At 33.8% G+C, this 71844-nt stretch overlaps 7 protein-coding genes and 4 pseudogenes across 8 annotated transcripts; 6 read left to right on the forward strand and 5 right to left on the reverse strand.

Moving 5' to 3' along the window:
• The first annotated feature begins 6831 nt into the window (after nt 1-6831).
• Nucleotides 6832-10687, forward strand: LOC129875497 (probable serine/threonine-protein kinase PBL7; annotated as a pseudogene).
• Nucleotides 10688-11111: 424 nt separating this feature from the next.
• Nucleotides 11112-14213, reverse strand: LOC129877512 (glutathione S-transferase L3). Its single transcript, XM_055953025.1, has 10 exons — nt 14057-14213; nt 13791-13865; nt 13173-13233; nt 12949-13035; nt 12296-12394; nt 12060-12162; nt 11902-11978; nt 11671-11778; nt 11438-11518; nt 11112-11349 (listed from the first exon to the last, which is right to left on the reverse strand). Exons 1-10 carry the CDS (start codon nt 14065-14067, stop codon nt 11344-11346), a joined length of 708 nt encoding a protein of 235 aa, XP_055809000.1. The 5' UTR covers nt 14068-14213; the 3' UTR covers nt 11112-11343.
• Nucleotides 14214-20706: 6493 nt separating this feature from the next.
• On the reverse strand, nt 20707-23604 carry LOC129877047 (probable protein phosphatase 2C 38). The gene is made up of 4 exons (XM_055952525.1): nt 23166-23604; nt 22226-22593; nt 21628-21864; nt 20707-21006 (listed from the first exon to the last, which is right to left on the reverse strand). Exons 1-4 carry the CDS (start codon nt 23464-23466, stop codon nt 20782-20784), a joined length of 1131 nt encoding a protein of 376 aa, XP_055808500.1. The 5' UTR covers nt 23467-23604; the 3' UTR covers nt 20707-20781.
• A 2043-nt stretch (nt 23605-25647) lies between these two features.
• Nucleotides 25648-28226, reverse strand: LOC129876533 (uncharacterized). Its single transcript, XM_055951990.1, has 4 exons — nt 27984-28226; nt 27625-27745; nt 26617-26912; nt 25648-26098 (listed from the first exon to the last, which is right to left on the reverse strand). The coding sequence occupies exons 1-4, from the start codon at nt 28016-28018 to the stop codon at nt 25861-25863; spliced, it is 690 nt and encodes a 229-aa protein (XP_055807965.1). The 5' UTR covers nt 28019-28226; the 3' UTR covers nt 25648-25860.
• A 4350-nt stretch (nt 28227-32576) lies between these two features.
• LOC129876911 (uncharacterized) lies at nt 32577-35262 on the reverse strand. Its single transcript, XM_055952388.1, has 3 exons — nt 35241-35262; nt 34995-35127; nt 32577-34907 (listed from the first exon to the last, which is right to left on the reverse strand). Exons 1-3 carry the CDS (start codon nt 35260-35262, stop codon nt 34190-34192), a joined length of 873 nt encoding a protein of 290 aa, XP_055808363.1. The 3' UTR covers nt 32577-34189.
• A 1543-nt stretch (nt 35263-36805) lies between these two features.
• On the reverse strand, nt 36806-38544 carry LOC129877287 (E3 ubiquitin-protein ligase SGR9, amyloplastic). The gene is made up of 2 exons (XM_055952766.1): nt 37929-38544; nt 36806-37300 (listed from the first exon to the last, which is right to left on the reverse strand). The coding sequence occupies exons 1-2, from the start codon at nt 38495-38497 to the stop codon at nt 36979-36981; spliced, it is 891 nt and encodes a 296-aa protein (XP_055808741.1). The 5' UTR covers nt 38498-38544; the 3' UTR covers nt 36806-36978.
• Nucleotides 38545-41535: 2991 nt separating this feature from the next.
• Nucleotides 41536-45130, forward strand: LOC129877720 (dirigent protein 17-like). 2 transcript variants are annotated; one of them, XM_055953250.1, is made up of 2 exons: nt 41536-41704; nt 44291-45130. In XM_055953250.1, exon 2 carries the CDS (start codon nt 44360-44362, stop codon nt 44846-44848), a length of 489 nt encoding a protein of 162 aa, XP_055809225.1. In that variant the 5' UTR covers nt 41536-41704; nt 44291-44359; the 3' UTR covers nt 44849-45130. The 2 variants fall into 2 exon arrangements, with proteins under 2 accessions (XP_055809225.1, XP_055809224.1); XM_055953249.1 differs by having other exon boundaries at nt 44336-45130.
• Nucleotides 45131-50750: 5620 nt separating this feature from the next.
• LOC129876912 (uncharacterized) lies at nt 50751-51325 on the forward strand (annotated as a pseudogene).
• A 2588-nt stretch (nt 51326-53913) lies between these two features.
• On the forward strand, nt 53914-54584 carry LOC129876913 (uncharacterized; annotated as a pseudogene).
• Nucleotides 54585-56824: 2240 nt separating this feature from the next.
• LOC129876914 (uncharacterized) lies at nt 56825-57424 on the forward strand. Its single transcript, XM_055952390.1, has one exon. It carries the CDS (start codon nt 56825-56827, stop codon nt 57422-57424), a length of 600 nt encoding a protein of 199 aa, XP_055808365.1.
• A 3587-nt stretch (nt 57425-61011) lies between these two features.
• LOC129876916 (uncharacterized) lies at nt 61012-61670 on the forward strand (annotated as a pseudogene).
• The last annotated feature ends 10174 nt before the right edge of the window (nt 61671-71844 follow it).

The following is a 71844-nucleotide window of genomic DNA, read 5'->3' on the forward strand; positions in this document are numbered from 1 at the left end:
TTCTCATTTATCATTATCAAAACCTGCTTGAGTGTTGTTAACAAATCCCCCCTTTTCGATGATGACAAACCTTATACTTTCTGTACCTGCACATATGCTTAATGCAAAACCAATAAAAACCAACTTCCCCCTTTTGACATCTCAAAAAGAAGAGTAAGTAAATAAAGTATAGAATAATGTGAGTATGCTGATTCAGATCCATAAATAGCAACACTATCACCTATTTGAGGAATCACAGAGTACTCACAATCTGAGGATATTAGCAAAACAAAGAAAACACAAAACAACAGATCCAAACACAAAAGCAAGATAGTACATCATTTAAGCCCAGAAGGGCACCAGTATAGTCTATATAAAGCAAAGCAACAAAACTACAGTTTTAAAACCCAATTAAGAGAGATAAATAAAAGCATATGGAGGATGAGTAGATGAAGATGAGGAGGTAGCAAGAAGGAGAAACAGCTTGTTTATGCGAGCATTGTTTTCCTATTGTTGCCTAATCAGTTGATCCTTTAGTGCGACCACTTCCCCTTGTGTACTAGCAAGATCAACCCTTAGAGTATCCACCTCAGCTTGCAGAGCATTGTTCTAGTCTCAAGCAACATTGAGAGAGGCCATTAATTAGGCAACTGGACCAACTACCCTTAGACCAGGTGCAGGAGCAATATTAGCAACGGGCAGGAAATCGCATTTAACAAGAGTGGTTCTATCAGTCATATCTTTTTTTGTGGCCGTCATCCTTCACCTAGAGGTACATTGAAGGCCTAAAACACAAGGGTGAGTAGGTTCCCATAGGCCAACTAGTGAGGACTAGGTTTAGGATCAACTACCCTGGCCATATGATGAATCATGAGTGTCGGTCAGTTGATGTGTTCTTTATGATCAAGAGCATCTGCCAACCCCCTCGTGGACTGATCCTCCTATGCAATATATCGACTAACAACTTATGAAAGGTTGCATTTTACCTTTCATCACTTTCCTAGGTCTGACAGTGACCCTTCCCTATGTGAACTTGGATGTGAGTAAGTAATTTTCATCCTTAGTCCACATATATTGAGCAAGCCCAGCTGTAGGAACTTGTAAGATTTCCTTCGATTAATGATAATCAACAATAATCTTAGTTCGGTGAACTCTAGAACTAACTACACTATCCTCTAAGACTACCAGATTTGTATAGAACTCAACCACTTCAGGGGACATATTGGGGTTTTTAGTAGAAGGCATATGGTGGAAGAGGAGAGTGATGAGTTTAGAGAGTAGGGGAGGACGACGGAGAAATAGGTAGCGTGCCTATTTAAGATTTTAGGTGATCTTCTCCCTAAACAGATGCCCCTAATGATTCCCCATGAGATAATGCTGGGTCCTCATTGTCAGATTGATTGATAAGGGCCAAAAAGGGTGAAGTCTTTTCTGGAAGAGTGGTTGTTTCTGGAAGGTAGTAGGCAAGGGAGTGAGGACTGCCATGGATACAGTTAGGGTTTGGTAGTGGAGAAAAGAGAATCAATGGGTGAGACAGTTGGAGAGTGATGAGTGTATAGGGATTGATAGGTGATTTGATAAGAAATGATGATATTGTGATGAGTGATTTGAGGGCGAAGAGACGGTTAAAATCCTGAGGTCAGCATATTGGTCATTAATATTTAGTGACAAAATATGAAATTCCCATCCATATGGGATGAAGGGTACAATTGAGGGGACCAAGTTCAGTGTTAATGTATTAGTTGGATATGTGAAACATGTATTTATAATGTACTGCAGTAATAAAGACTAGGAGGATGAATGCATACCTGTTGAGGGAAGGACTTGGTTCTTGTGTGCAATCAATATTTTATTCACGTTGTTATAGGAAACTAAGGGTAATATCATCAAACCTGAGTTGCGGTGTTTCTCTGAAGATGAGTGTGTACCTGGTACAATACAAGGGTGAATCAATAAGTCACATTATGGCTGTAACACTAAATCACTACTTATCAATTGACCTATCAAGAAAGAGAGAGAGAAAGTAGTCAAATTTTATTGGTAAATGAGGTCAAGGGCAGTTAGTTCTTCTCAATTGTTCTCTTCCCAATGCTTTGGTGAAAATATCAGCCACCTGATCTTCAGTTTTACAGAATGTCATGACTATGAGTCCTTTTTCTATATTATCTCGAACAAAGTGATGTCGTACATCATTGTGCTTGGTCTTTTTGTGTTATACCGGGTTCTTAGCCATGTTCACAGCACTGGTATTGTCACATCTTATTGGTATGCATCTTCGCTTCAGTAGTGGATAGGGCAACTGAGTTTTGCTTTCTTATAGCCCATGACACCAGATATGGTCCAAGAAAATGTGACATACCCTGGTGCTTTTTCTATTTACAAGATAGCCTACATAGTTTGCATTAACAAATGCGACTAGATCGAAAGAGTCTCCCGTAGGATACCAGAGAACCAGGTTCTGTAGGGGCATTCTCCATAGCTGTAAGAATATCCTCAGTAAGCTCATTTGGTTCATGATTTTGTTTTGGAGTTCCGATATTATTGTTTGAAGGTTCAGTTTCCTCATTATCAGAGTCATCAGCATCTCTTTGCAGGTGATTCGTCATTCTTGTCTCATCAAGATTTTTCTCTTACCTCTACGTCTTTAAACTCTCATTGGTCCACATAAGTCCATATGCAACTGTTCCAGGGGTTTTGGGGTAGGACCGATCGAATAAGCAGTAATTCATCTTTGCGTAGATGAGGAATGGGCTATAGATGTACTAAAAGTCTTCCATAGAACCCCCAAAAGGTGCTTTTCAGTCACCATTGGCTCGGCTTTCTGACGGAAGCCTTCTATGATGTGTGCTTACCATACCTTTTGGTTTGAATGACGATCTCATATGTTTTCCTTGTGCACACTCTCCACATACTTTGTTTTGATTGAATTATCCCGTTGGCAGTCCTCGCACCAGTTCTTTAGAGATCAGTTTGTTTATTGTTGGGAGATTTGCATGTCCTAGTCTCTTGTGCCATAAAAATGAATTATCATCAACTGCACTTAAGCTTTTAAGCATGGGGCATTTCTGGATCTATAATATCAACTTTGTAGATATTTTTGTGCCTTTATCCTATAATGACCAGTTTCTTTGAATTTGCACTAGTTTCTCTACATACAGTTGACATAAAGAGTACATCATTCCCTTCGTCACACATTTGTGATATGCTAAGAAGATTATGTTTTAATCCTTCAACATAGTACACATTGTCTATTGCTTGAGAATGGAAAAGTCCAACTTTGCCAATTTCCATAATTTCACCTTTCTTTACGTTTCCAAAAGCGACGTTTCTGCCATAGCAACCATTCAGTAAGAGGAAGTTATCTTTGTTTTCCGTCATATGTCTTGAACATGCGCTATCCAAGTACCACTGTTTATGTCTTCCTCTTACCTATTTCTTTACTAGCAATCAGAGAATAATTTTGGGCACCCAGATCAATTTAGGTCCCTGTTTGTGAGTGAAATGATGAATTAGGTTCTTCTTAGTCCATTTAGGTAGGAGCTTATGTTTGTGAACCAGTTTTCTGATTCTTATTCCATAAGACGCTTTCTTCACATAGGTTAGATTGTTTTTAATAGCCATGTTTCTCTTTTGACACATGTGCGTTTGATGAATATTTTGTCCACAGTGAGTACATAGCATATCATAACAATTTTCACCAGATTTTAAAGAATTATGCTTGAAACCTATTCCATGTGTAGTTGAAGATTGACTTCTTTGGATATTGTCGAGCATTATGGATGACTTTGTCCATCTCATATTGATCTCTAATTCCTTTTTAGTCTTTTCAAGTTCCTTGAGTAAAGCCTCATTCTTTTTAGTTAAAGACTGTCACTCATTGTTTAACCTCTTTATAGTTTTATCTAGAGCAATGTGTAAATTATTTTGAATATCTTTTCCTTTCATAGAGGAGTTTATTCCGTTAATTTTTTCTTGAAGATTTTTGTTTAAGGCTTCTAGAGTCTCATTCTCTTCTCAAAGCTGAATAGTCATCCAACATTTGTTCTTTTGCAGCACATGTTGCATGGTATGCATCTATGAGAATACCAGATAAAGATTCTAGTTTCCTTTTGTAATAAGGATGAAGATTTTCTTTGATTTGATGAAAGCTTACCTTGGACTACTTGTCGTCCTCTTCATCTTCTTCTGAATCTGTTCCAGTCATTTGTGCCAGGATTGCATCTTTTGACTGATATTAGTTCTTTTCATCATTTGAATCTACAATTGCCACTAGTGCTAAGAAGTCATACTCCATTTCTCATTCCATTGTCAGTAATGACTAATTTTGAGCTTTAGTCCTATCAGACTATTCTCCTAAAGAATTTTCCATTGCTGCAAAAGCATTCTTCATGGTCAGGTCAGCCTCTTGATTGGTCATTCTTCGATTTGTAGGGATGTATTGATCACTCCTGACTTCCTTGGTTGTTTCGGGGTTATTGTTTTCTTACTCCAAAGCCCATAATGTACAAAATTCGATGAAGTGATTTGGATTCCACAATTGTGACATAGTTGCTCTCTGAGGTCTTTGTTAGTGGTTCTCTGAGGTTGTCTCTTTTGACTTGTTTGTCCTTTTCTCAGCATTCTTTGAAACCTTTTCGTCATCAGTGCAATATTCTCCTCTTCGAAGTCATCTTTCTCTGTTGCTTTAAGAACCAAGTTCTTCTCTTTCATCTTGCCTCCTAATTCTTTCTCTTGGTTCTTCTTTATTTCATAGGTCAGCAGACTTCCAATGAGTTCGTCCATCATCATAGTGTCGAGATCACGTGCCTCAATAATTGCCTTTACCTTAGTTTCCCATGATTCAGGAAGAATACTCAAGAGTTTCTTGATAGCTTTTCCAGTTGGATTCACTTCTCCTAGAGAGTAGATTTCTTTGATTATGGCAGTGAACCTGGTGTGCATATCTTGAATTATTTCTCCATCCATTATTCTGAATAGTTCATATTGTCGATTCAGATTATCGATCTTGGATTTATTGACTTAATTTATTCCCTCGTGAGCAGTTTGCAAGGTGTCCCATATTGCTTTTGCATCCTGACAGACAGAGACTCTATTGTACTCATCTGGACCTATTCCACAAATTAAGATCTTCTTAGCCTTTGCTTGTTTTGAATAACTTGTTTGTCTTCTACATTCCACTTCTTTGTGTCCTTTAGTACTTGTGTTGTTCCATCTGTTCTAGTCTTCATAGGAATAGTGAGTCCATCGAGGATAACATTCTAGAGATTTGGACTATCCCGTATCAGGTGATCCATCATCCTGTTTTTCCACCACCCGTAGTATTTTCCATTAAATAGTGGAGGCCTTGTCTGTGATTGTCCTTCTTCTACAGTAGGTGGTGCAGCCATTGATCTTTTTCAAGATTTGAATCTTTGAGTGAAAAGATCTGCTTTGATACCAATTGTAGAAACCTATACCACCTAACGATTTCAAGAACCAGGTTCTTGAACGAGTAATACGAATGTAAACAATAAACACAAGACACATAATTTATTGTGGAAAACCTCTTTGCTCAAGGAAAGAAAAACCACAACTTACACCTTGTAGGATTTCTACCAAACTTCACTAACTTTCAAAGAGCGATTTTAGATTACAACTCAATAACCAAGGAACTAACTCAAGTACCTAAACTCTAACGATTAACTATAATCGCAACTCAAATTTTCCAAGAAGTCAAACTCACTTCTTGTCACAAGCCTCACTTTCTACCTTAAAAAATTATAACTCAATAATAGTTCTAAGTAGAGTTCAAACACATGAATTAACTTTCAGAAAGAAAACCTAACTCTAGTTCTTCTTCGATGTTTTGCTCTTGGAACCCTGTCTTGTCTTTTGCTTGAGAAATTCGATTTCAGATTTGCAAAGCCAAGAATCCTTTGTGTGACCTTTTCCTTTTATAGCATTGGTTTTTGAAGACCTAGTTGAGTCCTACAAGAAAAATACAACTTTAATTTTATTGCTTTTCCTTATAAGAGTCCTATTGTGCTGTCTTTTCTTATTTCTGCATTTTTGACTCGTATAAGGATTTATCCAATTTTTCACGTCTGTCTACTGCACCATCCAGCAAGTGAATCTGATTCTCATTTGTCATTATCAAAACCTGCTTGAATGTTGTTAACAAAAGCACTACAATATTTGTTCTTTTGGAACTAAGGGTGTATTTATTATGAAAGGAAAATATTTTCTTAAAAATTAAGTGGATTTTATTTTTACTTTTTAATGTTTGGTAAGTAAGCAAGAAAATATTATCCCAAAATATTTATATGTTATCAATAGTAAATCATTATAGAGCGGGATGGCATGAGGAGTGGGGATTCGAGAGTGGCGGAGGTGAGATGGTCAAAGGGTATGGGTTGAGGGGATTGTGTGGAATGGGTATGAGACAATGAACTTGAAATGCGACTTATTTTTTCTATTTTTATTAGAGATCACTTTTTTCTTTTAAAAAACTTCTTTTCTCTAAAGAAAATATTTTCCTAATATTTTGACCAACAAATTATTAAAAAAATTGAAAATGAGTAAACAACTTGGAGAAAATAAAGAAAAGTTTTTTCTCAAATAATTTGACCAACCAAACATTTTGAGCAATTTCACTAGTAAGTAAAGAAATAAAGAAAAAAGTCAATATAAGCGCAAAAGAGGCAATAAAATTATTTGTTTATAAGTAAAAATAATTAATCTTAATTTTTTCTTTTTTTAATAAAATAATTTATATTCACACAAATATATAAAACTTGATATAAATTACATTTTTTCAAAAAGTGTAGCACGTAACTTGAAACTGTGTAGCTAGTTTATCTATATATGTGTACATGAAAAAGCAGAGTCGTGATCTTCCAGCAATACAAAGTCAACGATGAACTGTTTTTCATGCACCGGTCAATGGAAGAAGACGTCAACGGAGAATGACCGACGGCGACCTGTTTATGCAGGTATCCATTAATCTTTACCCATTACAAGTAATTTTTTCAATTTGGCATGTACATTTTCTAGGAATTGCAGAAAAATTAGAGATAAGAAGAAGAAAACAGTAGTATTAAAGACGATTTGGTGATTCATTCATCATACTCCAAAAAAAAACGTGATTTTTTCTACTAATATAAATAAAAAAATAATTTTAACCTTGTATATACAATATAGTTTTCCGTCAAAAAGGGTTTGGATGATTCCCTTGCTCCCACTTGGCTCCGCCCCTGCTACTATTGCAACCGTAATTGGTAACTGTTTACCCCTTGACTAGAGATGATATAACCTAGATATCTCACCTGTTTTTGAACAAAAAAACATTGAATCTCATCGTCACACAAATCAAAAAGAATTTTCATGTGTTTGGCCCATGAAAAAAATCAGACCCACACGTGAGGAGGCGTGTTGAGAACACAATTAAATAATAAAAGTGTATTTTCTTTAACAACTTAAGCTTTTAAATGAGACGATCACACACTTCAATAGCTGATCACAAGCATGATGTGTGGATTAGGTGGTATTGATCACATAAAGTGCCTTATGCCCTGTAGGAATTGGTTACTTAAGAAACTCAGAGATGGACCTGTGTTGGATGTAAAGGGAAGGAGAGTTATACATAACACAATCGCTAGAAAATGGACTTGGCCAAGACGAGACAACAACTCATTCACTCAAACATTATGAGGCACTTAGTCCGCACACCTGGGACTGGACAGAAAGTGGACAACATAAAATGAGGGACCAACATTGGATAAATAAAGAACTACAATGGGTTTGACTTCGGCAGTATGTTACAAAATGTACCTCAAGTGTAACTCAACCTGTAAAACGAGTTCACGAATTGAGGATTATCCAAAACTATATAAGGAGAATAGGGATCGTTCCTCAAGTAAAGTGGGACACTTAACAAGGATAATGCTTTCTTTGAGGAAGCTGCTCTATTGTCCCCCAACTCTCTAAAAAACTGATGTGTTACTGTCATATAATAAGGTGCTTTAGCAAATGATCTCATTTGATGAAGTTAACTTTTTGGAAAAATAAAAAATAAAAAAGATGAATCTTTGTGCCAGTTTCTTGATATTTCGCTTGGTTATAGTTCATCAGCTGGTTACTCTTGACATATTTGGAAATTTTCCACTTGGTTTTAGTTATATCTTGTAAATTGATGCATGATACATAAGGCTCGGAACTCGTTAAACTTAACAAAGCTGTTAATGATGAATGGTCCACTCATATTACAGTCAAGATTTTTAAATTTGAGGAATTAGCAGCTGGAACGAGCAATTTTCATGAGGATTGTCTTCTTGGAGAGAGAGATTTCGGAAGAGTTTACAAAGGGAAGATCGATTCCAAACAGGTTAATGCTCCTATGGGTTTTCTTACTAATCTTAGTGTTCATATGCAAAATCCCAACAGTAAATGAAAATTCCCCTTTAGTTACAATCTGTTTTCTGATGATCCCCCCCCCCCCCCCTCCCCCCAATATTAACTGCATTTTCTTATTGATCTTTCACTGGAGAAGGTTAACCACTTGCATCATTTTGAGATGAGCTCAGAAGGGCAGGTAACATTATGTGTACTCATAATATAGGGAGTTGCCTCATTTGGTGTTGCATTTTTTGAATAAATAAGCAAAAATATCCTTTGTTTAACAGTTGAAGTCTTCCAATGAGGGGATTCACACACTCCAACATAGTATTAAAGAAGTAGAGTTTGAGTTCAAGTATTGCCACTAACTCTAAACAAACTCATTTCAATGTGTTTTGACTCGGAAGAAAGAATCAAAACTGCATGTCTGGGGTCACATATTGTAGATATGGCTCAATGCTTTTCCCTGAAGTAAATCAAATGTGTCGATGACCAGGATCATTTGATAAAATCAATTAGTTCAGTATGGCATTAAGCTTGATTATAATGCATTTGATGTCCAAGTTATGCCAGAACTGTAGATTGAAACCTTCTATATTATTTGGTGCAGGATGTTGCTATCCGGAAAGTGGATCATGATAGAAGAAGGAATTTTCTTAAAGAGATTTGTATGTTAAGTTGGTTACGCCATCCTAATATTGTAAATCTAGCTGGCTATTGTGATGATGGTGATCAGGTACGATTGTAAATCTAGCTGGCTATTGTGATGATGGTGATCAGAGACGTGTTGTTTATGAAAACGTTCAACTAGGATCATTGAAAGAGCATCTTCATGGTATTTGTTTTCGTAGTTGGTTATGATTTTTTGTTGTTTTCATATGAAGTCTGGAGTTAAAGATTTTTATGCAGATTGATTGGAACACTAGAATGAAAATTGCTTCTGAAGCAGCTAAAGGATTAGAGTATTTACATGACAAAGAACAGCCAACCGTAATACACCGCCGTATAAACTGCTCTAACGTTTTGCTTGGTGAGGGATATCAAGCTAAGCTATCTGGCTTTAGCTTGGCAAAACTGGGGCCTCCAGATGGTAAAACCCATGTATCTGCAATGTTTGTGGGAAATTATGGGTACCAAGCACCAGAGCATGCCACGATATGTGAGGTGTGTTGACAGTGAAATCAGATATTTACAGCTTTGGGGTTGTCCTTTTGGAGATCATTACATGAAGGAAAGCTATCGGTAATCCAAAAGATGGAGAAGAGCCCAGTCTTATTGCATGGGTAACTTTATGTTTTCTCTTTGTATGAATTTCGTTGGCATAATAAACATGTTCTTTAACTTGGCCCCAACTGACATCTATGCCCTCCAACTTTGATATGCACAAGTAATCATTTAAACTTGTATAAAGTTGAACAAGTCAACACACCCATCCTACGTGGCAATTCATGTGAAAGACCATGTAGGACGGGTGTGTCTATTTGTTCAACTTTATACGAGTTTGAGTGTTTACTTGTGCACATCTAAAGTTGGGGGCGTAGATGTCAATTGAAGTTGGTTAAAGGGCATGTTTATGTGTTATACCAATTTCGTTCAGTCTGTCTAATTACACTTCCTTGTACCAAAGTATGGTCTTGTCACAATGCAATGTTTGATGTACTAGCCAATTCATGTAGCATTTGATTTTTTTCCCCTCTTATGCCAGGCAAAACCATTGATCAAAGATCACAAATTCTCAGAAATGGCAGATCCAGCGCTTCAAGTCCATTATCCTGCAACAGGCTTGAAGCAAGCTGTTCTAGTCGCAGGCACGCGTGTCCAAAAGCAACCTCACCCGTGTCCTTCCATGGCAGAGGTAGTGACATCCTTAACTTATATTGCTCAAGGAAAATATGATTCTGATATATTGCTCAAGGAAAATATGATTCTGAAACTAAGGCTGTATATAGCTCAGACTAAATATCTAAACTCTCTCCTGAATGATGGCAACTGCTAAGTGTAGCTGAAAATTAAATATTGAACTACAATATCAAAATGGTGCTTGTGCCACTCGCGGACTCTGTGCATCTCAAATGCTTAGTTATACTGGTGGAAGGTAGCAGGTACCTTGAAGAATAAGTCGAGGTGCACGGAAGCTTCTCCTTTAATTGTAAAAATTTCACGGCGTGTCCTATTTAGATCGCCCCATTTAAGTGATACCCAATTTATGTTTTTTTTTTGCATGAATACTCAATATTAGATTACTTGCAGGTGAAGAATATATTTCTTTTTCACTTCTGCATTTAGACACATATGACTGAAACGTTAGCCAATCTTAACACGTTTTTCAATTATGTGTGGCATATATGAAAAAATTGAAAGTGTTAAACTGAATTTGTTAAATTTATGTTATATTGATAAATTAATGATTGAAATTCGTTCTTTATGATACATGCAACTTATATTCAAATTTGAGCTTATTTGAAGTAGATTTGTGTGGTTGAAACTCACATTTCTGAAATTCCAGCCCATTGTTACATATAATTCAGTCATGCATGTGTACATTTGAAAAAAATAGAATGGTATTAAATGATTTCGTTAGATTTATGTGTTTGATAAATTGATGATTATATTTTGTTCTTTATGATATTTATGAAACTTATGTTTCGAATGTGAGTTTATTTTGGGCGGGCTTTCCTATGCTAATCCCGCTGCGGCCGTCCCATCTCATCTTATATGTGAAAGAATCTCAAAAATCAACTCTTGAGATCAACAGAGAATTATGAGAAATAATATTTCATTAAGTACTTAGCTTGATACACACACAAAACATAATTTTCTAATACATGAGAATTGAAATGCTATAACGGTCTTAAGATTCAATTTACACAGATAACAAACAAACTAGAACCATTTTATTTATGTATTACTAATGCATAATCCTTCAAGTCCTTGACATGAATGGAGCACAGAGCACCACTTATTCGTATGGATCGAGCGTTTTATTCAGTTTTACGCCTGCAATGAACAGATGGAGAAGAATTAGCATAGAATGTTCAAACTAAGCAAAATTAAAATATCAAGTTCTTCACATATGAGTAACTACCAAATTTTTTTTCTTATAATTGTCCACCACTTCCTTGGGATCAGCTTTTGTCTGAATGTAGCCATCAAGCTTGTTCACTTCCTGCAGGGCAATTGTACAGCACAACGAATCGATCAAATAATCAGTCAACTATGCTTCAATCCTAAACTAGTTCGGCAATCATAAAGCCACCAGGTACCTTCATGACACAATTTTAAGGCAAGTAAAGTTTAACACAGAGTAGTCATTCATACCTCTATCCATTTTGCTAGTTTTGGCCTTCCAGATGTGATATCATAATTAAACACCTCTTTCAAGAGGATTTGGAACCTTTCAATGAAGGGAGCATATGCTATGTCGGCCTAATGCACCACAATTTCAACTTCAATATGATGAAATTTCAAAATTCGGAAAGCTAAAGCTACCATCTTACAGTATACACCATTGAGAGAGAAATACCTCAACAAAGTATAAATATAACTGACCTGACTGAATTGTCCTAGGAGGAAAGGTCCGTCATCAAATTTCTCGAGAGCTTTTTCTAAGTAGTCAAATTGAGGTCCTGGTGCAGGTGTGTGAACTATTGTTAATTCCTCGTGGAATACATAATAAAGTTCAAAACACAAATGCTCAAGAATCTTACCAGTATGCTTCTCAATATCTCCTTTAAAGTTACCATATACTTCTGTCAGGAACGTTTCGCTGTAAGCTATCAACTCTTCAGCAAACTTCTGTTTTTTAGGGTCCTAAACCATTTTACATGATCACCTCAAATTTAAAACTTCTCTGTTTTTCTTCTTCTATGCATTGGTGCCAGTTCAGGGAGGGTTGAAAAGTAAGAATAATCAGTTTAGGCCAAGAATGAGTTTTGCAGCTTACATCAGGTAGAAGAGATGGCCCCTCAAAGTTGCTGTCGATATATTTAATCAGATCGAGACTTTCTCCAATCACTTTGTTGTTGTGTTCCAGAGAGGGCACCTATGGAAAATACATAACCAGACACAAGGAATATGCGCGCTCTTCAATTTTCAATCTAATATTTGGGGAGTGGAAAGCTTTAAAACCCCCTCATTCATGTATCAGGTTCAGCAGAAAATCTCTAATTTGAAGGAAAAGGATTAGTTTTTAAGAGTCGCAAGCACGCTTCATCTTATTTTGGAGTTCTCTAGCATTTATAATTTGGCATATATCACGACGCTTAGAGTCGGATTCAGGATTTTAAGTTTATGAGTTTTGGATCACAACCATTTTTGCTTACTGCATTCCGAATAGATTTTTCGTACGTACTAAGTGAATTTCTCAACACAAATAAACAGTTTGAGTCAACGTTACTGAGTTCTGTAGAAGTAACTTAAATGAAAGTTCCGTCCCTGACGACACTAGGTCAGTTCCACTTATTTTTCACAATATAAGGCTTAATTAAGGCCTTCACTTTGTTATAACATGACAACTACCAAAAAGTTCAGCTATGTTATATATATATATATACTGGATTGATAGAAGATAAACTTTGTGCTCCTATAAGAAATTACCTTATTTTGAGGGTAAACTTTTTCCTTGTACCAAGCAGGCCTGTTCTGAAGATTAATTGGAACTAATTTGATCTTATCTTGCAAACCCTGCAATTGTCAATAACATCAAAGTTTATTTATGACCATTATTCATCTAAATAAATTCACAGATTCTAAGTACTATATATACTCTACATGCAAAATTAAAAAAAAATACGGAATGAATTTGCAGTTAATTCAGGAACCTTGGCATTTCTGGTAATCCATGCACGCTGAGCAAAAGGGCAAATATAACTGATATACAACCTTCAAAACAAGAAAAAATAAATACACAGTTCACAATCTATCAATTAAGAAAAATACTCCCTCCGTCTCATTTTATGTGTAGGTGTTGGTATTTGGGGAATCAAATTATTTTTCCTTTTGACTATTATTTTCTCAAATTTTTAAGAATATTTTGAATTAGCTATATTGATTTGTACTCCCTCTGTCCTAAAATACTTGTTACATTTGCTTCTCGAGAGTCAAACTACATAAACTTTGACCAATATTTCAAAATGTATTTTTTTCACTATATTAATATGTGAAAAATTACAACTTATAGTATTTTTTATATAATTTTTAAATATTTTAATTTTAATTTTAAAATATAAATTAATCTAATCTAATTTAACCTACAAAATTAATCAAATTGACTCTAAAAAAATGAAACATGACAACTATTTCTAAACGATTTGTGTAGTTTTTAAATGTTTTTTTATCCTCATACTCTAAATTCCCATCACATAAATTAAGACGGACGGAGAGATTAACAAACAAAAAATAACACAACACAGCGAGCAAGAGAAAGGGTAATTATTAACCTTGTAGTTCCATCAAACAGGGGCGGAGGTTGGGACGTAGAATCGAGAGATGCAGGACGAATTTCTTGTACACTTCTGTAAAAAACAAAGTAAAGTGCAAAATCAATCTTACCAATATCTTATACGGATACTTAATTAATAGTTATTATTCCAAAAAATTATATTTTTTTTTGTGATAATAACCTATTAGCTGAATAACGATATGATAAATCAACTCCGCCATGTGTACACTTAAAAAAACAAAAAAACAAGAAACAGAGACTTACGAAGTAGCCATTAAAGATGACAATTTTTGGTGTGAAATTTGATCATCAAATGTGAAGGGAACTGGTCCTTTTATAGCATGATGAGCCTGACCAAATTTAGTAAAGTGGGACAAGGTGCGTCATCGCTGACAGATATACAAACAAAATTGTTTTCTTTCGACTCTTTTATCACTATTTCAATTTGAATATTCTCGAAGAGAGTAGATATGATCATATTGTAGCTTGCTAGGTTGCCTAAAGTCAAACGCATTCATAATTTCATAGGTTCATACGAGAAATTAACATTTCCTGACCTTTGTAATAAAATGAATAGAAGAAAAATAGTATTTTCAGATTTTTGTGTAAAAATGAGAATTTCGGGTAAAAAGACCATAAAATTATAGAAATAGTTTATAAAGTGCTTTTTAATTTTGTTTCAATTGACATTTATGTACTTTAATTTTGAATGTGCATAAGTAGATACTTAAACTTGTATAAAATTGAACAAGTAGATACATGCATCCTACATAACAATTCACATCCTACGTGCAATATGTCAGGTAGGACGCACGTGACTACTTGTTCAATTTTATACAAATTTATATGTGTACTTTTGCCCACAAAAAGATTGGAGGACACAAATATCAGCTGAAGCCAAGTTAAATGACACATTTGTGTATTATGTCATTTAGAAAGTCATGAAATTTATGATTAAAGTTGCATTCGTTGTTGAAATGATTGTAAGGGAATGGATGTGGACTGAGTGTAGGCTATGTACAGCTGTAGTAAGGGAATGAATGTGGACTGAATGTAGGCTATGTACAGCTGGGACAAATTATGTTACAACAGTTGAGGTGATTATAAATAGAGTTGATAGAATATATTTTTTCCCTTCTAAATCCATTCATTGTAAACGTCAAATAATCACATCAATACAAAGCAGCCAGTTAGATTACTCTCTTAGTTCCTTCTAGTTCTCAAAACTCCATCTGAAATGGTGAAGTTTAACATTCGCCTTGATTTGATATAAGTATATTATTAATTTATTTAAATCGGGTATCTAATTAATGATTCGAGAATTATTTCAAATTATAGGCTACACTCAATAAGGTTTTTGTTGAGTTGAATAATTTTGCACAAGGTTCTTTTGTACTGATCGATACCATCTTAGTGGTGATCAAGTTTCCTTTTATTAATTCAAAAAAAAAGGGATCCGGTCAAATTCACTGTCTATGTTAGAGAAAACGTGAAAATATAAAAAACAATAAAGAACAACAATATTTAATGTGGTTCGGATTAGAATGATACTACGTCCACTAGAGAACAACTGTCTTTATATTAACAAAGAAAAGGGAGAGATACCAAATACAACTAAGAAAATTGTTCTATCAATTCTCTACTCTTCTAATGTATTTTGCAAATTTCTTAGAATATGAGAAGACAAGATAGAAATATTTTTGAGGTGTGTTTCAAATAAATCAAGAGCTATCTATTTATAGAAATAAATTCTTGCTCTTGATGTCATTCATGACATCACATTTTGTCAAGATGTCAAAGTTTACCAAACTTTCACCTACCAAGTTTACCAAACTTTCTCCTAACTTTCACCTACTAAGTTGCTACATTAAGACTATCTAGAATCTTGTCAATTTTATCAAATCTACCCCTCGACAAGATTCTCCATTTTCAACTTTCTTTCAGCAACTTTTGATTGTGTCTTCAACCTCAAATATTTTAATCTCCACCATGATTTGCGTTCCGAGCATGTGTATGAACAACTCCGGCCAAAACTTCTAAGCTTACTAGGCAATCCCGTTGTAAGAAGCAAGAAGAATCAAACCTTTGTTGAACACACTAGCTCCACTTAGCAGTTGTTCTCCCAAAGTTTGCATCAGTTGATGCATACTCCTGCCAAGTCCTTGCAGTGTGCAAACTTGGCAAGCGGGACTATCTTGGTCAGCATGTTTGCAACGTTATCGTCTGTGATAACCTTCTCGACCTTGATAGCTCCCTCTTCAATGACATCTCAAATGAAATGGAATCTGACATCAATATGTTTGGTGCGCTCATGAAATCTTTGATTTTTAATCAAATGAATAGCACTTTGACTATCACATCTTAGAGTTGATTCCAACTAAAACCAAACTCAATTCTGCCACCAAACCTTTCAACGAGATAGCTTCTTTCACTGCCTCTATTGCTGCTATATATTCTGCCTCTATTGTTGACAAAGCGACAATCGATTGTAAAGTCGATTTCCAACTAACGGCACTACCAACGAGAGTAAAGATGTATCCAATTGTGGACCTTCTTCTATCAAGATCCCCTGCATAGTTAGAATTCACATAACCGAAAATTGAAATACCTTCACTTTTTTAAAAGGTTAGGCCAACATCAGAAGCTTCTTTGAGATATCTCAATATCCACTTGACAGCTTCCTAATGCCTTTTTCCTAGATTGGCCATGTACCTGCTTATCACACTAACAGATTGAGTAATATCTAGACGTGTGCACACGATAGCATACATAATGCTACAAACTGTGCTAGTATAAGGAACTTTTGATATATGCTCCATCTCATCCGCAGACTTGAGGCATTTGGAACTCTAAAAGCTTAAAATGAGAAGCTAACGATATACTTACAGGCTTTCTCATTTGCATATTGAATCTCTCAAGAACCTTTTCGATATACCTCTTCTGAGAAAGATGTACAACATCATCTTCTCTTGAAATCTCCATTCCAAGAATTTTCTTTGTATCTCCCAAATCCCTCATGTCGAATTCCTTGCTCAACAGTTTCTTCAAAATATTTATCTCTGCGATGTTGTTAGCAGCAATAAGCATATCATAAACATACAACAGTAAATAAATCATAGAGTTACTAGACATTTTTTTGTGATACACACAACTATCAAATGCACTTCTCGAGAATCCATGTGTAGTCATGAATGCATCAAACTTTTTTTTACCACTGTCTAAGGGATTGCTTCAAACCATACAAAGACTTTTTCAGTTGACATACATGATCTTCTTTTCCCTCAGCTAGGAAACCTTCAGGCTGTTCCATATAGATTGTCTCTTCTAGATCACCATGTAAGAAAACAGTTTTGACCCCAAGCTGTTGAAGCTCCAAATTAAATTGTGCAACCAATGCTAGTAGCATGCGAATTAAGCTATGTTTTACGATGGGAGAGAAGATCTCATTATAGTTAATTCCCTCATTCTGATTGAAACCCTTTGCAACCAACCTCGCCTTGAACCTAGCATCTTCCACTTTTGAAATACTTCTTTCTTTCTGTAGATCCATTTGCATCCAACTGTCTTCTTCCCCTTTGGCCTTTCAACTAAGAACCATGTCTCATTTTTGTGAAGAGACTCCATGTCTTCCATCATGGCTAACTGCCATTGTGCAGCAACTTTGCAAGAAATTGCTTCAACATACGAAGAGGGCTTGAGGTCTTTAATTTTTTCTTTTGGACCTACGAACGCGTATGCAATCAGATTTTCTTTATAAGATGTTTCAGTTTCCGTATCTACCTTTTGTACCTTCCCTTCGCAATTGTGTATGATTCATTGAAAGTATGTTCTTCAAGATCTGCATCTTTTAACTCATCAACTTGAGTCTCTTGATCTTTTTCCTTGGTATGCTCCACCGGTAGCTCCACCTGCTCGTTGTTCTTGTTTCTTGATAACTCCACAGAAACTTTATGAAGATCAAGTATAAAGAATTCATCAAAGGTAACATCTTTAATAACTACAAATTTGATTAAATATAAACACCAAAGTTTGTACCCTATTACTTAATCTACATACCCTACAAATATAGTCTTTTTAGTACTTGGTTCAAGCTGTCCTTCATTAACATGATAATAAGCGAGACACCTAAGTATTCATAGGTATGAATAGTTAGAGAGTTCATTTGACCATACCTCATTCAGAGTCTTAAAGTCAATCGCTAATGCTGAAGATCGATTGACAATATGAGAAGCAGTGTGAACTGCTTCAGCCCAAAATACTTTGGACATTTTGGCTTGTAAGAGCATACAACAAGCCTTCTCAAGAAGAGTTTTGTTCATTCTCTCAGCAACTCCATTCTACTGTAGTGTGTATCTGACCATCTTATGTCTTGCGATCCCATGAACCTTGTAGAAATTATTGAACTCTTCACTACAAAACTCCAAGCCATTTATCTGTGTGAAGATACTTAATTTTTCTCTCCATTTGATTCTCAACCAAAATCTTCCATTCTTTAAATGCTTCAAAATCATCACTTTTGCCTTCAATAAACGCACCCAAACTTTTCATAAAAAATCATCAATAAATGTGAGAAGATATCTCTTTTTTCCCTTCGATGGAAGCTGAGAGGGACCCCATAAATCTAAATGGATGTAGTCTATCACTCCTCCCGTTTTGTGCTTGTCAGTGCTGAAACTGACCTTCTTCTGCTTCCCTAGGACGCAATGCTCACAAAATTCAAGTGTTTTGATCTTCTCACTGTTCAAAAGATTGCATTTTCTCAACATCTCCAGTCCTCGTGTGCTCATATGGCCTAGTCTCATGTGCCATAATCTTGCCTTGTCATCATCAAATAACTGTTGCACTGTAGATGCACTAACAGAGCTAATAATTGTGTTTCCTACTAGTGTGTACAGGCCATCCTCCAGCTTGGCCTTCAGCATGGCTAAAGAACCTTTAGCCACCTTTATTGTACCCCCCTCGTTCATGTACTTGTAGCCTTAATTATCTAGAGTACTCAGGGATATCAAATTCTTCTTCAGATTAGGAACATGACAGACTTTTGTAATAGTCCTCACGATTCCATCATGGCAGCACATCTGAATTGAACCAATGCCAACTATTTTACAAGTTGCATTATTGACCATTACTACAGTTCCTCCACTTTTCTCATAGTTGCGGAATCAATCTCTTCGGAATGTCATATGCAGAGTACAATCAGAGTCTAACACCCATTTGTTGTCGTAGACTCCACTATTTCATGATATTGTTAGTACATATTCATCATCAAAATTATGTACCTACTCAACAATGGATGCACTCGTCGTTTCTTTAGACTTTGACATAGGATAATCTCGTTCAAAGTGTCCCTTCTTGTGACAACCCTAACACTCCGCATTCTTCTTATTCACACGAGATTTTGATCTGGGCTTTGCTTTGCTCCTTCCCTGTTGGCTAGTACAATGTTTTACAAAGAGCCCACTAGCTTCATCATCTTTGTCTCCTTCAAAATGCCTCCGTACATCACAAGAGTCAAGTACTTGTCGCACTTACTCAAGAGTGATAGGCATCTTGCTATACATCATTGAATTCTTAATATCACGATATTTTGAAGTCAATGAAAATAGAAAAACACATGCAAGTGTCTCCTCATCCTTCTTAATTCCGACAATCTGTAAGTCCATCACAAGTTTATTAAATACATCTAGATGGTCTTGCAATAAAGTACCTGACTCCATCTTAATTGTGTGAAGATACCGTTGTAACAACATCCTTGTTGTAACCAATCGGTCCTGGTAAAGCCCTTCCAGCCTATACCATAATTGTTTAGCCACCTCCTCGGTATTTGTACTCATTTCACAAAGCACATTAGGTGCAATGGATAGTTGGATTACACTCAATGCATCTTCTTCAATCTTTGCCTTGTCGGAAATTGATGTGTTATCGGGGTACTTTCCATTAATAGCGTGGATTGAATTTTCCCTCCGCAGTAACGCCATCATCTGGATTTTCCAGATATTGAAGTTGTTGTGCCCACTAAATCTATCAATTTCAAACTTCATGGAACTCATTTTTACTTGTTCTTCCTTTTCTACTACAAAGTATTTGGAAATATATAAAATCAAAGTAATTCTTTTCTGATGTGGAAGTTCAGACTGTGATGCAACCATTATGCATACTCAGACAGAACCTTGGCTCTGATACCAATCGTTAGCAGAAACGTAAAAATATAAAGAATAAGGAAGAATAACAATATTTAATGTGATTCGGATCAGAATCATCCTACGTCCACCAGAGAACAACTGACTTTATATTAACAAAGAAAGAGGAAAGATCTCAAATATAACTAAGAGAATTGCTCTATCAATTCTCTACTCTTCTAATATATTTTGCTGATTCCTTAGAATATGAGAAGACAAGAGATAAATGTTTTTGAGGTGTGTTTCAAATGAATCAAGAGCTACCTATTTATAGGAACAATTCTTGCTCTTGATGTCATCCATGACATCACATTTTGTCAAGATGTCAAAGTTTATCAAACTTTCACCTAACTTTCATCTACCAAGTTGATATATTAAGACTATCTAAAATCTTGTCAATTTTAACAGTTTACTCTGCAGTTTGCAATTGCACGATGCAACAAGATGCCTTATAAATTGTTTGTATCTACGTTTTTCTTTGGTTACTCTGGAAGTAACCATCAATTCAAAACAATTAAGGAAACGACATATTTCAATTCTAAAACTAGAAGGAAATGAAAGAAGACTAAGACATTGAGGCCTCACAAAGAGAAGCTATGCCATCTTCTTTTGTGTCTATTAGTTACGGAGTTCAGATGAATCCATGTTTTTTCTTAGACTCTTTATTTGTATTAGAAAATCGAACCTTGTAACTAAACGAGCTACAAATTTGGAGGCAATTTCATAACTCATAAATGAACTTCAAATTCTGGTTCCGTCTCTGCCAAGTGGATTGACTCATGATGAAGTGTCATTTGGAAGATGTTGGAACTACATTTTTGGAGAGGAGGGAGTGCCACCTCTAATAGAGAGAATTGAACTGCGAGAAGAACTTCTATTCATGGAATATGGATCAATGAACACAACTACAACTGTGATATCATCATGGAAATGTCTTCTTACACCTCGATCGATCTTTTTTAGGTCCGAATATCGCATTTCTCTTTTCTTTGCTGCTACATGTAGAGCAGCTTTGATAATTCTTCTAGCAATTCCCTGCTAAGAGTAAAGAGGAGTATATGTTAACAATCTCATTCAAAAGCTGTGTAATTAGTGATGATCCTTGATGTAGAAATTTATGTTGCTCTGACTCTTCAAAAATGTTGTTAGGTGCATGTTGGATCCTCTGAAAGTAACATATTTTTAGAGGATCCAACACTAGTTCGACAGCATTTTGGAGAGTCCGAGCAACATAGGTAAAAATAGTATGGTAAAAACTGATCAAGAAGTAGTTTCTTCCTTTCATTCTTAGGAAAATGGATATCGCTACGTAATCCTGTCTTAAAGTAAGTAGACTATGAAGCACTTTTTATAAGTTCAAACATAAGATTTGAGTGTGCTCGATGTTTACACAGATATGAAGAAATCACCTAGTTTTTTTGTCCGAGTTAGATTGAACTTTGATCTCCTATAATTTTTGTCCAATTTCATTGTCCACTAGTCCACGACCTTGAGTGCATCATCATCATTATCACTTTATCATGATTGGCAATATTATTGGAATTAATTCAGTTTGGTTTTCAGATGTTGGACTTTTGCAGTGCAAAAACACCAGAGAAATCAACTGTGTAAATTAACAGAAAAGGTCATTACTATTAGAGATTATTGAAAGCTTACATTTCTAGGATGATTGTGGACAATATCAACAGCCTCCTGGTTGCTTATATGGTCCCATAGACCATCCGAAGCAAATATGACGAATTGATCCTTGGAAATGAGTTTGTGAACAGATATTGATGGCTCCGCGCTGAGGATTGGTTCCGAGAAGGGCTCTGGCAATCTAAATCTTGCCAATAATGGTGCCTGGTTGAACTCCGACTTCTTAAGATATGCATCACCAATGGACCTTGAAACCTATAAATAAAGAACATCACTATCACTGAAATGCCTTTGAAGATAAATTACATCAACAATTCTTAGATATATTTCAATTCCATTTGGCTCGGGGCATTAGGGACCCTACTCCTGCCAATATAAACATATGATTGAGCTAGCTGACATTGCCCGTGTTATTGAGAGTTTTCAATAAATTGATGCAGAAATACATTGCATACAGAATCATCAACCATTAACAAGTTATTCTAATGTTGGTGGATTTGATCAGGGAGATGGAGAAATAGTACTTCTAACTGTTCTATGGTAAGGAATGAAAAATACGAAAATAAAGAGTAGACAAGCAAAGAATTGATGAGACTATATATTTATCAACACATACCTGTATAATACCTTTCACACGCCAAACGTTGTGTTTGAGTACCACAATCCGTGAATCCTGAGGATGCAATGACCTAAGCTCATCTCTCACGGATTCGATACTAGCATTATGCTCTGTTGACAATTGAATAGCTGCTACACTCTTTGCAGCTTTATCTACTCTGCCTAGTACTGCACGCGAATCTCCAACATTGGCGGTATATAGGAGTCCACTACATATTACACCAGCCAAGCAACATGATCCTACTGTTGCAATCTGTGGCTTCTCATTCCATTGTCTCTTTACAAGTGACAGAAACTCCTCTTCAGTTTTCAAGAAGGCTTTTCTTATGGCATCAGCAGAAATTTCTTGATGCTCTGATGCAAATTCTGAAAATGAGAATAAGGTATCAAATACAAATAACTTTGGAGAATAATACGTTGAGAGTTGGATTCAAGATTTAGACATGTAAGGTAGGGGTAAGGTATGCGTATACTCTACCTCCCCAGACATCACTTATGGGTATGTTGTTGTTGTCGGATTCAACATGTAAGGTTCTTACCACTAAACTTATTATACTTCTAACATTACAAATTCAGATCTAATATTTGTTTTTGAAATTTTAGTATGTTGTTCATCGAAAATACTGGGTTCGGATGAACCTGGTACCAAAATACTGCATCCGTCCCTGAATATGTTATATAACAAAGGCACATTTGCCTTGAACAGAAAAGTTGGTCGAGAAAATTGAACTCTGAAATTAGGTCTAGACAATGGGGGCAGTGCCATTTTAGACTTCATGACAAAATCAATGTAACATATTGGATACATAACATCTCCTTTTGAATAAAATCAATCAAATTCACACAATTCATTTAAGAAAGCATTTTGAACTTACAAGGACAGTCAATATGAGAATAAAACATCATGCATTCGAATTAAAAACATTACGTATACATACTCTTGAGATTCGAGAACAAAGCATTGTTTATAAACCGCGATGTCTCTGGTCCTCCATGTCCATCATAGACACCAACAAATGTTCCATGAGGTCCTAATTTTACACTACTCAATAGCCCTGATTCGAGCTGACTCTGATCTTCCATCAAATTATTCGCTTGTATAACTGCCATTGAAAATTCTCCATTTGCATGAATTCCCAAATCCTTATACCACATTAATCCTTTAAACCTACCATTCGGATCACCTCCTCGTCGACTACCATCCCCTTTAACAGAAGGCCTCCAACACAATGTAACCATGTTTTTTTCTCATGCAATTAGTACTATCTATATATGAATATGGGGGTTTTAAAATAATGTCTAGCAATTTAGAATATTTATTTTCATTCAACAAAGTTACTCAATTTCTATGATCTGTCGTGGAGGATTCATATAGCTGACTCCAATTAATCTTCTCATTGATTGACAAGCACCACAAGGCCTATAGAAAACATGAATATGTAGCAAAATTCCAAAGAAATGAAATAAACCAAATGTGTATGGGCAGAATTGAAGAAAAAAGATTTTATGTGAGTTCAAAGAAGTGGTCCTTATATGAATGTGTCAATTTTAAACAACAGCCTTAGCTGTAAAAACCCATAAAAAGATACGATTGTGACAGAGTTTGTTCAATTTTTTGATCAAAAGAGGGAATGGGAAACAAAAAAAACAAAATTGAAATTTGGAAGTTCTTTCCCAAATGATCTGTTTGGTTTGGTGTTAGATGAGATCTCAAATTGTATGACACTATCTTTTTATTTTTATTTTTTTGGTATATATAATACATGGTGAACCTCCATAATTATCTCTATTTGAGTGTCTCTATGCTTCTTTGTTGTTATATTTTTGATATTTTTTTAGTTATTGTGGTTGTGGTCATGGTTCTTTCTAGGGTCTTATATCACAAGGCTAATATTACATTTTTAGTTCCTTTTTCATCAAGTTATAATCATTTACGCGTATTTACGAAATTAAAGGATCTAAGAGAAATTGTATAAGCACGCGTATTGATATTTTGCTTATAAATTATGTTAATATATAGATTCCTTAACTGAAAGAGAGAAGAATTTGTCATGAAACTAATAGATCCCACAAAAATTAAGTCACTCCTAAGTATTTATTATTCTGAGATATGCCAAAAATATTATCGTGAACTTTTCCAGCAACTAAGTTTAGCATTATGCAAATTCTTTTAATTAACAATTTTTTTTGTTATTTAATATTAAAAAACTTGTTAGTTGAAATATGTTTCTTTTCAATTGAATCTGCTAGAAGCAGTGTTCACTTCTAATAATGGAGAATGAAATTTGAATGCGAGGCATAATCAGAGTTTTGATCACCTCAATATAAGATTGATTTTTTTTTTTATAGATCTAACTACAATTTGGCTTTGAAAAATGTGAAGATAATTAAGTTTCGGCTTCTTTCCGTTGGTAAATGAGAAGAAGAGAAGATCATGTATCCTCACACCTTCCTTACATTTTTTGTTTTAGCAAGCATGCACTAGTGTCCAAGAGTTTTAATATTCTTTTCTTCGGGAGCTTTTTATAGCAAGTAATGAAATTATGCAGGAAAATTTTTGTCGATAGTCACGTGAACTGCACATGTTTTTGTAGGTTCCCTTAGTTTTTTGATAATATCTAACAGGAGGATGAAAATTGTTAACTTTCAAATACTTGAAGGATGTTTTGTGCCAAAAAAAATATTTTAAGGATATAGTTTAAATTTGAGGTATAGTTTAAGGATGTTTTTTAGCCAAAAACTCAAATTAATTGAAAAAGAATTATTAGAAAAAAATTATTATAAAATAATTGTATCTAAGAATTCAAAAGAATAATTTTCAAATACAAATATTATATGAAACTCCATTTATTAATTACGAACAAATTTTTCTTAGCTTTAGGTAATCAATTTTATCAAGTCGCTCTGGCTACTTTCTTTTTTTCCTTTTTTGGTTTTTTTGCATACGTGAAAGGAAGGTGTTTGGTATGACCAATGTAATTTTTGAAGAAAATATTTCTCATATGGAAGCCATATTTCCTAACAACTATCATAACTTTTAATATCAAGTGTGCTGTTATCAATGTCCAATAGTACCAATTTTGTTTTGTTGTTTTGTTTTGTTGTTTTATAAATACTTTTGGCTTACCAACTAAATATGACAAATTATACTTTAATAAACATCTTTGACAGTAGGACTAGAAAATTGACCTTTAACTAGTGATAGAAAGTTGATCACCAAATAATGCCCTTTACCACAAGATTATCACATGGCATCAACCTCAGTTTGCTTAAACATAATATAATATTATCACGCTATAGTGCGTTATATCTCAGTCAAAAGGAAATTAAATCAATAGAATGAACGATAGATTAAAAAAAAAAACTTGAGGATAAATCAACAAAGGCACAAACAATTCAAAATTTTAAATATCCCAACAGTTCATCTCAATGCTTCATTATCTTTATTACTGGGCAAGAGAAGTCTGCTAAAAAAGAAAAATCCATTGAACAACTTATACATAATGCAAAAAAAAAAGTTTAGAATATATACATATAATAAGATCACGATCAGTTTGAAATCACTAATTATAAATACTGATTAGCCTCGTGGTACTCTAAATCAAGACGAATAAGATTTGTTATATATCTAAGTTAGCCAACTTTAATCGTACCGCGTCCTCTCTCCATTTGTGTTTGAAGTTTCTCTTTAGCATGCCTCAGTGCATTAAGAACTTCTCTCACAGTAGCATCAAGAACAATTGGATCAATTGTTTGTTTTGGTTTTGGCAAATCTATAGGAACTAATGCCAAAGAGTTATTGACATTGTCTTCTTTAAGATCCTTTTCATCTTCTTCATTTTTCCCTTCCTCTTGGACTGAAGATTTTGAGCTAGAATAATAGATAAAAAGTCATCACATAGTACTAAATTAAAGAACTAAAGAAAAATGACCAAATTTGCCCCTATACTATTGAAAAAGGTTTAAATTTGCCTTAGATTATACTATCCGAACAAAAAGGTAATAGATGTTAGGCCTAAGGGTCCAAATATACCCCTTCCCAAGGGCGCTAGATGCGTCCCACGTGGCATAGTGAAAAAGTGTCTCTAACTCAATTATTTTTTCATTTCATTTGGATCAAATTTACTCTTCTACTCTTTGATTTGGAGCAATTTTACCCTTCTACTATTTAAATAACATATTTTTTCTAATTTAAAACTAAATTAACCTTAGATTTCTCATGAAAATACAAAACTTTTTTGCACGTTATTCGATAGGGGTATTTTTGGACCTTTAAATAATATTAGATAGTATAACAGAGGGCAAATCTAAAACGTTTTTTTGAACATATAAATTGAAATTTCTTTAGTGTAAGATTTTCAATGTTTTGAGTTTAGACAGTTTACATACCTATTGGCATCTGAATTTGAGAATTCAAGCCCCTTAGAATTGTTGTCATCATCTTTGCTAAAAATAGTCATTTGCATAGCATTTTTCACAAACTCTTGAGAATTGCTGCTGCTAGTTGGAGTTGTGGATGTAACAGATGAAATTTCACTTTTATCAAACAAGCTTGAGTACTCTGATTCATCTGAAACATGACAAATGTTCATGGATTCAAGCTTCTTCATAAAATATTTTAGCTTTTTCTCAGCTTTGTTTCTTGATTTGGATTCTTCTTTCAACTTTGTCTCCAGTTCAATCAGCTGTAAATAATTTCAAAGATTAAGGAAATCACTTACTAGTGCAAAAATAAAAATAAAAAGTTGGGAACTTTATTTCAAAATGGAAAAGAAAACAATTCCCTTTATGTCTTATAACCTAGGTATGTTACTCGGACGCTTAAAAAGATAGTATAGTAATGTCATTATAGGCAAATAAATATAAAATGAGAGATATATAAAAGAAATTGATTTATCATCTATAAGATCTGTAAGTTCCGCAATTCCAAAAAGGAATTTATATAAAAATATAAAGACATAACTATCGATTACTTAAAACAAAAGAGGAGTGAATAGGGCTTCCGGATCATCAACACCCTCCTGCATCAAAGCCCCAGATCCTCCCCCTCACCCCACCCCACCCCACTCTCCGTCTATAAAAAAAGGCTAGTGATCTGTGAATGAGAACTCGTTTTGCTTGTTGGCTAGCTCAAAAGCTAGTTTTGACTCTTTAATCGTCCAGAAATAAATGTGTGATTATATAAGGTGAGGCATAGTGGGTGTTTATTGGATTCTTCAAAAGCTATGCATTTTCAAACAATCAGACATGAATGAAACAACATATTTGAAGAATCCGAACAATGTAGCTTATAATTAAATAAATCTAATCATAAGAAAGCAGTAGAATTTCTGCACAAAATGTCCAAAACATTTTCACTCAAAAACAAGAAAACAGAAACAAAACAAAACAGAAAACCTTGTTTCCCATAAGCTCTGCATCCTCTTTTGCTTTTCTTGAAGCTGCTCTTTCTGCAATTAATCTTCCTCTTAGACACTCCACTGTCCTCAAACCATCTTCATTTTCCATTTTCTTCTCACTGGAAAAAAAGAAGAAGAAGAAGAAAAACACTCATGTCACAAAATGTGTTAAGCAAACGCTCTAAAAAGAAGGGGTTGGTAGCTAGCCGAGTATCCAAGATTTGAACTTTATAAGTTTCGGTGAATTCTAAATTAAACTAAATTTCTAACAGCTATACCAGGATTTAAGCTAAAATTACTGAATTCAATTGAACCCGACCACTGATAGCTCTAGGTGATGGAGATAAAAGTAGATACCTCCATTTTCCTTCAGCATTTTCTTCAGCTATCATCTTTTATTTGGCCCTTAAATAAAGAAAGTAATTCTATATAGTGTTGATGCCCTTTAATCAGGGGACTCACCCTCAAAAACTTTTTTTAATTTTTAATTTTCTTTACATTGTAAGGTATTTTAGGAGTGTAAAAAATTTGCACAATCCTTTTTATTTATATAAGGAAAAACAAAGTAGGTAGGAAGAATTTGAATTACTTTTAGATACACAACTGTGGAGTGTTTGCCCCACACTATAAATGGCCTTTTCTGTTACTTCACTTCAAAGTTGCAGCTGTCCTACTGTCATTACACTTCAACTTCTCAATATATTAACTAGACATTTGACCACAGATTTTTTTTTCTTTTTTTTTTTAGAGTTAAATTTTGAAAAATAGAATTTTGGAATTCAACTTAAAGTTGAATGTCAACTTATATTAATGATCAAATACAATTTTAATTTTTAAATATTATTTTTTATTTTGAAAACAAAAATTACTTTTTCAAATTTTACTATGAAACATGGCCTAACACCCACTAAGTTCCAATTTACATTATTCAAATGAAAAAAGAAAAAAAAAAGGTGAAAAGTAATATATATGTTGAAGAAATTTCTAACCATCTAAATTGTTTTCCATGACTGGCCGGTAAGTGCATAACGTTATTGGGTTAAAGTTAGTCCAAAATACTCTTAATATTATTCACTTCAAACTTTCAAATTAAGCTTGAAAATTTTCTTCAAAAGATATTACAGTATTAAAAATATTATTACATCTAATATGTAACTTCTTTTTTTCATTTCAGAGATTAATATGGGACGTCACATAACAATTTCTAATCAAATTAAGTTTCGACATGATCTATCACCTGATCGACAGGGACAGAGCTAGTGTACAAATTATCGATTCGATCGATCTCAATAATTTTAATCAAAATTTTATATTTATCTCAAGAAATCTGTTGAATATGTATAAATTATTAATTTAGAATCTAATAATTCAAATGGACTAAAAGTTTACATAATGTGCCAGTACAGTTCAAGTTCTCACTAAGTTTCAAATCGTTTCATAATTCGTGATTTTAGTTAAAGAAATGTATTTAAAAGTTAAATTCATGTTTGGACTTTATGAGTTTAAAAAAAAAATTAAAAATTAAACACACTTAGAACCTCTTTTTCACACTTTAGATTCTATATTTCAAATCTAAAGTTGAAATAATTGTTCATTGTGATTAAAAAATACTAAGAATTAATAAAATATTTTTAAAATTTTGAAATCAAAGAGCTTCTGGCTAGATTATATTCACGTGATATTCGCAGCATTTGTCCGTAGTTCAACCACCCAAACCGCAGTGTTGTCTCTTGGCTTCACTCATTGCTCGTGTTGTTTTAGCCTTTTAGTAGCCGGGAAATCGTATTATGTGTTTCTATCAAATCAATTTAATTCAATTTATAATGATTAAATAATTTAATGAGGTGAAAATATGAAATTATTTAATTATAATTAAGTATTATGGTAGAAATTAGGTTAGTAGGCAGTGGAAGTATTGTCTTGTTTTATGAGGATTTAGGCTTGTTGGCAGTGGCGGATCCAGGATTTTTAATAAGGGGGTTCAAAATTTGAAAAAGTAGACACACGAACTAGCCGAAGGGGGTTCGACATCTACTATTTATACATAAAAAAATATTTTAACCATGTATAAATAGTGTAATTTTTCGCCGAAGGGGGTTCGGATGAACCCCCTAATTACATGCTAGATCCGCCCCTGCTTGTTGGAGTTTGTCGTTGTTCTAGTTGTGTATTAATGTAATTCTTGCTTTCGATATCTACCATCGTCTGTTGTTTATTGTATTTCGATTATCATATTATTTTGTGCTCTTGTTCCTTTCTTGTAGGATTTGCGTTGTTTATCTTATTAGTTGTTATGTCTTTCTTATTCTTTGTACTTGGATTTGCTATACTTAATTCGAAGATTTTTTGAAAATAGTCTTTCTACCTTCACAAGGCAGTGATAAAATTTGCATACACGTTAGCAATATCCCTGAACCTCATAAATGAAATTCTACTGAATATATTATTGTTATTGTTATAATTAAGTACTAAAACTTTATATACAAATATATAACATATATATTGATTTGGTATAAATGCAGATAAATTGTTATAGATTAAAAAAAAAAAAAGAAGCCAAAGTCCCTACCAACAATACATTGTCTTTCATACTGATCAGGGATATTATATGCTCCTGAAATGTAGCTGACACAGGATGCTTCTCACTTCAATTGAGCCTACAATCTCAACCAAAAATTCAAATAAGGAATTAATATACAACTACAACTATATATAAAGTTTGTAAAGAAAATGTAAAAAAATAAATTAAATTAAATTAAATAAGGTGGAGGGTATTTTTATAAACAAATAATTTAGTTTTTGAAATTATGCAATAAATATAATTTTGAATATGACTAACCAAACAAGCAATAAAAACTATTCTCAGTATAACTAATTTCAACATAACTTATCCCAACATAATTAATTTCAGCATAACTTGTATCCAAATCAAATACGCCGAGTGTATTGTCAAATGAAGTTTCTTTATCAAATAAGTCGTTTTATGGGTTCACTAGCCGTTTGAGTGACGTTACTATTAGCTTCGATCTCAAGTGCTAATCTGTGGAGGCTTATGACCACCACAAATTGTTCTTTTTTCTATATAAAAAAGATTTTAAATATACATCAAGCCTTTGTAATGATACATATAAATAACACATTTAATGTAAATGAACTTTCATTCACAAATTCATAATAAAAAGCATCACAAGTTTAAATTCATATCAAATTAAAGTAATACAAACTCTTATATAATAACTTGAAGTCTTGAACGTTACAATTCTTTAAATCCTTAGAAATCTAAAATGGTTCCATATATCAAATAAATATTTAAAAAGTATTATGCATTTGTCTGATGACTTGAGTTGCTGCCACCTTATCTTTTATTAAAGATGAAGTAAGTTCAATCTTCACATCACTAATTAAGGTGAAGCAATGAGTACTTTAAATGTGATTAAATAAACATATATGATATATACATATCCTTATACGCCTTGATCCAAAAAGAAATTTCATAATTTAATTTACCAAATGAACCTTTGGCTTTTATAAAGATTTAAAAGATTATGGATAGGAAATATTTATTTCGATAATGGTCAAACATTATATTGCGAATGAAAAAGTTTAAGAAGCGGTAGATAATTGTATTTTCTCCTATAAACATAAGACATCAATTATACAAACTTATTTCATCTGCTTTGAAAATTTCACTATATAAAACTTACAATAGAAAAAGACAATTAGGAAAAAAATTAAACACAAGAATTCCATAATAAATAGAGATAAATGTCAAAACACACCTAAATTATCTTTTTTTTTTGAGTTTCATACTTACACTATTGGGAGTGCGAGTTTCATACCTAAATTATCACTTATTAGTTTGAAAAGTACACATTTCTCTTCTATTCCACTCTCAGGTGTGTGTACTACGCTCTCTTTTTCATATATAAAAAATTTATGACATCACACTCCACATAGACAAAAAATTAAATAAATTATTAAAATTAATTAAAATTAAAGATTAAAGTATTACTACCCCTAAAAAAATTATAAAATAAAATATAAAATATTTTTCTTCTCCCACTCCGTCACTTTCTCTCACCATAACCCCACCCCCCAACCAATTTTTTTTAGTTTTACTTTTTATTTTTTAAATTTCTTTTATAATTTTTTTTAAAAAAAATCTTACTTCAAACACCCCCCCCCTTCCCTTCAAATAATAATTTAGATATTATTTTAATTTTTTTTAAAAAATTTTTACTCCGCCCCACCTAAAAAAATGTATAAAAAAAAAATAAGAGTGGAAGGTTAGATGGGGTGGGTATAATTTATTTTTTTAAAAATAAAAATATAGCATTTAAAAAAATAAAAATAATAACATTTTTTTCAGGAAGGAGTGAGGGAGGAGGTGAAGTATGAATTTTTAAAAAATATTTTATAAACGAAATGTAAAAAAAAATAAAAGGACGGGGGATTGTGAGGGGAGGGGGGCAAGTGGTGGAACGAGTGAGAAAAATATTTTAAATGCCATTTGGATGAGAATACTCAAATTTCTTTTTTAAGGGGATATACTTTAGTCTTTGACTTAACTAATATTAATAGTTTATTTTTTTCAAGGTGGAATAATTTATTCATTTGGAATGCCATGTGACAAGGTTTTTTCAAAAAATAGAGAGAGTAGAGAGAGTGTATTACACAAACTAATAAGTAATAGTTTAGGTATGAAACTCACACTTCCAATAGTTCAGATATGAAACTCAAAACACGGGGATAATTTAAGTGTGTTTTTCACACTTTATCTCTAATAAATATGACTATTGATCATGCATCTAACGTATGTTTTGAAGTACATACATATATAAATAGATAAATAGAGAATAAAAATATTTGATTGACCGACATAAAAGACATCCATGTAGTAATAATTGTAACAAACCTGATTTCTTCACTATATTAATAAGAGAATTGGAATGTGATTACAATTTTAGATTCGTGAATAACAATACTCAAATTACTGAATTACAATGAAAATATTGAAATAACAAAGTAACTTAGATAGATATAAAAATGGGATGAGAATATTAGATTCTAGAAAGAAGATGGGAAGAACAGACAATTTCTTCACAATTGGCATAAACCATTCTTTCTCATCCGTCGTCCTTTTAGCTAGTTGTTAATTGGGCCTGGGTCCCTAATCAATCTTTGCAAAGGCCTTCCAATTCTCTTGCTTCTTCTCATCCCAATAACTAGTTGTGTGACATCTGTGTAGGTATCGACATTGGGCCAACAATACTCCTGTCCTCAATAAGAACCTTGTCCTCAAGGTTCGAGTCAAGAACAATGTTAGTAGCGCGCACCCCACCAATTGTAGCCAAGAGAAACTGTGCAGTGTTGGCAAAAATAAGATGTGATCTTGTATAAATCTTGCAATAGCCACCAACCTGGAAACAACATAAAAGATAGTCCGCTCATTACCACAACCCTCGAGTGCAGACAAGCTTTTTCCAAACACAACTGTAGTGTAAGTTGTAGCATCCATGATTTGTGTAGCACATGTAACATCAGTTGTATATTCAAATGGAGAACAAACGACCCAAAAAGCAACCAAGCCACTGATATGTGCCATTTCCGCCAGGAGAAAAACTTTTTGCTTGTTACATACCTTGTGGAGACGTGCATAATAATAGTGACGAGCAGAAGCACTTGCATTAGTAATAATAAACTTTGGTCTAAACAATGTGGCAGAGTTCTCCAGTTGTTTGCAATCAATATAACCAGTGCTCACATCAACTTTTCATGACACGGTCTTGAAAAAATGTGAGACACTAAAAGACTTTACCATGTCAGTGTGATAAACATGCGCAATATGTCGACTCTGATATGGTCTTTTGACCATGCCAACATACTCATTTCCTCCATAGTACTGTGTACTGAGACGCCCTCCTCTGTAGGCGATGGTAACTAGTGACATCAAATTTACTAGAGGGTTATGCTCAAGACCCCTCCATTGCCTAGCTTTCTTTAAGTATAAAAATATAAGCACAATCTGAATGAATGTGTTCAAATAGTGCATTCCACTGCTTTATCCATATATGTTGCACTAAACTTACGTGATTAAGTGCTAAGAAAAACTCCAAGGAACTACTAAAATGTTCAGATGCATCAGTGCCTACATGTTGCCGCCCAAGACCACAAACTTGTTCACCCCACAATGTAACTACTAAAAAATAAGAATAAACGAAACTACTATTTTGAAACATATTCTCGTTGGCACCACAGGATAGAGTAATATCATATATACCAGGATCAAATGGACAATTTGCAAAGGTAAGAGAAACAACGAAACCTGGTGAGGAATAAGAATAAGGTTGAAGAGCCATGCTCCAGCCAGAATCCCTGTTTGGCGAAAGGCTGTATTGAGCCTTAGTGAAAATATTGCACACAAAACGGTATGTCACTGCAATTTTTGCGTCAAGAAGGAATCTTTTGATACATGTTCTCCAAACATCCTCCGTCGCCACGTCACCAAAAGCAACCGAGAAGGCATCCAGCACATCATCTTTGTTGACCAGAATATTGGGAATCTACTCCGAATATCGTGCAGAAAATACCTCAAGCAACCCATGTATTTTCTCTTTCCTACCAACCTCTCTCGATTTAGACAACAAAAAATAAGGAAGACTTTGATCTTGTCTGGTATCAATCCAAATGCAATAATTCCACAAGGTTAACATAATTAACTTATCATGATCCAAGTTATCCGAAGCGACACAAAATACAGAGTTTCTTGTAACTCTAAGGAATGTGGTAAGTAAACGAGAGCCAGGATCAAATGGAAACGCTAATCCGAATTGATCTTGTGGAAACATAAGCAAAGTTAAGATAAGTGAAGCATGACCAAGTCTACTAAAGTGACCAGTTATACCTCTGTTTATAAGTTGGTAATATCTGCAGGTTGAAAGCATTCTAGACATCTCCTCCGAGCATCGGACTATCCCAAGTCTATGTAGCATATTAAACATGGCAAAGTCACTGAATCTAGAAAATGTAGAATCAATCCATAATGGAGGTATTCCCACAAATGCAAGAACCAGTTGTCTTATTTCATTTGCAATGGTAAAAATTTCTTCTTCCTCCTCATTGTTGTCTTCATTTCCAACATCAGTAGCATAGTCATTTTCCTCAATAGTAGCTGTGGTCATTGTAAGCACCTTGTGTGATTCTAGAATAACATCCTTAGACCCAACGAAAAATTCATTGAACAACTTGTGTGCCTCATTGTTGTTGTATACAAGTGGCTCACTAAAGTATTATGGAACTGGGAAGTCCGCCTCCTTTTTGGTTATTTCATTCTCAACGTCTCCAATAATATCAGATGTCTTATCTAACTTTTCACCAAACACTTGGTGGGCAGAGTTCAGTTTGCTGTAGTCCAACCGTGCATTCAAAGATTGAGGCGGGCGCGAGTTAGCGATAGTGTACCATGACGGAATAGTTGCAGCACGTGCCTGATAATCATTCCCTGTGGTTAATATATTGAAATAACAAATTAACTAAGACAGATATAAAAATGGAATGAGAATGTTAGACTCTAGAAAGAAGATGGGAGTAACAGATAATTTCTTCATAATTGACATAAATCTTCTTTCTCATTCATCGTCTTTTTAGCTAATTGCTAATTGGGCCCAAGTCACAAATCAACCTTTGCAAAGGCCTTTCAATTCTCTTGCTTCTTCTCGACCCAATAACTAATTGTTTGACATCGTATAGGTAGGGGTGTACATGGATCGGGTTGGTTCGGATTTTTTACAAACCAAACCAAACTATTTGTGTCGGGTTATTAAATCTATAAACCAAACCAAACCAAACCAATAAAAGTCGGGTTTTTCGATATCAATTTTTTTCGGGTTTTTCGGGTTTTTTCGAGTTTTTTTTGGTTTCTCGGGTTTTTCATAGTATCTAATAAAAAACACAGAGCAGTAGAGCTTTTTTTTGTATATTATTTAGATGAGCTTTTCAAATTCAAATTTAAATGTAAGAAAGAAAATAAAAATTATGAAAAATTTTAAAAAAATATTTATAAATTACATTTTAATAAATATTTTTATGTATAACATAATTTAAAAGTAGTATATCTATAATCGGGTTGGTTTGGGTTCGGTTTGACTTTTTTTAGTTAAAACCAAACCAACCCTATAATGGTCGGGTTTTTTTTCCAAACACCAAACCAAGTCAAACCAAATCACTAGTCGGGTTTTTTTTCCGATTTTGTTCGGTTTATCGATTTTGTGCGGTTTATCGATTTGCCCTGTACAGCCCTACGTATAGGTATCGACATTGGGTCAAAGCTGATTCATAACAATAATCAATAGTACCTATTCTAGATGATTTATAACCAGTAAAAATTATGTCCAATAAAATATCATTATATAAATTAAAATGAAAAAAATATTATAATTATATATCTATATTCCCTATACCGCGCATCTCTAAACATATAAGCTTCAGCCACAAAGGAAAAGAATCGAGAAGTAAGTACGTTATCTAGAGCGAGTGATTTCCAGTACCTCAATTAATATATTTTATACACATTTTCCATGTTAATCCATTATTCAAAATACAAGATCTACTCATCAAAAGCTTCTAGGTTCATTCGAACCTATAGATAATCTATTGATATGCGCTTAGAGACAAATTTAAAATTTAATCTCTGTGAATTTAATTTTAATATTTTATTATTGAACCTATTATATTTTAGGATTAGAGTTTCCCTTTTGTTATTCGACGAGGAGCATTTTTTCTCTCTATTAAAAATTGGGCAGCTTTAAACCCTCGTCGTAACAACAGGGGGCATTTATATCCTTAAAGGATCGTTTGATTGGAAATAAGTTATTTCAGGATAATTAATTATCTTTGAATTAGTTATTCTGGGATAAAATAGAAATAAATTATTCACCATGTATATGAAATAGCTTATCCATCATTATGATATAAATAATGAAATAAATTATTCCAAACTTGTCAATTAAACAAGACACCAAAATTTTATCTTTAAATTATTTATATTTATCCCTTACCTCAAACGACTCTTGATAGACTAATTCACTGTTAATTCCTAATAAGAAAAATTCATATTTTATTTTTATATATATCTTGAAGTTTTTCTTGAGTTCGGATCCACCCTGTGGGTCCCACCATGATAGACTAAATATATATAATTATGCATTTGCCACGTGTTCTTAGAGGAGGAAGAGAGTACTCCACTTGTTATAATAATAATTCTGTACAGATATTTTTTTGTATTGATAAGCTGAAAAAGATTGCTACTAGAATTTAATCCACTAATTTAATTTTCTGGCTGTAATTTAGCTAACTACGTGGCAATACCACTCGTTTTAGCCAGAACATCCCACAACCGTTGGATCTCGGCAAAAACATCATCGGACGGCAGCTGAAACCGACAACATGGACAAGTGTTGGTCTTTTTCAACCAACGTAGTATACATTTCCAATGGTAAAAATGATCACATGGTAATTTGCAAACATCTTTGCCTAATTTCATCTCTTCTTTACATATCACACACTGATCATTTCCCCCGCCGTTCGATGACCGCAACGCCACCACCACCGCCAAGGATGCCGCCAACTTCTTCCCGTCTTTTGGTTCACCACTACTAGTAATGGAGTCAGAAATTCTAATAAGAAAAGGAAAAATATATTAGGATTTGAACATGTTATATTACTCAAAATTCTTTTTTAATTATGTCAAGGAGTTCAACATTTTACGTGTGACAGTGAATATTTTATAACATTTTAGGAGTAGTGTATATGTTAGTTGCTATTAATACTGGATTAATTAACAATTAGAACTATTTTTATATGTAATTATTACTTTATAATTTACTTAATTGTATATGTATCTGTACAATAGACCCTTGTGGTCGGGCCCTTCCCCGGACCCTGTGCATAGCGGGAGCTTTAGTGCACCGGACTGCCCTTTTTTTTTTTATATGTATCTTTTAAATTGTTAAGATCATATAACTTAAAACTTTCATATTTATTGTACTTTTTGTGTTGATTCACTTCTCTTTTAGTCAATTTTATAAAAAAAAAATATTTTTATATTTATTAACAATTTAATTTTAATATATCCATTTCTCTCTTATGAAATTATTTATAGCCATATCGTCCACACAATTATTTTAGACCACAAAATTTTAAAAATATTTTTATTATTCTTAAATTTTGTGTCCAGCAAAACAATATCACAAAAATTAAAACGTAAAAAAAGTATATATCGAGAGGAAGAGAGGATGTTTTTACCCGTAGCTCCGTCCCTGATCACCACCATTAATATCATAGGCCATGACATTAAAAAAATTCTTGCACTTTGCCACTAACTCAATAAACTTGATTATCACTTCACTACTACAACTTTCAATACCGGATAGTTTCAAGATGTCATTAGCCATATAGTCACTAAGAATATTGCGCCAACGCGATAGTGGAGCGTCCAATGTCCCAGACTCATGTTGGCGCAACTCACATAATAGTAAGAGCAGGAGAACTGCATCCACATCTCGAAGATTCATGGTGGTGATTGATGATGGTGGTAGCAAAATCATGTTTTTCTCCATGAAGTACACTAAAATCGCGAGGTTAGCCAATAGGTGGCGGGCGATGAGGAGGGATTTGTGAGGGAGGGAGAGGGAGTTGAGGTGGTGGAAAGTGAGGGAGAATAGGGTGGGAGAAGAGAGGAGAGAAAAAATACGGTGGCGGTTGTGGTGGCAGAGGGAGGAGAAGTGGTGGGTGAATTTTGTGAGTTGAAGAGGGGTTAAGGTAGAAAGAGTTGCCATGACTATGGCCTCTAAGGATTTTTTATCTTCCATCATTTTTATGGGATCATGTGCATTATTGGTGGTAATTAAAGGAAATGAGTTTTTGGAAAGTGTGTGGTTTATATAAAGTGTCTGTTTGTGTTAGTTTGACTAAATCATGCATGATATTATTACCTAGTGATTATGTATATCTTAGCCACTCAGAATTTCCTCAGTTTCCGTTTCAACTGATATTTAACTTGATATAAAATTTAAGATTTTTTTATAAAATTTATAGTTTAAAATAGATTATAATTATTTGTGTGGCTATATTTATTAAGGCTAAATAGATATTCTAAAATTAAATTATTATTAACTATAGAAATATGTTATTTTTTAGAACTGAAAAAGAAAAAAATGAATGACATAAATTAGGACGAAGAAATTGAGACTTTTGGTAGGTTCAAAGTAGTTTTTCAAATAAATTATTGAACATTTTTGGTCTTTTAATTTATTAAAAGTGAACACTTTTAAGTTTTCATAGACATATATGCTAACAAATTTTGTACGTTTTTTTATTTGATATAGGGAATTAACTGCGCGTTGAAAAAAGATTTAACCAACAATACTAAAAGAGTTCTATCAAATCTTAAAAATAGCAACAAACAAATTGCATTAGACCAAAAACAATCACTATAAGAAAATTTGTAACAAAATTATGGACGCATGTGAAAGTGACACGAGAGGTGGAAAAACAAGACAACTGTAGATCAAAGACTATACAACAACAATAAATCCAGTATAGTCCTATCATGTGGGTCCGGAGAGGGTAGAGTGTAAGCAGACCTAACCCTACCTTGAAAGGTGGGGCGGCTGTTTCCGAAACAACCTCGGCTCAAGTGAGGAAAACAAGATAAAAGGTCAGATAGGAACAAGCATATCGAAAACAAGATGAAAACAAGAAATAACAAAAGTGAGAAAGTCATGATAAAATAGTACGGAAAGAAAAAAACATTTACTACTATAAATAAATAATATAATCAAAGTACAATGACCCCACACCTATAAACAGCAATACATTGCAGAAATCAAATGACAATAAACATTGAGCGGACCTACAACTACTATGGTGTAAGAGTAAGTCACCTAGCATTTTATCCTAATCTGCGTCCTTCACAAAAGAAATTATAGTGCGCTACTGCGCCTATTAATAGGAAAGAATAACATGACTATTTACTAGACTTCTACCCTAATATGGGTCCTCCACACCCTCCTATCTAAGATCATGTCTTCGGTAAGCTGTAACTGTGTCATATCCTGTCTAATCACCTCTCCCCAATATTTCTTCGGCCTACCCCTACGTTTTCTGAAATCATCCATGACCAACCTCTCACACCTCCTCACTGGAGCATCTGCATCTCTCCTCTTCACATGCCCAAACCATCTCAGTCGCATTTCCCGCATCTTGTCTTCCACCGAGGTCACTCCTACCTTGTCTCGGTTAGCCTCATTTCTAATCATGTCGCTTGTGGTATGCCCACACATCCATCTCAACATTCTCATCTCGGCTACTTTCATCTTTTGAACGTGAGAGACCTTAACTGGCCAACACTTCGCCCATATAACATAGCCGGTCCTATATATATTAATATTGCGTAAAAAAATATTAATTCATTTGTTGTTACTTTATCGTAATTACGATCAATCAATATCATCATCATTTACCTATATGATATCCATGTTTTTAAGTTATATGAACTAATAATATTGTGTAATATTTCTTATACTTATAGTGTTATTTAGCCTAAAATTAATATTAAATCAGATATAATTTTATAATAATGTTTTCATTTAGCCTAAAATTAATATTAAATCAGATATAACTTTATAATAATGTTTTCGATGAAAGCTATTTCATCTGTTACTAGTGTCCTGTTTAAACAACTTCAATAATAATTTTTTTTGCATCATTTTCATACTGAATAAATAAATCACGTGGCTGATATATTATGAGAGCACTTTACTATATATCTATTAAAACTATATAATTTATTATCGTCGTCATGAAAATCATCAAGTAAATCATAAGGAATATGTTTAGTGCTAGCAAATACATAATTGAACTTCATTCATTCCTTTTTATTTGTCATCTATTCTAAATATAATTGTTCCTAAATACTCTCTTCATTTTAAAATAAGTGAATTGTTGAGACAATGCACATCTATTGAGAAAAAAAATTTAGAACATAAATTAAACATTACTTTTCACTTTTGTCATTTAGTTATTTTCAAACTATTCTTAAAAATATAAATAATTCAAAGTAAAATCATAAATATAAATAATTAACTCTCTTGAAATTATAACCTAGAAAACATAAATGAGGGACAAAAATGGAAAGAAATTTCAAACAACTTTTTTGAACTTTGAACAACTCACTTATTTAGAACTATGATAAAAGACCCAACAATTCACTTACTATTTTGAAATTGAGGAGTACTTGTCAATTTAAAAAAACAAGAGTGAATTAATTATTTTCTTCCAATTTAATTTGTCTTTAACATTAATTATTCTTAGAATTAAGACACATATAAATAGATAAAAATTAAATAATTGTATATATTAGTCAAACTACACTCCTAATTAATTTTTAAAACTTTATCGTAATAACTAAAAAGGAATAAAGGGAATATTAAATATGCATTATGAAATGCTTAGGAAGATTTTCATGTATTAAATATTAAGTATAAAATTCACTATTATATTATTGGCACAATAAATACATATGACTTTTAATTTGAGCTCATTTTATGCTCTCCAATTTTGAGTGTGCACAATTAGACACTTAAACTTGTATAAAACTAGACAAGTAGATATGCATGTCCTACGTGACACAATACACGTAGGACACAAAATTGTCACGTAGGATGCTATATAAGACAAATGTGTTTATTTGTTCAAAGTTTTTTGGATAGTTAAAGTGTCTACTTGTGCACTAATAAAGTTAAATATCATAATTACTTGCTGAAACTAAGTTAAGAGTCATATTTAGGTATTACGCTTATATTATTTACCGGAAATAATTAGTTATTCATTTTCATTTTCATTTTGCCTTTTAACTTTCAGGACAGCAAATTGACTCAAAAAATTATAGGAGTACTTAGTAGAGAGCCTAAATTCCAGGATTTGCCCGCCGTCATCGAACTCGTTCTCCGGCGTTAAAATTCAACTTTTTTTCTCCGGCTAACTCTTTGCCCATCTCTCTCCGGTTAATAATTTTAATTGTAAGTTTTCACTTTACGCATAATCTTCTTTTTCTCTCATGAACTCGAAAACCCTAAACCCCTTCCCCTGTCAATTTTATCAACAGGCACGACGAATTGTTAATTCACTTGAATTGCCTTTTTGTGCGATTAACGGTTTCAAATTAGTTCTGAACTTTCAGTTTAGTGATCAACTCCTTTTTCTTCCTTTTTTGGTATTAGTGTGTGAACATTTCTCCCTTTAAATTGGGATGAAAAGAGGAGAAAATGTTTATCCGCGATTTGAATGGTGTGATTCATATGTGTGGTTCTTTGCTTCGATTATCCCACTATTTGATGTTGTTATTGTGCCTTTTTTTCTGAATGCTGTGTAATGACTTTGCGTCTGTATGTTATTTGTAACATTGCTTTGTTATGAGTTACTTGGGGATTTTAATTAAAAGAGACTTTTGAGTTATCTATTTGAGGATATAGGACACAAGTTTTAAAAATTGGGTAAAAGGGATTAGTATAATTAGGTATTAATGGGTTATGCTAATTTAAAAAAGAATATTTTTATACACCCCAAAGTTTTGCTATTTACAAATAGGTCCAACATATAAGAGGGTTGTAAAAAACACCTAAACAACTTAGGGTTGTTTAAATATTTTCTGGTTGTTTGAACTAAACAACTTTTGGTTGTTTAAACAACTTCTGATTGTTTGAACTAAATAACTTAGGGTTGTTTAAATATCTTCTGATTGTTTGAACTAAACAACTTTTGGTTGTTTAAATAATTTTTGGTTGTTTAAACAACTTCTGTTGTTTGAACTAAACAATTTAGGGTTGTTTAAATATCTTCTGGTTGTTTGAACTAAACAACTTTTGGTTGTTTAAATATCTTCTTGGTTGCTTGAACAACTCATGTTTATATAAACATTTACAACATATCCTCTCTTCTGTTCTCTTCTCTTTTCATCAATTTTTTTAATATAATTTTCACAATCAAATCGGAATGAAGAAAAAAATGAGAATGACAACATCCGAAGAAGAAGAAGATGAAAACACAAAAAGTTTAAAAAGAAAGGGAAAAACGGAGAAGAAAAAAAGTAAAGAAGTTAAGGAAGAAGAAGATGAAAGAAAAAGAAACAAGAGCGTTTAAAAAAATGAAGAAAAGAGAAGAGAAGAGAGGAGGGAAATGAAGAACAGAAGTTTTAAAAAATGGAGTAAAGAAAAGAGAAGACAAGAGGGAAATAGAGAACATAAGTTTAAAAAAGTGGAGTAAATGAATGAAAATTAGAGTTTTATTAAAAGTTTTTGATCTTTTAATTTTTACCCTAAACTTTTAAATATTCTAATTCAACCCCATCTCTTCATAATTAACCTCTAATTAAATATTTATAAAAAAAAAATAAAAAAAAATACAAATCCCCTATCCTTCATTTCACTCTCAAAGGTCCCTTTTACCTTATTTTCCCGAGTTACTTGACCTGGTTTTTCAGAAATAGTCTCTCTCTCTATGATGTAGGGTAAGGTCTGCTTACACCCTCCACTCCCCCAAGACCCCACCTAGTGGAATTATACTGTGTATGTTTGTTGTTGTAAAGTTAAATCTTTTAGTATGGAGTAAACTTGATGGTAAAATTTAATAGTAACTAATACTAATATTTTTGTCGATGAGTTTAGCTTTCCTGTGAATAGCTGCAATGTTCTCTTCTTTTGGTAAATATTCAATGTAAAATGTGGAATGAGGAAGAGTTATTCAGTTTCCTTTCACTTACTCTGTGGCTTTGGTAGTTCAGAGTTTCCTACAAATAACATAACCATTCAATGTTACATTGTCTTTTAAGACTTTCCCTTTATACAGTCTGCAAGTGCATTGATCAAGGTGGATTTTCTGGAACCACTAGCACTAATAATAATATTTTCATCGATGAGTTTAGCTTTCCTGTGAATAGCTGCAATGTTACATATCCTGCCGACTTTGATAGTGTTGTTTCTTCAGTTTTTCTCTTCTTTTGGGAAGGATACAATGTAAAATGTGGAATGAGGTAGAGTTATTGATTTTCTTTTCACTTACTCCGTGGCATTGGTAGTTCAAGGTTTCCCTTAAATTTGCAAATAAATAAGAACGACAGAGAGCAAAGAATATTGACCAGGCAAGTAACAGATTAGCAATGTACTTTCAGCTTTCAATCTTTTTCCTTCTACATTGAGAAGGAACCGTCGTCATCAGTTTTACTTTTGGTCTTTTACATACAAACAGGCAGCACGTGTCAAATGTCTGAATAATCTTATTCATATTTTTATAAAAAACCATACAAGAAATTATTTTCTTTGCAATTAATCCAAAAGGTCATTGGAGAGTGTTATTGTTATATATATTGTTTCCTCATGCCGTTAGACTTCTTCACTTATTGTCAACTAGATGTATACTTGCCAAAGTTGCTCTGAATCTAGCAGTCATAATATTGTTTTGAAATGGCATGGTTGCTGGTTGTTAATTAAATTTTCTTCTCTTTTTCCTCTAGTTTCTCTTTGAAAGCATCTGAATTGCAATTACCAAGTGTTGAGATAATTGTTTGCATATTTATTGATGTTACTGTCTAATTTTTTGTTTTTCGTTAGTGCGAAGCTTCATTGTATAACAGAAACTTGGTCATCTATTCATAGGGCTGATTGGAAGGACTGCTGGAAATGGATTTTTCGTGCAAAGAAAGTGACAAGGAGGAGTCTTTAGTCCCTGGAGTGTTTGAGATACCTGGAGAACCGGCTGTTGTTATTAATGGGTTGCCTCCCGTTTCTTCAAGTGCTGACACCATTTTTTCCTGTCCAATAATTACTGATGCAGAATCACATAAGAATGCTAGTTTCAGTCAATGGTTTGTAGGAAGAGAAGTCCGCAAGTTTTTTGGGGATCAGTATTACTATGGGAAAGTTATTGAATTTGATGGGGAAGTTGGTTGGTTCAGGGTGAAGTATGAAGATGGCGACATTGAAGATCTTGAGTGGCATGAGTTGGAACAAGTCCTTCGGCCTTTGGACATTACTATTCCATTGAAAACAGTAGCCACAAAGGTCAATAAGATAAAGCAGAGATCCATTCAGAAATCCGGGGGTAGAACTGAAAATCAAGGTGTAAAAAATGACAAAGACACGGTGAAGAAAAACATCGTTTTTATGTAGAACTCCAGGCATGTCAAACATGGCATGGAGTACTTTAGCTCATTATCCAGCTTCATGAGAATTCTGAAACATATTGTGGAGAATGGTAGGTTAGATGTAGTCTGTTGAGTTGAATCTCTGTAGTTTTATCGATCAGTTTAATAGTCATTAGTCCAAAAGCATCATTTCTGCAATTTTCTTGAAGTTCTCATTCTAAGTACTTACGTAAAAATACTCAGTCGGCGTTTGCCATAGACTTCAAATATGTTGTTGGAATTGAATATGCAGTTGTGCTTGGTTTTACTTTTTCCAAAAAATATTTGAAATACTGTTCATGCTTGAGTTTACTTAATACAACTTCAAAAGTGAAAAGTGAGTTATGGGGAATTTTAGCAGTTCAATTGGTTGGTTAGTTGAACTTTCACTTGATTGGTAAGTGTTCGACCCGTAATCTCCTTCCCTATGTAGCTTACAAAATAACAAATTTTGGCTTTGGTTGTTAATTAATACATATTAATAATAGTAGTCGCCAATGCATATAATTCTAAACTTTTTGATGCTTCATTTCATCTAAAATAAACATGAAATTCATTCGCAAAAAGAGAACTAGGAATTAAGATCGAAGAATTTGCTAGGATGCAACTCATTGGAGTCTAATAAAAAAATCTTTATTCATAATTCATATGGTTTTAGTGAATCCATAGAAAAAAGGATTGTACTATTTTCTGTCAGACGAATAGCAACTACAATCATGTTAATTATTTGTGTAGCTTTCAAAATAGTAAATTTGTTCTAGGTTATTAATTAATACATATTAAAAAAAATTACATCATCAATGCGTATGAATATATACTCTTTAATGACTCATTTCAATTTAAATCAAGCGTAAAATTTATTTGCAAAAAGAGCTAGGCGCGATAGGTTTGCTAAGGTGCAACTCCTCGAAAACAAATAAAAAAATGGAATTGGATTTAGTGAATTCGTTGATAAGAAAGGTATTATCAAAACTTTAAGGCAAGTTCTTTAGAGTGGTGGGGTTTGGCCGATTATGTGTATGGAGGTGAAGTGTTGGCCAATCAAAAACTATAATATTCAGATGGCAAAAGCTGTAGAAATGAGGATGCTGAAATCGATATGTGAGCATATTAGGAGAGATAAGATAGGAATAAAGATATATAAGACAAGGTGAGAAAGATCCCGTGATGGATCGGACAAGTTAAAGAAAGCAAGATTGAGATGGTTTGAATATTTAAAAAGGAGATACACAAAAGACCTAGTGAGGAGGTGTGGAAAGTTGATGATGGTGGATTTAATGAGAAGTAGAGGTAGATCGAAGAAGTATTGTGATGGGGGTGATTAAATAGGACATAATAATTTTTTAGCTTATCGAAAACATGAGCTTAGATAGAATATTATGAAGGTCGAAAATTAGGGTGAAAGGTTAGTAGTTAATTAAGTTTAGTTTTGCTTTACTGCCAGATTGGCATGATGTACCAGCACCGTATATGTTTCTCCTTGTATACCAGAAGCAACAGTACTAGTCTCATAAAATTTTGTCTTCAATTTCTGCTATATTGGTTTTCTTTATATTTCCGTTAAAAAGTTTTTTTTTTGTCGTTGTTATTGTTCCTCTTCTTATTTTTATATGTAATGATTTTTCTATTATTTTGATTATTACGTGGTGTATCTTTAGCTTATCGATAACATGATTTTAGATAAGAGGTTATGGAGATCGAAAATTAGGCTTGACGGTTAGTAGATAGTTAAGTGTAATCTTACTATACTGCAGGATAGGCATGGTGCACGGCACATGTTTCTCCATGCATACCAGTAGCATTACTACTAGTCTCATACTTTTTTGTCCTTCGGATTATATTTTTTTCTTGTTGTTTCTTTGCTTTATTTTGTTGTTGTTATGGTTCTTCATCTGATTGCTATACATAATATTTTGTCTATAATTTGATTTGTCTGATTAATTTACTTGTGTATTTTATTTTTAAACTGCTTTGATATATGTTGCTTCAGCCGGTAATCATTTGAAAATAACTTCTCTACCTTCTTGTGATAGGAATGGAGTCTAAGTACACTAGACTCTCCCAAACCTCGCCTATGGATAACAATTGTTATGTTATTGTTGTTGTTATTGAATTCATCAAAAAAGGAATCCTGCTATTTATAGATTGTTTACAACACTAATTTTAATTACAATCGTGTTCTATCTTTTATCATATTAAGAAAAAATAGTTATATATAATCTTATAAGTAGAGCTTCCAAAAATAGTACTCCCCGTTCCATTTTATGTTGCATTCTTTTTTTTAGTCCATATCTAAAAAGAATGTCACCTTACTATAATTAGAAACAATGTAACTTCAAAATTCCTTTTCTACCTTTAATGAAATGATTTATCGCCACACAAATATCTAAGTGTTGTTTTAAACCACAAGGTTTTAAAAGTTTTTTTTTCTTTTTCTTAAACATCATATCAAGTCAAACGGTGTCAAATAAAATAAAACGGAGGGAGTAAATAAATAAAATCATAAAAATCATCATATAACAACAACAACAACAACAACAACCCAGTGAAATTCCACATCGTGGGGTCTGGAGAGGGTAGAGTGTACGCAGACCTGACTCCTATCAATGTAGGACGGCTGTTTCCGAAAGACCCTCGGCTCAATATAAGCATAGAAATAGGTCAGACAAGAATATTAGAGTAAATAAGTAGATGACGAAAACTGACCAAACAATAGTATAATCAAAGAACAAAAAAATAGTAGATATTATTAGATAATAACATAAATACCATAAATACCATAAATAACATAAATTAGAGTACAAGAAATCATAGTGCGTTAATACGCCTACGAATAAGGGGAATAAAACCACTATGTACTAGTCTTCTACCCTAATGTGTGTCCTCCACACCCTCCTATCTAAGGTCATGTCCTCGGTAAGTCGTAAATGCGCCATGTCCTGTCTGATCACCTCTCCCCAATATTTCTTCGGCCTACCCCTACCTCTTCTGAAACCATCCATGGCCAACTTCTCACATCTCCGCACTGGTGCATCTGGGACTCTCCTCTTCACATGTCCAAACCATCTCAGTCGCGTTTCCCGCATCTTGTCTTCCACCGAGGCCACTCCTACCTTTTCTCGAATAGCCTCATTTCTAATCCTGTCGCTCCTGGTATGCCCACACATCCATCTCAACATTCTCATATTGGCAACCTTCATCTTTTGCACGTGGGAGACCTTAACTGGCCAACACTCTGCCCCATATAACATAGCTGGTCTAACGACCACTTTGTAGAACTTGCCCTTAAGTTGTGGTGGCACCTTCTTGTCACATAACACACCGGAGGCGAGCCTCCATTTCATCCATCCTGCCCCAATACGATGTGTGACATCCTCGTCGATCTCCCCGTTGCCTTGTATGATAGAACCAAGGTACTTAACACTACTTTTCTTTTGGATGGCTTGGTCCCCGAGCATAACTTTCGCGCCAACCTCTTGAAGTGTCTCACTGAACTTGCACTCAAGGTACTCTGTCTTGGTCCTACTCAGCTTAAACCCCCTAGACTTCAAGGTGCGTCTCCAATCTTCCAGCTTAGTGTTAACTCCGCTACGAGTCTCATCAATGAGGACTATGTCATCCACAAAAAGCATACACCATGGCACCTCACCTTGAATTTGTCACGTCAATCCATCCATCACCAAGGCAAATAGGAACGGGCTAAGAGCTGATCCTTGATGCAATCCCATCACAACTGGGAAGTGTTATGAGTCCCCTCCTACTGTCTTTACCCTGGTTTTGACACCCTCGTACATGTCCTTGATCACCCTTATGTACGCTACAGGTACACCTTTAGCCTCCAAACATCTCCATAGTATCTCTCGTGGGACTTTATCGTAAGCCTTTTTCAAGTCGATGAATACCATATGCAAGTCTCTCTTCCTCTCCCTATATTTCTCCATTAGTCTCCTCATAAGGTGGATGGCTTCTGTAGTTGAGCATCCCGACATAAATCCAAACTGGTTCTCTGAAATAGACACGCCTCTCCTCACCCTCATCTCTACCACTCTTTCCCACACTTTCATAGTATGACTTAGAAGCTTGATACCTCTATAGTTGTCACAACTCTGGCTATCCCCCTTGTTTTTGTATAGTGGGATCATGATGCTCGATCTCCATTCTACGGGCATCGTTGCCTTCATAAAGATGACATTAAATAACCTAGTCAGCCATTCCAAACCTACCGAGCCCGCACTCTTCCAAAATTCTCCAGGGAAAAAATCATCATATAAGTTAAAATAAAAAATTAGATACATCAAATTTGAATTTGAATTTTTTTTGAAGGAGGAAGCAATATTATTAGTGAAGAAATTAGATGATTAATTTAGAAAATTATTAAAAGTAGGGATTACACAAATTTCATAGTGTTAAAAGCTAATTACATCCTATCCCTATTCTTTTTCAACTTAATTTTTTTTTAAAATTTGGTGGAATCCGGATACATCTCAAAAAACACCCCGATACATGGCTTCTCTGTCCGGATACATCCCTCAACGTTTCGATACATCACATCTCGATTCCGGATACATCACATACGTTCCTGTACATCACGTATGTCCCGATACCTCACATAAATTGATGTATCCAATCGTTACATTACGTAAAGTGATGTATCCGGAAATAGGAGAGAGTAGATATTTTTATAATTTTTTCAAAAGATAAGAAGTATTAGAGAATATGATAAAATAATTTTGTATTTAATGATTTTTCCTTATTAAAATCCACTTTATTTCTTGATTAATATACCTTTTTAGTCCTTTTAACTTTTATCTCAATAGTCTATAAATAAAACACACACTATGTATCTGATTTCAATATATCTTATTCTTCCTCCTCCTTTTTACCTTGAAATGAACAAAACGATCCCTTCTTCCTCCTACATTCACCTTTGAAGCATTGATACAAATCATACCATCCATTAACAAATTACTCGAGGTGAGATTAGTCATTACTTTCTTCATTTTTCACTCTTGTTCATCGCGTTTAAAGTTTAATCGTGTGTTCATGTATGCATTTAAGGCTTCAGTCCCCATCCTAATTTTGTGTGTTCACTTTGATTAAATTGGAGATTAAGAATAGGATTGGAACAATTTTTGTTGTTTAAAAGAGAAGGAACTAGTTAAAATCCTTTTAAACTATTGTACCTTTTTTAATTTTTTTTATATCTTTACCCCTTAATATATAGGGAGCTATTGTTCAGAGGCAATCGAACAACCTGTAAGTTAGGTATAAAACTTGTATAATAATAATAATTTAAGGATTTTTAACCTATTCATTTAAAAAGAAGATCTGAAAGTATTTCCGGACTTGAGTGAATATTGAGACCATTATAAGAGGTGAAATTAAGATTTAAAGTTTATGAGTTTGGAACTTATCTAACCGCCGCACCGATCATTTAGGGGAGGCAATGGAACCCATTACTCGTTTTAGTTGTTGGATTGAAAATTAAATATTCATACATATATAATAATTTTTCTAATATATAAATACATGATATTCTACCTAAAAATAGCTTCTCCTAAAACTAAGTGTTTTTGACTTTTCCAAGACTAGATTACCAAAAACGAAATTCAAAAGATTTTTTTACTTGAAAGTTGAAAACAACTTCTTATAGTACTCAAACATACTTGTTTCTAATCCCCCCTCCAAAACTTGGTCAAACACTTTCACTCTTTAGAATAAATGTTTTCCCTTTTTAATAGAGAAAAATTTGACCTTTCAAAAGCTTGATCAAACATGCTTTAATCACAAGTTTTAATTGTTCACCGCTTATGTGTCTTGATTACATTAGTATATGTTTTATATACTTCATTTTTATTTATTTATCAGGACATATAGAAAAAAAAAAGATGACAAAAAACACATCTGATGACATGCCGGACAAGGAAGTCACTCTTGCAGCAAAGACTCTGATACAAATGGTCGAAAGTAGATCAAGAGCTATGGGGAGTCTCGAAACAATTCGCCCTTGCAGCGTGAAATAAGAGCTTGTTTCCATAGAGAAGAAGCTCTAAGATACAGAGAACCCGACAAGGCTTTCTCATATACAGCCGTTGATGGTCAGAAATCTACTGTTGCTCCACTAAAAAGGTGTAGAGGCCGACCATCAAAAAGGATTCGTCATCACGATATTCTTAAGAGCAACAGACCGGCTCATTTTACTATCCACTGTTTGGTAAGAGATGCAGCTGCTAGATTGCCAGTAGGAATTGGAACTAGAGCTGATGTTTGTGTTTTGGTGAGGGACTTACAGTTCATTGTTGAGGATACTTCCAATTCACAGATTAACAAAGTTGTAAAGGGAGTGTTGGACCGTTTGCCCTATGAAGAAGATCCGTGCGTAAAATATGAGAAGGAAAGGCGTCTGTGGACTTATCTACACAGAGATAGACAAGAAGAAGATTTTGAAGATGATTCGACATGAACTCTTTGTATTGGTGCATCTTTCTGAATATTTTCTTGTCTTAAAAACAGATGTTCTTGTTAGTTTATTGATATCATTAGTTCTGAAATCTACAGTGTTAGCAACATTTCACAAATCTTTTTTGTATTTATTAAAGAATTTGTTGAAAAAAAATTTGTACTGACCGTATGTCACATAAATTTTAATTACAATCATGTTAATTATCTTCTATTATTTAAGGAAAAATTAATGAATCATAAATTTATTTATGTAGCTTCCCAAATAGTAATTTTTTTTATAGGTTATTAATCAATACATATTTTTAAAAAAATACATCTCCATTACATACAATTCTTCACTTTTCAATGACTCATTTCAACCTAAAACAAACATAACATTCATTCATCTGAAAGAAGAGAACCAGATGCGATGGATTCGCTAGCTGTGAAGCTTATTGGAGTGAAATAAAAAAAATGGACTTTAATTCTTAATTAGTATGGATTTAGTGAATTCGTTGAAAAAAGAATTGAACGATTGACTGCATATCACATGAATTTTAACTACAATTATTTTGGGGGATCTTTTATTATAAGGAAAAATAGTGATTCGTAATATATTTATTTAACTTCCGAAAAAGTAAATGTAGGGATCTTTTATTACTACAGAAAATAGCAATTCGTAAATTATTTATTTAACTTCCAAAAAAGTAAATTTAGGGATCTTTTATTACTAAGGTAAAATAGTAATTCGTAAATTATTTACGAAACTTCCAACAAATTAAACTTATTCTAGATTATTAATTGATACATATAAAAAAAATTCATCATGAATGCATGTATTTACACATTTTTAAAGACTCGTTTTATTCTACAACAAGCATAAAATTCATTCCAAAAAAGAGAACCAGATGTGATGGGTTCGTTAGGGTGAAACTTATTGGAGTCAGATAGATTTTTTTTGGTTTCTAATTATTAATTAGTATATATGGATTTAGTGAATTCGCCGATTTTCTTTTAATACTATTGACTGTTTATCACATGAATTTTGACTACAATCATACTAAATATAATTTTATAGTTAGAAAAGTAGTAATATGTAAATTATTTATGTAGCTTCAAAAATTGTAAATTTATTCTAGGTTGTTAATTAATACATATTAAAAATTATTACATCGTCCATGCATATAATTCTATATTCTTTAGTGACTCATCTCAATCTAAAACAGATATAAAATTCATTCTCAAAAAGAGAACCAGCTGGCGCGATGCATTCACTAAGGTGCAACTCACTGGAGTCAAGTGAGAAAAAAATGAATTGGATTTAGGGAATTTGTCAATAAAAAGCTATCATCAAAATTTAAAGGCAAGTTTTATAGAGTGATGTGATTAGACCGACTATATTTTATGAAATGGAGCATTGGTCAACCAAGAACTCCCATAGTCAGATGATGAGAGTGACGACAATAAGGATGCTGAGGGGGATGTATGAGCATTCTAGGAGAGATCAGATTAGGAATGAAGATACATAAGACAAGGTAAGAATAACTATGGTTCAAGCATATGAAGAGGAGATACACAGATGACCTAATGACAAGGTGTGAAAAGTTGACAATGGTGGGTTTAAGGAGAGGTAAAGATTGACCGAAAAAGTATTTTGAATAAGATAAGACATGGCACATCTTTAGCTTGCAAACATGAACTTAGACAGAAAGTAATGAATTTTAGCTACATCAAGTTAAAGACCTTTTATTATATTAAGGAAACATTTGGACTTTAATTCTTAATTAGTATGAATTTAGTGAATTCATTGAAAAAAGAATTAAACAATTGACCCATATCACATGAATTTTAACCACAATTATATTGGGGATCTTCTCTTACTAAAGAAAAAATAGTGATTGATAAATTATTTATGGAACTTCTAAAAGATGTAAATTTAGGGATCTTTTATTACAAAGGAAACATAGTAACTCATAAATTATTTATGTAACTTCCCAAAAAAAAAAAGCTTATTTTTAACCTATTCACTCAAAAGTAGATATGCAAGTACTTCTCTACTTGAGTGAATATTGAGTCGACGATAAGTAGTGAAATCAAAATTTGAAGTTTATGAGTTTGGAACTCATTACTTGAAGAGGTGTTTTTACGTGCCGAATTATAGAAATTATTTGGTAAACATGAGCTTTTGGTAACTTTTGTTAATACTTTGTGTTTGACCAATAATTTCAAGAAGTGTTTTTACGTATTAAATTATTGAAAAGGAAGTTAATGGTTATTTTTTTTGGTAAACATGATTTTTTGGTAATTTAGTCCTGTAAAAATCAAAAGCAGGAGAAACTAGTTTTTCGATTCTACTTGAAAGTTGACCTTTGAAAAGCTTGACCAAACATGCTTTAAGCACAAGTTTTTATTGTTCACTGCTTGTACTTCTCAAGTACATTAGTAACTTTTTTGTGCTTTGGCTAAGAAATGGAGGTACGTTGTGCGGTTGGACACTAATAGATATTACAAGTATATTTTTTAAGCTGATTTTCAACATCACCTATTAATTATTTATTTATTTATTATGAAATATAGAAAACAAAGATGACAAAAAATACATCTGATGACATGTCCGACAAGAAAGTCATTCGTGCAGCAAAGACTCTGATACTAATGGCCAACAGTAGATCATGAACATTTAGTCTTGGTGGAAGGTAAAAGGAATCAAGAGCTATGAAGAATCTCGAAACAATTCACCCATTTAGTGAGGAAATAAGAGCTTGTTTATGAAGAGATCAGGTACAACACACCTGACAGGGCTTTCTCATGTACAATCGTTGATGGTCAGAAATCTGCAGTTGCTCCATTGAAAAGGTGTAGAGGCACCGGCCATTAAAAAAGATTCGTCATCACCATTTTCTTAAGCGCAATAGATCGCCTCATTTTACTATTATTGTTTGGTAAGAGATGCAGCTACTATATTGGCTGGAGGTGTTGGAACTAGAGCTGACATGTGAGTTTTAGTAAGGGACTCACAATTCATTGTTGAGGACATTACTGATTCACAAATTAACAAAGTTGTAAGAGGAGCATTGGACAGTTTGCACTGTGAAGACGATCCTTGTGTAAATTATGAGAAGCAATGGTGTCTGTGGACCTATTTACATGGAGATAGACAGGGAGAAGATTTTGAATATGATTCGACTTGGAACTCTGAAAAGAACTCTCTAAACAAAAGAAAGATTTCAGTTGTAATCATGTCTTTGTCTTGCTGCATCTTCTGGATTTTTTTTGTTTAATATAAATATCATTAATTGAGCCATGGGCCATTTGGAAACAACTTCTCTACCTTCTTGAGGTAGAGGCAATGTTTGTGTACACGATACCCTCCCCAAACTTCACCTGTGAGATTACGATTGGTATGTCGTTGTTGTTGTTATTGAATTCATTGAAAAAGGGATCCTACTATATATTGATTGATCGTATACCACATGAATTTTAACTAGAATCATGTTAAAGATCTGTTATTATACTACGGAGAAATAGTGATCTGTAATATTATATACATAGCTTCCAAAATTGGGAAAAATAAAAACACAAAAATCATCATATAAGTTCACATGAAAAATTAGATACATCAAGTCTTGTAATTTGAATTTCAAATTTTCTTTGGAGGGAGAAAGCAATATTTTTAGTGAGGAGATTAGATGACTAATGTAGAAAATCATTAAAATCCAACTTATCTCTTAATTAGTATATCTTTTTAGTCCTTTTAACTTCTATCTCCATAATCTATAAATCAAACACACATACACCGTGTATCTGATTTCAATCTTCATCAGACGGTTCACATTTTTCCACGTCAACATCTTTTCCCTCCTCCTTTTTACCTCAAAATGAACGATACTTTTCCTTCTTCTATTTATTGTTTCAGCCTTTTCATTTGTGTTTGATATTTTACTGTCAAAACTCAAACAAGAGAAATATAGTTCTTAAAAGATTATCTCAATCCAGAAAAGGCAGAGGAAAAAGACTAATTCTTTCTTACAAATTTCTTCAACGGAATGTGCTACATTCTGTTTTGAAGCATCGATACAAATCATATCATCCATTAATAAGTTGTAAGAGGTGAGATTCGTCATTATTTTCTTTGTTTTTTCATCGATTTTAAGTTTTTATCGTGTGATGCTGATGTTTTTTAATAGCTTGTTCATATATGCATTCAAGGATTCAGTATATGCCCCATCCTGATTTTGTGTGTTCACTTTGACTAAGTGGATATTAAGAATAGGATTGGAACAATTTTTGTTGTTTAAAAGAGAGTGAACCGGTTTAAATCCTTCTAAACTATTGCCCTTTTTTCAAATTTTATACCTAAACCATTAGGTGTCTGTTGATCCTTATATATTAAAAAAAATCTAGATTGAATATAGCTCCTTATATTTTTATCAAAACCTAGGTTGAATTGTTAGAAAAACGCCTAGTAAACGCTCTTAATTGACTAAAAAAAGTTTTACTTGTCATTACACGTGGTGAATTAACTCGGCCTATAATCTAATTACAACTTTAATTAGGGATTTTCCAATTATTAAAAACTAAGGGAAAGTAACAATAACAACAACATAGCTAGTGATTTTTTTTTAATAAATGGTAAGCTTAATAAACCCATAGACACAACCAGGTGGAGCCATTTATACCTTTTTAAAATCTCCCCACGAGTCATCCCAGATGTTTTGACACATAATCAACCATTTTGTTAATGTGTAGGGAGCTTTTTTCAGGGGTAATAGAACACCCAGTAATTTAGGTATAAAACTCGCAAAATCAAAATAATATAAAGGTTTTAACCTATTCACTCAAAAGTAGATATGAAGATACTTCCCTACTCGAGTAAATATTGAGATGATGATAAGAGAGGTGAAATTAAGATTTAAAGTTTATGAATTCGGAACTTACCCTGGAACCCATTACTTCAAGAGATGTTTTTACATATCGAATTATAGAAATTATTTGGTAAACATGAGCTTTTGTTAATAGTTTGTGTTGACCAATAATTTCAAGAAGTGTTTTACATATCAAATTATAGAAAAGGAAGTTAATGGTAATTTAATTTGGTAAAATGTTTGGTAATCTAGTCCTGAAATAAAATCAAAAGCACCTATTTTTAGGAGAAGCTACTTTTTTGATTCTACTTGAAAGTTGAAAACAACTTCTGTTAGTACTCAAAATTACTTGTTTCTACACCAAAAACTTAGTCAAACACCTTCACTCTTTAAAATAAATGTTTTTAAAGAAAATAAAGAAAAAATTGACCTTTGAGAAGCTTAATCAAACATGCTTTAAGCACAAGTTTTAACTGTTCATTCTTGTGCTTCTCAAGTACATTAGTATATTTTTTATGCTTTGTCTAAGAAATGGAGGTGTATTGTGTAGTTGGACATGATAAACATTATTTTTAAGCTGATTTTCAACTTCACATTTATTTATTTATGATCAGGACATATAGATAATAAAGATGACAAAAAACACACATGATGACATGTCGGATAAGAAAGTTATTCGTGCAGCAAAGATTCTGATGCAAATGGTCAACAGTAGAGCATGCACCTTCAATCATGGTGAAAGGTTAAAGGAATCCAGAGCTATGAAGAGTCTTGAAACGATTCGCCCCAGTAGTGAGGAAATAAGAGCTTATTTCCGTAGAGAAGAAGCCCTAAGGTACAGAGAACCTGACATGGCTTTCTCATATACAGCCGTTGATGGTCAGAAATCTGTTGTTGCTCCACTGAAAAGGAGTAGAGGCCAACCATTGAAAAGGATTCGTCACCACAATATTCTTAAGAGCAATAGACCGCCTCATTTTACTATCCACTGTTTGATAAGAGATGCAGCTGCTAGATTGCCCGGAGGTGTTGGGACTAGGGCTGATGTTTGTGTTTTGGTAAGGGACTCACAATTCATTGTTGAGGACACTTCCGATTCAGAAATTAACATAGTTGTAAAGGGAGCGTTGGACCGTTTGCATTATCAAGACGATCCGTGTGTAAAATATGATAAGGAAAGGCGTTTGTGGACTTATCTACATAGAGATAGACGGGGAGAAGATTTTGAAGATGATTCGACAGGAACTCTGAAATGAATTTTGTAAACAAAAGATTAAAGACTTTCAACTGTACTATAGTGTCTTTGTATCGCTGCATCTTTCTGGATATTTTCTTGTTTTAAAAAAGATGTTCTTGTTGGTTTATTAATATCATTAGTTCTGAAATCTACAGTGTTAGCAGCATTTCTCAAGTCTTATTTGTATGTATTAGAGAATTTGTTGAAAAACGAATTGTACGATTGACCGTGTGTCACATGAATTTTAACTACAATCATGTTAATTATCTTCTATTATTAAGGAAAAAATAATGATTCATAAATTTATTTATGTAGCTTCCCAAATAGTAATTTTTTTCTAATAGTAAATTTTTTCTAAGTTATTAACCAATACATATTAAAAAAAGTACATCTCCCTTACATAAATTTCTTCACTTTCCAGAGAATTTTAATTAAGGGTGACAAAAGAGTATCAAAATAAAAAAAAAAGTGACCAAAGTCTTAGTTATTGAGTAGATGTGACAATTTTAAGATTAGTGTTAATGACTCAAGTTTTATTATTTACATAAAAATCCTATCTTTCCCATCCCACCCCTCCCCCATCCCACCCTACCCTTCTGCCTCCGCCATCCCCTCCTCTTCTGGCGCCGTCACCACCTCCACCACAACCAATTCATCCTCCATCACTACCACTTTCTCCGCTTCCACCACCACCATTTCCTCCTCTTATTCCTCCTCCTCCAACACCGTTGCCATCTCCTTGTCCTCCATCGTCGCCGCCACAACAAGCATGACCTCCATCTTCGTTGTTACCATCAATATCAACACCTTCTTTGCCTTCATTACCACCTTCTTCTTCACCTCACAACTGTTGAAATTGTTGCAACAGATAAGTAATCTGTTGTAGCAGGTTAGCAACTTGTTACAACATGTGTCCTATCTATTGCAATAGATGACGACATATGTTGCAACAGATAGGGATATGATCCTATTTGTTGTAACAGATAGGACATCTGTTGCAGAAGATTGATAACCTATTGCAACATACTGATAATATGTTACAATATATTGCTAACATGTTGCAACATATTGGTAACCTGTTGCAATATATTGCTAACACGTTGCAACATGGTTTAAAACTAAGGACCAAAAAGTGAAATAGAAGAAGATCCCGACATAAATTGATGAATGTTGGCGGCGATGACGACACCAACAAAGAAAAAGAAGGAGGAGGAGAAGAGGGGGGAAATTTCAAAATTTAAAATTTTAAAAAAAACGGACAGAAGACTTTTCAAAAATTTTGAAATATTAATATCCACCCCAACGATTTTAATTACTCTAATAAAATATACTTTTCATTTAATCTTATTTGATCAAGTCAAAGTCACCAAAAACAAAACCAACATTTAAAAGACGCCACACAACATTCTTCTTAAAGAAGAGAACCGGACACGATGGGTTCGCCAGATGAAGCTTATTGGAGTCAAATAAAAAAAAATTGGACTTTACTTCTTAATTAATTAGTATGGATTTAGTGAATTCGTTGAAAAAAGAATTGAACAACTGACCACATATCACATGAATTTTAACTACAATTATGTTGAGGAATCTTTCATTACTGAGGAAAAATAGTGATTCATAAATTATTTATATATGTAACTTCCTAAAAAGTAAATTTATTCTAGACTATTAATTAATACATATAAAAAATTTCATCATGAATACATATAATTCTACACTTTTTAAAGACTCATTTTATTCTAAAAAAAAAACATAAAATTCATTTTCAAAAAGAGAACCAGATGTGATGGGTTCGTTAGGGTGCAACTCAATGGAGTCATAGATTTTTTTTTGGTTTCTCATTATAAATTAGTATGGATTTAGTGAATTCGTCGAAAAAAATTATACTATTGACATCCACCGATGGAGAAAATTCTTCAGTTTTCCATTCTCATATGAGGCCGGAATTGACTGTATATCACATTAATTTCGACTAAAATCATGCTAAAGAGAATTTTATATTAAGAAAAGTAGTAATTTGTAAATTATTTATGTAGCTTCCAAAATTGTAAATTTATTCTAGGTTGTTAATTAATACATATTAAAAATTATTATATCGTCCATGCATATAATTCTATATTCTTTAGTGACTCATTTCAATCTAAAACAAATATAATTTTCTTTAAAAATAAATAAATTTTGCATTTTATTCATCTTCCAACAAAAAGTTACAACATGATCTGAGGGAGTTTACAGTCAGTGAATTGCTACTCCCTATTGGAAATGATGTATGTCAAGCTATTCTATTCGAGATGAAAAAAATGCAAAAGGTGGCTGTATGAACCAAATGTGTGGTTAGACTGACTATGCTTTATGGAATGGAGCGTTGGTCAGCCAACAACTCTCATAGTCAGATGATGAGAGTAGCGAAAATAAGGATGCGGAGGTGCATGTGTGAGCATACTATGAGAGATCAGATTAGGAATAAAGATACATGAGACAAGGTAAGAGTGACTCCGTGGTGGACAAGTTGAAGGAAGCGAGACTGAGATGGTTCGAGCATATGAAGAGGAGATACACAAATGGCCTAGTGACAAGGTGTGAAAAGTTGACAATGGTGAGTTTAAGGAGAGGTAGAGGTAGATCGAAAAAATATTTTGATGGGGTGATTAGATAAGACATGGCACATCTTTAACTTACCGAGAACATGAACTTAGACAGAAAGTTAATGAATTTTAAATACATCAAGTTAAAGATCTTTATTGTATTAAGAAAAAAATTGGACTTTAATTCTTAATTAGTATGGATTTAGTGAATTCGTTGAAAAAAGAATTAAACAATTGACGCGTATCACATGAAATTTAACCACAATTATGTTGGGGATCTTTTCTTACTTAGGAAAAATAGTGATTCATAAATTATTTATGGAACTTCCAAAAATGTAAATTTAGAGATCTTTTATTACTAAGGAAACATAGTAACTCGTAAATTATTTATGGAACTTCCAAAAAAAATAAACTTATTTTTAACCTATTCACTCAAAAGTAGATATGAAAGTACTCTACTTGAGTGAATATTGAGACAATGATAAGACGTGAAATCAAGATTTGAAATTTATAAGTTCGGAACATACCCTGGAACCCATTACTTCAAGAAGTGTATTGAATTATAGAAATTATTTGGTAAACATGAGCATTTGGTAAGTTTTGTTAATAGTTTGTGTTTGACCAATAATTTCAAGGAGTTTTTTTACGTATTAAATAATAGAAAAGGAAGTTAATGGTAATTTAATTTGGTAAACATGAATTTTTGGTAATCTATTCCTCTAAAATCAGAAGCACTTATTTTTAGGACCCTACTTTTTCGATTCTACTTGAAAGTTGACCTTTGAGAAGCTTGACCAAACATGCTTTAACCACAAGTTTTTATTGTTCACTGCTTGTACTTCTCAAGTACATTAGTAACTTTTTTGTGCTTTGGCTAAGAAATGGAGGTACGTTGTGCCGTTGGACACTAATAGATATTACAAGTATATTTTTAAGCTGATTTTCAACGTCACCTTTTATTTATTTATTTATTTATTATGATATAAAGAAAACAAAGATGACAAAAAATACATCTGATGACATGTCCGACAAGAAAGTCATTCGTGCAGCAAAGATTCTGATACTAATGGCCAACAGTAGATCATGAACATTTAGTCTTGGTGGAAGGTAAAAGGAATCAAGAGCTATGAAGAATCTCGAAACAATTCACTCATGTAGTGAGGAAATAGGAGCTTGTTTATGAAGAGATCAGGTACAACACACCTGACAGGGCTTTCTCATATACAATCGTTGATGGTCAGAAATCTGCAGTTGCTCCATTGAAAAGGTGTAGAGGCACCGGCCATTAAAAAAGATTCGTCATCACCATTTTCTTAAGCGCAATAGATCGCCTCATTTTACTATCATTGTTTGGTAAGAGATGCAGCTACTATATTGGCCGGAGGTGTTGGAACTAGAGATGAAATGTGAGTTTTGGTAAGAGACTCACAATTCATTGTTGAGGACATTACTGATTCACAAATTAACAAAGCTGTAAGAGGAGCATTGGACAGTTTGCACTATGAAGACGATCCTTGTGTAAATTATGAGAAGCAACGGTGTCTGTGGACCTATTTACATGGAGATAGACAGGGAGAAGATTTTGAATATGATTCGACTTGGAACTCTAAAAAGAACTCTCTAAACAAAAGATCAAAGATTTCAGTTGTAATCATGTCTTTGTCTTGCTGCATCTTCTGAATTTTTTTTGTTTAATATAAATATCATTAATTGAGCCATGGGTCATTTGGAAACAACTTCTCTACCTTCTTGAGGTAGAGGCAAGGTTTGTGTACACGATACTATCACGCTCCGGGAGGATACCCTAAACGTGACTGGCACTCGAAAATCATTTCTGGCCTTCAAGAGAACCACTTGGTCCAATCACACTTTCATTTAGTCACATTCTATCAGCGGAAGACTCAAATCATAAGAATACTATTCATAATAAGGCCAAAGGCCAACCACATTTCCATTCAACAACTAGTAAAAAATAAAACTAGTCACAACGAAATAATTCAGCATCATCCACACTCTAGTCTATGAAGACTCTATCAATAATATAAGAGGTTAAAATGACAGGTTCATGGCTACCACAAATCAAAATAAAGGAAAACTAACTCAAAGTTGAAAAGATAATTGCGGTATCCTCCGAAAATAAGGAGGACTCACCAACTAGCTGGAAGTGAATAGATCTTCAATGATGTGCCTGTTGATGATCTTTAGTACCTGTCTCTGCATCATGAAATAATGCAGTCCAAATGGAGTCAGTACGTGGAATGTACGAGTATGTAAAATGGCCGAAAGAAACAGACATCAAGGTAGAATCAAATCAACTTGGAAACTCATCTCAGAAGAAGAAACAACTCAATTAAGATGTCCTGAGTCTAAAAAAGAATATATGATTTATACAAGACCAATACCATACAATTCAACCCAATCCATCCCAATCCGACTCAGAGTACTATCAAGACATATATGAGAGTTTTTCTTATCCGACAACCATCACTTATGAGCTAGTGATAGTACAACAAGCCGACGTTGTTGCCACGTCCATTCATACCTTGCCAGGGTAAGAATGAATCAACAAATCATGGATCCATAACCAATCAAGTCCTATTATATCAGGACAGTAATTTGGGATACATTCGACTTTAACGGTCCAATCCCTTTCTACGTTTGGCGACGTAGTTATTGGATTTGAGTTATTACTTACTCTTACCCAATTTGGTTCTCGATACTCCTCCCAAGACTCAATGCTCATAAAACTCTATCCAATCAATTCAATCTAATCATTTTGACCGGTCTCATTTGGACCCTTGTCAATTCATCAATTCTATCCCAAATTAAGCCTCTTGACCAATCATATTATCCAATCAACCCCAATCATATTTTTCCAAGAGTAGTTTAGATATATATTTATGACAACATTTAATTCTATCCAATCATTTCTCCATTCATTTAGCCAATCTTTTGGGGCTAAATCATGACTCACCAAGACTTTAACTCAACAATTTAGGATACTCAAATATTTAAGTTTATAACAAAAATATGTTTAACAACTCATATCAATCAACTCTTAGACATAACAAAATATGTATAACAACTCATATCAATCAACTCTTAGACATAATAAAATATGTATAGCAACTCATATCAATCAACTCTTAGACATAATAAATATGTATAACAACTCATATCAATCAACACATATGAAACATGAAACATTTATCAATTTCTCAACTTATCAATATCAACATAACAAAATCAAGTTAGTAGATGTATAAACTCATTAGGACATAAATCTATCAAGAAAACCCAGTTCCTACGAACATTCAATCTCAAAGAAGATGTAGGGCACATGGTGAATTTAATCCATGTTTTTAGTATCCTTACATACCTTAGAGTAGATTTTGAAGAAACCTTGATGTTAGGTCTTCAATAGAAAACTTGAAACCTTGATGTTAGGTCTTCAATAGAAAACTTGAATCCTTGATTATTATTTTTTTTGGCAAATCTTGTTAGAGATGATTTGGAAGAGAGGAGGATGAAGATTAGGGTTCTTTGGAGGTGAGAAGACTGCAAAAGTGATCCCAAAACGTTCCAAGTTCGTATATATAGGTATTAGGTAATTTTCCCAAAATACCCCTACAAAATCTGGAAATCGGCCAAAGTTCGCTGCAGGTCCTCTCTGTTCGACCAAGCATAACTTTTGACTCTGAATTCGGAAAAATACAATCTTAGTGGGTTTGGAAAGAAGACTCAAATACCTTTAATTTTATATGTCATGGTCCACCAATTCGTTATATTTTAGGAGATATGATCGTTTGAAGTTGACCCTTATACGAACTCATTCGGAAACTTAGCCGAGAGGAACTCTTTGGACTTGGCTTGATTTTTGGGATCCTTTATGACCCTAAATCACATATAATATACTTTAAATACTTATTAATCAATCATATATCATATATATAATTTGAAGCCTTGAGTTCAAGCCTACACGCATATGAAGAACGGTCCGAATCTTAGCATAGAGATTTTGAGGTGTCACAGATACCCTCCCCAACCTTCACCTGTGGGATTACGATTGGTATGTCATCATCGTTGTTGTTGTTATTGAATTCATTGAAAAAGGAATCCTACTATATATTGATTGATTGTATACCACATGAATTTTAACTAGAATCATGTTAAAGATCTGTTATTATACTACGGAGAAATAGTGATCTGTAATATTATATACATAGCTTCCAAAATTGGGAAAATAAAAACACAAAAATCATCATATAAGTTCACATGAAAAATTAGATACATCAAGTCTTGTAATTTGAATTTCAAATTTTCTTTGGAGGGAGAAAGCAATATTTTTAGTGAGGAGATTAGATGACTAATGTAGAAAATCATTAAAATCCAACTTATCTCTTAATTAATATATCTTTTTAGTCCTTTTAACTTCTATCTCCATAATCTATAAATCAAACACACATACACCGTGTATCTGATTTCAATCTTCATCAGACGGTTCACATTTTTCCACGTCAACATCTTTTCCCTCCTCCTTTTTACCTCAAAATGAACGATACTTTTCCTTCTTCTATTTATTGTTTCAGCCTTTTCATTTGTGTTTGATATTTTACTGTCAAAACTCAAACAAGAGAAATATAGTTCTTAAAAGATTATCTCAATCCAGAAAAGGCAGAGGAAAAAGACTAATTCTTTCTTACAAATTTCTTCAACGGAATGTGCTACATTCTGTTTTGAAGCATCGATACAAATCATATCATCCATTAATAAGTTATAAGAGGTGAGATTAGTCATTATTTTCTTAGTTTTTTCATCGATTTTAAGTTTTTATCGTGTGATGCTGATGTTTTTTAATAGCTTGTTCATATATGCATTCAAGGACTCAGTATATGCCCCATCCTGATTTTGTGTGTTCACTTTGACTAAGTGGATATTAAGAATAGGATTGGAACAATTTTTGTTGTTTAAAAGAGAGGGAACCGATTAAAATCCTTCTAAACTATTGCCCTTTTTTCAAATTTTATACCTAAACGATTCACCCCTGTAGTGAGACAATAAGAGATGAAGAGAAGAAGCTCTTGTTGGGAAAACGCATACTAACACACAAATATATATATATGGTCAAAATAATGGAAATAAAATGGGAAAATAATGACACTAAAAATTTACATGGAAACCCTTTTAAATAAGGGAAAAACTACAGGCCAAGAGGAGCAATTGATATCACTATAGTAAGAAATTTTACACTGGGTAGTCACGAGTACAATACTCAAAGTGACCACAACACACTCAAAAGGAATAACACTCTTTTGGTTTTCCACCTTACTAAAATATCGTACACACTCTATTTTTCCTCATAAACTATTTTTTTATAATCTATGGTATACCTTACTTTCCTCTCTAATATTTTTTTCTCTCTATCTTGGTGTGTTTAACAAATGAACAAGAGTGCCCTATTTATAGGAAAAATTTATTCCCTTTGATGTCATTGATGACATCAATAAGAAAATCAAAATTCAAACTTTGTTAGGTTTCTTGATAGTAAAAAATGGTGAGATTTGGTTGTTGAGATTTTTTCCATCTACCAATCCATATTTTTGACTCACCAATTTTGCAACCTAACGAAGAAGAAAAATTGTACATGGGATGGACATCTACAAATCTCCCCTCCGTCCCCATGCACCTGAAGGAGAGAATATTTGATTTATCAGAGAGAGCTCATGCCAACAAGTTCTTTGTACTTCGAACTTGTCCCTTGGTACCACTTTGGTCAGCATATTTGCAGGATTCTCATTTGTAAAGATCTTTTCAATCTGCATAGATTCTTCTTTTATCTTTTCTCGAATCCGATGATATCTCACATCTATGTATTTTGTTCTTGTATGGTACATGGAGCTCTTTCTCAAGTCTATAGCACTTTGACTATCACAATAAATGACATACTCTTTTTGATGCAAGCTAAGCTCTTGAAGAAATTGCTTGAGCCATATCATCTCCTTGTCAGCTTTAGTAGCCGCAATATACTCAACTTCAGTTGTAGACAGCGCAACACACTTTTGCAACTTTTACTGCCATGATATAGCTCCCCCTAAAAAAGTAAACAAATATCTATAGTGGATTTTCTGTTATCAAGGTCACCTGCCATATCAGCATTTGTATAGCCCTTCAAGATTGAATTTGATCCTCCAAAACACAAACATTTATTTGAGCTTCCTCTCAGATACTTGAGTATCTATTTTATAGCTTTTCAATGTTATTTTTCCTGGATTGTGAAGAAACTTGCTGACAAACCAACTGTGTGAGCAATATTAGCTTGGCATTACATATATTAGACTTCCGACGATGGAGGAATATTAAATTTTAGCCATGTTTTTTTCCTCCCTAGCTGTAGGACACATATTTTTGCTCAACTTCATATGACCAGCAAGATGTGTGCTAACAGACTTAGCATTCTTCATGTTAAAGCGCTCTAGTACACGTTCAATGTACTTCTCTTGTGACAGATAAATCTTCCTTTCATCTCTAAGATGAGTAATCCTCATACCCAAATTTTATACCACTATCTAGGAGTTTGCCTTATCCCGTAGAGACTCTTTTTGAGTTTGCACACAAAAATTTCTTTACCATGTACTTTGAAACCCTCAGTTTGTTCTATATAAATCTCCTCTTCTAAGTCACTGTGAAGAAAAATAGTCTTCACATCCATCTGCTCAATTTCTAAATTAAGACTAGCAGTCAAACTAAGAATTGAACAAATAGAGGACATTTTCACGATAGGAGAAGATATTTCGTCAAAGTCGATACCCTTTCTTTGGCTAAATCCCTTAACAACCAATCTTGCTTTGTATCTGGGCTTCAAGCTGTGTTCTTCAACTTTAACTTTGAACACCCACTTATTCTTCAAAGCCCTCATGCCCCTAGGCAATTTTACTAACTTATAAGTGTTATTTTCATGCAAAGATTCCATCTCATCTTGCATGGCTTCAATCCATTGATCCTTATGCTCATTTTCCATGCCTCCTCATAATACTCAAGTTCACCTCCTTTAGTGAGTAGCACATACTCATTAGGTGAATACCGAAATGAGGGAATACGTTGCTTATGGACCTCCTAAGAGGAATATTTGATTCATCTACAACTTCATGAGTAGGAGAATCATCAATAACAAAATAATAATTATTATCAACATCAACATATTACTGGAACTTGATTCTGAGCATGATCATCACGCCCACCAACGTCATACACACTTGTATGAGGAACTTGATCAAGATAGACTACTCCATCTGAACTTGAAGATTTTAGCTTCTCCACTTTGTCAATATCTTCAATGGTTTGATTTTCAATGAAAATGATATTGCGGCTTTGCACAAGCTTCTTCTTAATTGGATCATATAAGCTATAACCAAATTTATCAGGGCCATATCCAACAAAGATGCATTGCCTTGTCTTGGCATCTAACTTTGTCCTCTCATCTTTTGGCATATGTACAAAAGCTTTATAACCAAATACTTTCAAATGGTTATAAGAAACATCCTTTTCATACTAAACTCTATTTGGAACATCACTATGCAAAGTAACAGCAGGAGATAAGTTAATAATATGTGCAGCGGTCAATAAGGACTCAATCCAAAAGGAGTTCGATAACTTTAATTCAGAAAAAAAACACCTAACTCTTTCCATCAAGGTCTTGTTCATCCTCTCAGCCAACCCATTAAGCAAATGAGTCTTAGGAGGAGTCTTCTGGTGTCGAATACCTTGATGCTCGCAGTATTCGTCAAATGGTCCACAATATTCACCACTATTATCAGTACGAATATATTTCAGTTTCTTTCCAGTTTCTTTTTTCAACTGAAGCCTGAAACTGCTTAAAGACACATAACACTTGGTCTTTAGTCTTCAAGACATAGACCCAAAGCTTTCTTGAGCAATCATCAATGAAATTAAAAAAGTAGAGTGCACCAGCTAGAGTCCTTGTCTTCATTGGACCGCATAAATTAGAGTGCACCAACTCAAGTAACTCTATCTTTCTTAAAGGAGGGTTGGACTTAAAGGAAACTCTATTTTTTTTCTAGCCAAGTAGTGCTCACACTTTTCTAATTTAGTACTTTGAAAATCTGCCAATAATTTCTTCTTGGCTAGAACATTAAGTCCTTTCTCACTGATGTGGCTAAGCCTCTTGTGCCATAATTGTCACGCCCCGGAAGGGTACCCTAGACGCGACCAGCACTCGAAAGCCATTTCTAGCCTTCAAGCGAACCACCTGGTCCAGTTACACTTTCATTCAATCATATTCACTCAGTGGAAGACTCAATCATATACATACTATTCAGATTATAATGGTCGAAGGCCAACTATTATCAAATCAATAACAAATTATAAATAAAACTATTCAAAATAAAAATCCAACATTCTCACACTCTGGTCTATGAAGCCTCTATCAACAATCTAGGAGATGCCAATGACAAGCCCATGGCTACCAACAATCAAAATAAAGGAAGTAGACAAAACTGTAAAGAAAGTCTGGGCATCCTCCGGAAACTAGGAGGGCTCACCAAGTAGCTGGGAGTGCGTAGATCTTCAACGGTGCACCAGTTGATGATCTCTGGTACCTGTCTCTGCATCATGAAACAATGCCGTGCAAATGGCGTCAGTACGTGGAATGTACGAGTATGTAAAATGGCTGAATGAAACAACATCAGAAAAGGATCAACCAACTCGGAAATCTCAACTCAGAAATAAGTAACAATTCACTCAAGTGCCCTAAGTCTAACAAGAAATGGTTTAGACGGGACAAAATCACTTGCCATTCAACTCAAACTAACTCAGAGTACTATCAAGACCTAAATGCGAGTTTCTCTTATCCAACAACCATCACTTATGAGCCAGTGATAGTACAATAAGCCAACGTTATTTCCACGTCCGTCCATACCTTGCCAGGGTATGAACGCATCACTAATCATGGATTCCATCGATCAATCAAGTCCTATCATTTCAGGACAATAAAATGGGAAAAATTTGACTTTAACGGTTCGATCCTACGGGAAGCATCCAAATTTAACGGTTCCATCCCTACCTACGTTAGTGGCGTAGTTTTTGGGGTTCGAGTATGGACTATACTCTTACGCGCTTCGGTGCTCGATACTCCTCCCATGACTCTATGCTCATAAGACTCCATCCAATCATCTCAAACAAGTCATCACGGCTAGTCTCATTTATGACCTTGCCAACTCATCAACTCTATCCTCACTTCAACTCGTTCAACTCATAATGGCAAGTCTCGTTTAGGACCTTGCCAACTCGTCAACTCTATCCTCAAATCAACTCAACCAAGTCTAAACTAGATATGCATTTATAACCTCCTACAAACATAACCAACCATTCCTCTCCTCATTTATCATATCCTTAGGACTCATCACAACTCCAAGAGTTTAAACCAACAATTCAAGAGGAATAACATATTTAAGGAAATTGACATATTCAACAAAATCACATGGTTAAGAAAATCAACAAAGCATGTTACAACTCATATCCATCGACTCATGCTAACATGAAGATTTTAGGGATTTCTTAGCTCAACAACATCAATATAATAAGAATCAAATAAATAGAAGACAAGACTCATTTGAATATAAACCTATCAAGAAACTCTATTCTTATAGACATTTAACCTCAAAGAAAGTATAGGCCACATGGGTAGACTCAACCCATGCTTTGAGTAGCCTTACATACCTTAGAATAGATTTTTCAAGAACCTTGTTATTAGGTCTTCAAAGGAAGGCTTGAAGTCTTGAAGCTCTTGGAGGCAATCTTTGTTGGAGAGGGATTTGGAGAAGAAGAAGAGGAGAGGGAAATTTTCTAGGGATTTTAGAGAGAGAGAGGGGACTGAAAATATGGTCCAAAAATATTCAAGGCTTGTGTATATAGGCGTAAAACTTGCACATCTATTAATGGCGCATTACGCCAAGGACCAAACTACTGAGGCTATTTTATGGTGCGATAGTGGCGCATTGCGCCCTTACAGCGCCAAGTCCAAGTTTTCTAGGTTTTGGAAAATAGGCTTGAAAACCCTGCACATCTCGTAGTGGCGCGCCGCGCCAGGGACCAAACTACTGAGTCTTGTTCCTGGTGCGATAGTGGCACATTGCTCTACTGTGGCGCCAAGCCCAGTTTTCCAATAGTTGCAACCCAAGTCTGAAATCTCTGCCGTGCTAGTTCGTCTTAGGATAGTCATATCTTTTGACTCCGGACTCCAAAAATTACTTTCTTAGTGGCATTGGAAAGAAGACTTGATGACCTTAAATTTAATAGGTCGTGGTCCCCAAATAGTCATATTTCAAATGATATGGCCGTTAGAAGTCGAACCCTTATACAAACTCCTTCAACAACTTATCCAAGACGAATCCTTTTGGACTTAGCTTGGCTCTAAGGATCCCTTATGACCCACATCACTCTAATACTCTTTAATTACTTAGGAACTCGTCCTAAATCATGTACACTCTTCACAATAATTGAGTTCGACCCTACACAAATACAAGAAGGGTCCGAATCTTAGGGAAAAATTTTGAGGGGTGTTATAATAACATTGAAGATTTATTACTCTCAACTACATTTACCATATTGGCACAAACAGAAGTCATAGTCCAATATAGACCACGACGTTTGTTACCATGAGCTACAACCAAGGAACCCTTAATGATTTTCCATTTTACTCTACAATTGGTACTAACATATCCTTCATCATCTAGAATAAAAATAAAAATAAGGTGTAGATGAACATTAGGTGCATGTTTAGTTCCAATACTAATTTCCAAACAAATTATCCTAATACCAACCAACATAGATATAGTCTCATTACACATACTCAAGTTTCCAAAGTCACCAGAAGTATAAGAAGAGAAAAAATATTTCTTTGATATCACGTGAGATGCAGCACCAGTGTTGTAACACCCCAAATTTTTTCCACCAAGACTCAAATCATTCTTCATATGCATATAGATTCAACTGAATGACTTCTAATTGTATACACAGGTTAGGATCAATTACTAAGTATTTTAAGAGTATTAGATATGGTTTAGATTCATAAGGGATCTCTAACACCAAGCCAAGTCCAAAGAATTTGTATCGGCTAAGTTTTCAAATAAGTCCGTATAAGTGTCAACTTCAAATGACCATATCTCCTAAAATATAACTAATTGGGTGGCCCATGACCTATAAAATTAAAGATCTTTGGGTCTTTTTTTCAACTCCACCAAGATTATAATTTTTGGAGTTCGGAATAAAAAGTTATGTTCATTTAACCAGAAAGGTGTGCGACCAGTCCGCATCTTAGACTTGGCTTATTTTGCTTCAACTTAAAATTTCGAAAAAAATGAACTATGGGGTAACAACTCCGCGACGTGGACTTGTTCCACCCTAGTTCAAATTTCTTCTAAGATTTCATTTTTTGGGAGGGCTTTTTTTGGTCTTTTCCCCACCTTTCCCAATCTAACTCACTATGTTTTAGGGCTAAAATCCGCCCCTTATTAGTATCCTAGGGGTGTTTTATTTTCATTCACCCCAGATCTTTTGAGAGAAGAGATGTGGAAGGGGAAAAAGCGCTAGGATTCAAGATCTTCAAGCTAAGTTTTTGATTTTTGGTGAGATAATCTTTATTCCAGGTATGTAAGGCTAATCATAACATTAGATTAAGTTCATCCTCGTGCCCTAAATCTTTATTGAGTTGAGTTGATTGAGTTTGAGGTTCCATGAGTTGAGTTCTTGAGTTATCTATAAATTTTATTGAGTTTTTGTATATAAATTCATATATATTGATGATGTCTTCGAGTTGAGTATTTGAGGTATACATTCA

This window comes from Solanum dulcamara, chromosome 12 (genome assembly GCF_947179165.1).
Source record: "Solanum dulcamara chromosome 12, daSolDulc1.2, whole genome shotgun sequence".
NCBI lineage: Eukaryota > Viridiplantae > Streptophyta > Magnoliopsida > Solanales > Solanaceae > Solanum > Solanum dulcamara.

What these genes read in the sequence shown, in the direction of transcription:
- LOC129877512 (XM_055953025.1), bottom strand. An exon ending in GGCCATCTCTTCTACCTGAT is followed by an intron (nt 12,163 to 12,295) that starts GTAAGCTGCAAA and finishes AAAATGGTTTAG; the next exon opens with GACCCTAAAAAACAGAAGTT. An exon ending in TCCTAGGACAATTCAGTCAG is followed by an intron (nt 11,779 to 11,901) that starts GTCAGTTATATT and finishes GTGGTGCATTAG; the next exon opens with GCCGACATAGCATATGCTCC.
- LOC129877047 (XM_055952525.1), bottom strand. Translation starts at nt 23,466, where the DNA reads ATGGTTACATTGTGTTGGAGGCCTTCTGTTAAAGGGGATGGTAGTCGA. An exon ending in TTTGTTCTCGAATCTCAAGA is followed by an intron (nt 22,594 to 23,165) that starts GTATGTATACGT and finishes TCTCATTTTCAG; the next exon opens with AATTTGCATCAGAGCATCAA. An exon ending in GTGTGAAAGGTATTATACAG is followed by an intron (nt 21,865 to 22,225) that starts GTATGTGTTGAT and finishes CTTTATTTATAG; the next exon opens with GTTTCAAGGTCCATTGGTGA.
- LOC129876533 (XM_055951990.1), bottom strand. Translation starts at nt 28,018, where the DNA reads ATGATAGCTGAAGAAAATGCTGAAGGAAAATGGAG. An exon ending in AATGCTGAAGGAAAATGGAG is followed by an intron (nt 27,746 to 27,983) that starts GTATCTACTTTT and finishes CTTTTTTTCCAG; the next exon opens with TGAGAAGAAAATGGAAAATG. An exon ending in TCAAATTCAGATGCCAATAG is followed by an intron (nt 26,099 to 26,616) that starts GTATGTAAACTG and finishes CTATTATTCTAG; the next exon opens with CTCAAAATCTTCAGTCCAAG.
- LOC129876911 (XM_055952388.1), bottom strand. Translation starts at nt 35,262, where the DNA reads ATGAATGAGAAAGAAGATTTAT. An exon ending in GAATGAGAAAGAAGATTTAT is followed by an intron (nt 35,128 to 35,240) that starts GTCAATTATGAA and finishes TATTAACCACAG; the next exon opens with GGAATGATTATCAGGCACGT. An exon ending in CACCAAGTGTTTGGTGAAAA is followed by an intron (nt 34,908 to 34,994) that starts GTTAGATAAGAC and finishes ATAATACTTTAG; the next exon opens with TGAGCCACTTGTATACAACA.
- LOC129877287 (XM_055952766.1), bottom strand. Translation starts at nt 38,497, where the DNA reads ATGATGGAAGATAAAAAATCCTTAGAGGCCATAGTCATGGCAACTCTT. An exon ending in GATCAGGGACGGAGCTACGG is followed by an intron (nt 37,301 to 37,928) that starts GTAAAAACATCC and finishes TTTTCTTATTAG; the next exon opens with AATTTCTGACTCCATTACTA.
- LOC129877720 (XM_055953250.1), top strand. Translation starts at nt 44,360, where the DNA reads ATGGATTTTTCGTGCAAAGAAAGTGACAAGGAGGAGTCTTTAGTCCCT.
- LOC129876914 (XM_055952390.1), top strand. Translation starts at nt 56,825, where the DNA reads ATGTCGGATAAGAAAGTTATTCGTGCAGCAAAGATTCTGATGCAAATG.